The sequence below is a fragment of the Oryctolagus cuniculus genome, chromosome 1, assembly GCF_964237555.1.
Source record: "Oryctolagus cuniculus chromosome 1, mOryCun1.1, whole genome shotgun sequence".
Taxonomy (NCBI): domain Eukaryota; kingdom Metazoa; phylum Chordata; class Mammalia; order Lagomorpha; family Leporidae; genus Oryctolagus; species Oryctolagus cuniculus.
The window spans coordinates 128949266-129020460 of NC_091432.1; the positions used below are offsets into that span (position 1 = coordinate 128949266).

At 50.4% G+C, this 71195-nt stretch overlaps 1 long non-coding RNA gene across 1 annotated transcript; it reads left to right on the plus strand.

Moving 5' to 3' along the window:
* Nucleotides 1–785: 785 nt before the first annotated feature.
* On the plus strand, nt 786–15744 carry LOC127487795 (uncharacterized). Its single transcript, XR_007914975.2, has 3 exons — nt 786–1202; nt 6259–9610; nt 14388–15744. It is a non-coding gene; the product is annotated as an uncharacterized lncRNA (long non-coding RNA).
* Nucleotides 15745–71195: the final 55451 nt, after the last annotated feature.

Below are 71195 nucleotides of genomic sequence, written 5' to 3' on the forward strand. Positions count from 1 at the left end.
GGCGCACCGCGCTGATCCGATGGCAGGAGCCAGGAGCCAGGTGCTTGTCCTGGTCTCCCATGGGGTGCAGAGCCCAAGCACTTGGGCCATCCTCCACTGCACTCCCTGGCCACAGCAGAGGGCTGGCCTGGAAGAGGGGCAACCGGGACAGAATCCGGCGCCCCGACTGGGACTAGAACCCTGTGTGCTGGCGCCGCTAGGCAGAAGATTAGCCTAGTGAGCCACGGTGCTGACCAACACAATTATTATTGACACAAGCAAGTATCTTGGTAGGAAAATGTAACAGTTAGACCTAGGACGACCAAGAAAACTTGATGGGGTTTGAGTGTGCATGCCGAGGGAAGCTGAGAAATGAAGCTTAGCTCCTGGGTCTGTGGACTGAAGGGGGAAGAGGATAGGGTGACAAGAATTGGGTTTCTTAGCAAAAACCTGGCGTTCTGTTTTGGACACCAAGTTTGAGGTGAGTATTAGATATTTCAAGGAAGATTCTAAGTAGACAGCTGCATATGGCTGGTCTCCCTGGAACAAGAGGAGCTTCTAGAGGCTGTGGGGGTGGGAGTGGGAGTGCTGAATCCCTCCTCTCCCTGGACAGAAGCCTTCCAGCTGTCAAGTGGTAGAAGCGGAGCAATTTCCCCCCTAGAGCCTTGGCCTCTCTGGGCTGCAGCCTGGCAGCTTCTGAGCAGGACTCCCAGGAGTCACGGTTTCCCACTGCTCAGGGAGAGTACCCACAAGGTCATTATGGGGCAACAATGGGCACTTAGAACACTCCTCTGGGGACCCGCAGAACAAGAGAAGGAGGGCAGTCAGAACCCCCGCTCCGAGTAGCCGGCTCTGCTTGAGACAGAGAAGAACTCCTATTATACTACCTACGAAACTAGAGCGCCAGGCGGTTGTCATGCGTGCTTTCTGTCCTGTTTTCCAAGTTAGAAAGTTCAGTAGCTGATTAAAGGAGATGGTAATTATTGAGAAGAAAATTAGCAGCTTACGAGATTCAGTGGAAGAAGTATCTCAAACAGGGAGCAAAAAAAATAAAGAGCTGGAAATTGAGGAGAAATGAGCCATTTGGAGAACAGAACAAATGTATGGGGGCCACAACAACTCATCAAATAGCACATGCCTTTCCCATAAGCGCTGGTGCTTTGTATGTCCTGAGGATGATACGACTGCTGGCCGGGCAGAACCGACGCACTCCGCAGCCCCAGGTGGGGAAAGGTATTTGGGAGCAGAGGTGTAATGTTAACTGGGAAAATGAGCTGCAAGTACACAGAGTGTCAGGGCTGTGCGACAGGAAAGGGTCGCTTGGCTAGGATGTTTGGAGATTCCCTTGTAGGGGTGGGCACTGAGGCACAGCAGGCTAAGTGGCCACTTGGGTGCTGGTTCAAGTTCCAGCACCTTTGCTTCTGATCCAGTTTCCTGCTAATGCATTCTGGGAGGCAGTAGATGATGGCTTGGGTGCTTGGGCCCCTGCCAGTGACCTAGGAGAGACTCAGATGGAATTAGAACTCCTGGCTTTGAACTGGCCCAGCTCTGGCTGTTGCAGACTCTGGTAAGAGAACCAGCAGGAAGTCTGTCTCCTCTCTCTCTCTCTCTCTCTCTCTGCTCCCCCACCTCATAAATAAAAATAAATAGATACTTTAAACAGAAATTTCTCTGTGTTCTCTTCAGCAGAAGGACCTGGGTCTAGCACAGGTCAGCCTCCTGTTGTGCTTTTTCCTGTGCGGAGAGCAGGAGAGCAGACAGGGTGGGCAGATGAACAATATTCAGCATTTTCCAACCTGGCTTCATGACAAAGTCTGCAGAGCCTGCAAAATGTAGAGATCATCTGATTTATCACCCTCTTCCATCTTTCTGAACTCATGTTAAAGGAACACTAAGCATGTTAGCTAACACACACAGCATTCCAACACAGATATCATCATTAAGTACATAATCTCTTACATCCTTGCAATACTCCATGGAACAGGTAGAAGTACAAATCCACCTGCCAATTTTATGGATAGAATAATTGAGAATTGAGGCCCTTTTGTTGATGAAAGAAAATAAAAAAGTTGAGGGTCTCAATTCTGCCCCCTGATTGAATGTGTACCCTGACATAGTCTCCTTGTGGACAAAGTGTTGTTTCTCAGTCATTCACACTGGGTCTGTCTATGTAACTTCTCTGGACACTAGAGAGGAGTGGGAATGACAGGAAACCCATTCTGATGCCAGGTCTCCAGAGGCCTTGCATTTCCCCTGCATGTTCCACCTGTGCTATGGCCATGAGAGGCATTGCTGCCCCCTCAGCCTGGCTCCCAAGACCCCAGCACAGAGCTGCCACTGCTGACCTCTGTGTCACTGCACAGAGATTTTGTGAGTTTGTTTTTCTTCTGCAGAATTATTAAAGCAATGGCTAAATGCTGCTCTTGGAGACAATATCTTGCTGAATGCTTCAACTTCTTTGGCCAAAACCACCTGAAGTTCCTGTTAAGACACAAACTAGTAGGAGTCTGGGAGATCCTTGTCTCTTAGGTCCACAGAAGGGTAAGGGCATCTTTGTTAGGTTGTGCCTTGCAGTTTCATCGGCAGCTGCTTGCCTACTACACTCAGACTGGGAAGGGTTGTTATTTGTCTCCTGTGCACCTGTGGCTGGTGAATATGTGGTGCATTTTCAAGCCAGGGACTTTGGCTCTCAGAGGCCCAGTATTTCCCCCACAGTCCAGCTACAGCAGGTGAAGTATGAATGTGGCACAGGGGACGTGTGCTGTGTGTAGCGATTAGCATTGCAATCTGGCCCGAGGCTTTGTGCTGTGAATAGTGTAGTTCTAATCCAGCAAATCGTTCCAGGAGCTTGGTTAATGTTGTTCCCTGAGCTTCTTGCAGCTGCAGCTTCTTGAAGTGAGCCACCCCTCCCTGCACACAGGCACGCACGCACGCTCACATGCAAGACGGCACTTTTCTTTCTGCGGAGATCAAATTGGCCCCCTTGTGTGGCTCAAAGCAGCTGTTTACTTGTTGTTTCCGTGTTTTCAACTGTTGTGATGAGGTTTGCTTCCTTCTGCTTTAACTGAATTACGTGTCATTTAGCTCTTCAGTGCAAGCTGCAGATTGAGCTGGATCCTTCTTCACGTGGGCTTCAGATTCCTCCCGGTCTACAGTCCAATTAGATTAGTGGGCCATCAGCAGTGCAGAGGAGAAGGCCAGAGCCCCAGGTAGCCAGTGGCTGAGCCAGCCCTCTCATCTTGTCTCCCTGGGAGTGCTGCTCTGAACTGAGGACCAGACCAAATGTTTTTAGAACTTGCAATTTCTTTGGCCCCAACTTCCATCAGTGTTGACCCTAAAAGGGCCAAGAAGCTCATGTCTAGCAATGTTCCTTTTATTCCTGTCGCTGAGCCTTGCTGGTTAATCCTGGTCCCGTCTCCTGTAGCAGGAACATCCTGAGACCACCCACATGCTCCGGTGGGGCACAGAGGAGTCAATATTGCTGTGTGACCACCAGCTATTGCCTCCCTCCCTGAACTTCAGTCTGTTTAACCCCAGAATGAGGTGGTTGAGAAGAGGAGCCAGAGCTAAGATTCTTGCCGACTCTGAAGGCTTGCAGTTCCGTGTTGGCATCACTGTATGACAACCCTTGACCTGGTAGTAATGAGGCGTGGTATGGACTTGACAACATTCAGAGGGACCCGTGCACACCCTGGAGCTGAGTCCTTTCCCCTGGGTTTGACTTTCCAGCAAGTATGCCTGAGGATAACGGGGTCAGAACACAGTGTTACAGGAAACCAGTCAGGTCAACGGCAGAGGTCGTGGGAAGTGAGAGTTAGCTCCTGTGGGGCAGGTGGGGGTGTGTGGCACAGGGGAGCCCCTGAGAAGATCAGATGGCGCATAGCTGGTGCAGGAAGCTGTACAATAAAGCTTGTTATGTGGACGGAACATCCCTGGTACAAGGAACGGTTGGAGTACACGGTGGGGAGCACAACCCTAGCAAAGGCTGAGCAGGAAACACAGAGAGGCACTCACCCAGGAGGCTGAGGCAGGAGCTGCTGCTGAGCGCACAATGCCTGGGGCCCATAGGTACTCACCCATCCTGCACCCAACCCTCGCGTGAGGCAGGAGTAACATTAACTCTGCAGACCTTGCACACCCCAGGGCAAACACTCGGGGGGCAGGGGCCAGGCACCTTCCTTTTCCTGGGTGTCTTGTCACACTGGGAGTCCTGGCGGGCCAGGCAGGGCTGGATGCCCAGTCAGGAAGCTTGGCGCAGGTCTGCAGGGGCAGGCAACATCGGCCTCCTGCTCCCCTGCACCCAGCCCAGTGTCTGCTGGAGGCACGATTCACTCCTCCTGAGCCCCTCCCAAGGAAATCGCAGCTCCTCCCAGCAGGATTAACTGATGCTATTGATAATTATGCAAGATTATATACTTTCTCTTCCCAATTAAGCCTGTATGAAGATATAAACCCCAAACAGAATGCTGAACAAAGTGACGTGATTTCTGAGAAGCAGTGAGAGGTGGAGAGAAGGGCATCGGCAGCCAGGGAGGCAGGCTCAGGTGCCCTGGGTCCCGGCGGGTCTTACACAGAACTCAGGTGCTCAGTACAGCCTCTCATGGGGTCCTTCCATGGGCCAAACCATACTCCCGTGTCTAGCTGAGGGAGCAAGGACAAAAAAAGGCTTTCGATCCATGTTGTTGACCTCTCAGCTACATAACAACAAGCAGGCCCCCATTTCTCTGCCCTAATACAGCCCTGCTCTGCCTTGACCAGCCCTGCCCTGCCTCCATTGTTAGACACACCTCCATCTGAAGAGTCCAGCCATCCACCTGAGCTCTCCCCACTTCTCCCAAGCCCTCTCCCCATTAACTCAGCAGCTCAGCCTCAGAGTCCCGTCTCAGTCCAAACCTCTCCCAGCTCATACTGTGATCTCAAAGGACCTTTAGATCTAGCCCAAATCCTCCCTCTATCTCGGCAGCCCAGCTTTAGCTCAGACCCCCAAGCTCCTTCCCACCACTTTGTGCTGTATAACCCACCAGTCTGTAAGGGAAGGGGCTCTCTCTCTCTGCCATACGTTCACCTGGGAGTGAGCCCCTCTCTGGCTTATTCTTGGAATAAACCTGGTCTGGTTATGGCTTCTTGCTATGTCTCCTCTTTCCTTACTCTAGCTAACCAAGGAAGGACTCGGAGAAGATGAGAAAGAAATTTCTTCCCTGGGAAAAGCCCCTGGGGCATTGGGAAGGGGCTCCCAGGAGACTGTAGTCCTTGATGATGGTCCTGGTTGCACGTTTGTACAGGGCCCTGTACTGAGTCCTCGGGTCCACGCTGGCGCCTCAACCTGCAGAGCTCTGGCCACTTGGTCTGGGGTCAGCGTGTTACAACTGGACCCAGAGCACCAGGAAGTAAACTGGCCTCCCCCTCACCAATTCCATAAACAACGCCCTTTCTAGCAGTGTCTTACCAGGTAATGGACTTTCCACGACCCTGGCGATTTCTCACATTTGTATTCGTTCTGCTCACTTGGGAGTTTGCAGATTCTGGTTAAGAAGGCATGTCACTGTAAGTAAAGGGCTCTGAATCCAGAACTTTCCTGGCCCAAAGGGGACCTCTGACCCCCTTGGGGTGGCACATCAGGGTGAACTGGGCCCATGCTTCACTTGCCCACCCGCTAAGGGTCATCTTCAGGATGACCTGGGATCCTCCACATGGACATTTGCCAAATTCACATCTGCATGAGGTTGCTTTTAACTGATTGTCTCCTGGGAGCCAAGCACTGTCGGCACAAACAGGATTGAGGAACTTACGTCCTGTGGGGAAGAGGTTTTTTTTTTTTAAAAAAAAGAGTTCACTGAAGTGACTTTTTTTTTTTTTTTTTTTTTTTTTGACAGGCAGAGTTCACCTTCCAATGGCCGCTGCGGCCGGCGCACTGCGCTGATCCGATGGCAGGAGCCAGGTACTTCTCCTGGTCTCCCATGGGGTGCAGGGAGGGCCCAAGCACTTGGGCCATCCTCCACTGCACTCCCTGGCCACAGCAGAGAGCTGGCCTGGAAGGGGGACAACCGGGACAGAATCCGGCGCCCCGACTGGGACTAGAACCCGGTGTGCCGGCGCTGCAAGGCGGAGGATTAGCCTAGTGAGCCACAGCGCCAGCCGGGGAAGAGGTTTTAAAGCATGTGGACCTGAGTCTGGAGGGAGGATGGGGGCTACCTGGGAGAGGGCCTAGATGAAGGCACCCCAGGCGCAGGGCGTGGCAGAGACCCAAGGGGTATCGTGTCTCCATTCAATTTTTCTCAGAGTCACAGAGTTCATCTGCAACCTCTGATTCTATTCTCCTGGAAAATAACGCTGCAGTGAAAGAAAACCACCCTACAAGAGCCCCTGCTTTGGCCCGGAGGCAGCTGCCCAGCTGTGCACAGCAAAGCCGAGCCAGGAAATCGCTCGTCTTCTGGCTGCTCAGTGATGGAGAACGCGCTGGGGGAAGGTTAGCCCAGGAACATCATCATTTGCATCAGCAGACAGCAGGCTGTCCTGCAGGCGAGTCAGCTCGCTGGATCCCTTCTAGTGGTGGGAATTGGGCCTAATCCCCGTGGAGGGGCCCAGGATGCTGCCACAGGGCAAGATCAGGTCACCACACAGCGAGCTCAGGCTCTTGGGTCTCTTCTCTGTTCTTTAAGCACAGGAGTCTTTTCAACACACTTCTTGGTTTTCACTATTCATGTCCACCTATCTCTTTCTTGCTGTGGTTGTTACTGTGCCCATATCACTGGTTTAAAAAAATGCTGAATCCAAGAAAGGATTGACTTTAAATTAATAGATGAGAGAGGGGCCGGCACTGTGGCCCATCAGGTTAAACCCCTTGCCTGCAGCTTCGGCATCCCAGATGGGTGCCGGTTAGAGTCCTGGCTGTTCCACTTCAGATCCAGATCCCTGCTAATGTGCCTGGGAAAGCAGGGGAGGATGGTCCAAGTCCTTGGGCCTCTGCACCCACATGGGAGACCTAGAGGAAGGTCCAGGCTCCTGGCTTTGGATTGGCTCAGCTCTGGCTGTTGCAGCCATTTGGGGAGTGAACAAGCAGATGGAAGACCTCTCTGTCTCTCTGTAACTCTGTCTTTCAAATAAATAAAATAAATCTTTAAAAAATAGATGAGAGAGCTGGGATTTTAAATCGCTTTTAAAACTTTTAAAAAATAATTATTTTGGGGCCAGCACCATGGTGCAGTGGGTTAATCCTCTGCCTGCAGTGCCGGCATCCTATATGGGCACTGGTTCTAGTCCCGGCTGCTCCTCTTCCAATCCAGTTCTCTGCTGTGGCCTGGGAAAGCAGTAGAAGATGGCCCAAGTGCTTGGGCCCCTGCACCTACATGGGAGTCTGGGAAGAAGCTCCTGGCTCCTGGCTTCGGATCAGTGCAGCTCTGGCCATTGTGGCTATCTGGGGAGTGAACCAATGGAAGAAAGACTTCTCTCTCTGTCTCTTCCTCTCATTGTCTGTAACTCTACCTCTCAAATAAATAAATCTTTAAAAAAATAATTATTTTGAGAGTCAGAGAGAGACAGAGAGGAAGCAAGAGAGAGAGAGAGAGAGAGATCTCCTATCTGCTGGTTGATTTCACAAATACCTACAATAGGGCTGAATCAAGGAGCAGGACAGGAGCAGGAACTCAATCTAGGTCTGCCACGTGGATAGGAGGAGCCCAGTTACTTGAGACATCATTGCTGCTTCCCCCAGGGTTCGCATTTGCAGGAAGCTGGAATTAGTAGAGTCAGATATCAAGCCCAGATACTCTGATGTGGGATGCAGGCATCTTAACTGGAGCCCTAACCACTAGGCTAAATGGCTGTCCCTGGAATTGCTTTTTGACCACAGTTGTTCTTTGTGGTTTCTTTCTGCTTCTGGACTGGAGGACAGCAAAGGAAGAAACAACACTATTGATTACTTTCCATTTGTAGGCACTTTACTTGTGCTAATTCAATCAATAACACCCATTTTATAGGTAAAGAAACCAAGTCTCAGAGAAGTTAAAGAACATGCCCAAGGCTGCAAGGCTGGTGAGTGGTGAGCTGAGATGTGGCTCCAGGAGTTGTCTGAGTTTATCTTTCCTCTCCTATGATGTCTGCAGACACTTCTGGCCTTGGGTCAGGGCTGGGTTCCTTGTCTGTCGTAATCTGTGGGCTCAAGCACTGTGTAGCTTTCCTGATTCAGAACCGCTGGGCCTACCAGGAGAGTCAGCTACTGAGCTGTAACCACCAACACACTTGATGGGCCCTCGCAGAGTCTTGTCTGCTTCAGTTGAGAGTGTCTCATAAATAGAACTCACCTCCCCAGCAGCAAGGAAGCCCTTGGCAAACTGGCTCTTCCTGGGATCTGGGCGTGGGCTCCCCCGGGGTCTCACCCTGCGGGCTGAGAGCCATGTCCACAACAGGGCCGTGGTTCTCCAGCCTTGACCCCATGGGAGGATCTGCAGACTCCGTCCCCGTGCCCTGCTTCGGCATTGGAGGAAGAACCCTAGGAATGGACTTCAGGTCCTACATGTATCTCATCCCCTGAAGTCTGAGACATTAGGTTTCAATGCAGAAGTTAAATCGTTATTTTGTGTAATTATGATTTAGGCCTAGGTGCCTTAATCTCCACTCCAGTTTCTTGCCTCCCACGGAGATAAGAATTAAAAATGGAGGTTTATATATGCACAAATGAGAACAGGATTTATTTAAAAACTTGAGAGGGAACAGATATTCATACTTGAGTGCAGGCCACCCCCCACAGGGAGATATCTGTCATGAGTAGGCCAGAGAGTAGCCTATGAAGAGAGAGGTAAGGCCCCGAGCTAGGTCCCAATGCACGGTTGGGGCAGAAGAGTGTCTCTTCCCCATTATCAGTCTCTTTTATGAGGTAGGGGTGGTGCCTGAATTGGATAACAAACTGGGTGAGATCTTAGCATGCATGTAGCTTTCTGGGATTTTTATGGCACTTCCAGGTGGAGCTTAACTTCCGTGTGGCCATCATAGCAGCTCCTTCCAGGTGTATCCAGGAAAGCTGGGCTCGTGAAGGGGTGAAGTTACTACCCTACAGGGTTCACCTATCTAACTCCCTGCCTAATTACCCCTTATCAGTCAGAGTTAGGACCAGTGAATAAGATCTTCCAAAATGTGTATTCAGTAAGCAAATGTAAAGGACAACAGTTTGCAAGTCAACTTAGTAGTGACCCTGGCTCGCCACTATCTGGTCCAGATGTGAAGACTGAGGGCCAGGGAGGGAGTGGCTGTGCAGGCTGAGGCAGGGCGTGTGTTAATGGATGCCTCCTCCTTTTTAAATTTTTTTTCGTAATTATGCCATGATCTTGCTACTTTCTACATCCTGTTTCTCATCTTCATTTTGACCCAATTTACCAAATTAATTCAGATCAAAATGTTCATTTGGGCTGTAAATTGGCTGAATAATTGCTGTATGGATCTCCTTCCAGCAGCTGTGTCAGAGAGCCCTCGAAGCCAGCCTGGGATGGCTCTGCCACGTGCTCCCCCCTACAAAGCACAGCACACACAGGGAGAACCTCAGGACAGCGACAGGACAGCGAGAGAACTGGGGATCCTGAAGATGGCAGCTCCCCGCACAGAAGAGACTGGACAGACATTCCCAAGTGTATCTGAACAGGTACCTAAGTGAAAAGAGTTAAGAATGATGACAAAGGGGTGGCCTGTGGCCTGAAGGCTAAGCTGCCCACATTCCCTACCAGAGTGCCTGGGTTTGGCTCCTGGCTCTGCTCCGGAGCCCAGGTTCCTCCCAATGTCGCACTGAGAGGCAGCGAGGGAATAGGAGTGTGTGCTCCAGCACTGGGGTGCCTGCCACTCACACGGCAGACCTGGACTGAGGCGGAGCAGTGGGTGGGCCCCCTGTCTGTCTGTCTTGGTCTCTCTGTTTTTCTGTCTCTCAGATAATTAAAATGATGATAAGAGAACCATGACAGAGTAGCTGAATGAAGGGGGTGTGCCTTCACATATAATACAATGCATCATAATTCACTGCTAGCCAAGGCAACACAGCAGAAGAACAGAGATCTGAGACACAGGGTAACTCAAATTAAGACCCTAAATGTAAGCAGTATGGCAGGGGTGGTCACTGAATTCATACCATCGGGGGAAATGGCTTATTCTTTAGGGGAAAAGAGTTTATCATCTCACTTCACATCATAAAGCAAAAAGAATTTAAGTTAATTTAAGAAAACCAAGCAACATTAAAATCAGAAGAAAATTTGTCGGTGCTTGACTCGGGAAAGGGCATTGTAAACTTGAAAGTGATGGGAAAATAACAGCAGATTTGAGTATCCTTTAAAAACGTCAGTACATCAAAAGATTCTACAACAAAAAGGCAAACTGACAATCAGCAAAAACAAAGAATAAGTTATCTTGAGAAATCATACCTATGCTGATAGAAAAATAGTAAGACTCCAAGAGAAAATGGACACAAAGCATAAATAGAGGTACAGGCGCTGTGGCATGGCAGGTAAAGCTGCCGCCTGCAGTGCCAGCATCCCATATGGGCGCCGGTTCGAGTCCCGGCTGCTCCACTTCCAATTCAGCTCTCTGCAATGCCTGGGAGGGCAGTAGAAGATGGCCCAACTCGTTGGGTCCCTGCACCCATGTGGGAGACCCGGAGGAGGCTCCTGGCTCCTGGCTTTGGATTGGCACAGCTCTGGCTATTGCGGCCATTGGAGAGTGAACCAGCAGATGGAAGACCTCTCTCTCTCTCTCTCTCTGCCTCTCCTTCTCTCTCTGCATAACTCTGACTTTCAAATAAATAAATAAATTTTAAAAAATACAAGGATCTCTTTTAAAAAATTTTAAATAGACAAATTGAAATGCCAGTAACTATGGAACATTGAAAATGGTAAATTTTCCCAGAAATCAACTAAAGGCAAATTAACAAAGCCAAGATGCTTTCGCCTTCCAAGTCATCAATGGTTTAGAAGTCACACTTTTAGTGTGCTTCAATGTCTTGCGACCAAACCAGTAGCTATTTTCCATAGTGATTGCTGGTGGCAAGATAAACTGGTACTGCCTTGAATTAAAACACTGTGGATAATGCATTAGGGATCTTTGTAATTCTCCTTTATGGTTGAGATTCATATGCAAGAATGTGTATTACAATATTGTTTTTAATGGCAATGCATTGGAAATACCCCAAGTGTTCATTCCTCTTTAAATCATTTATTCAGTAAAGAGCAAGACGTTTTACATTCTCAATACTTTGTTAGCTGTTGGGGACACATTGGTGGTTGGAAAGTTTAGTTTTTGCTTGTTATGGAACTTCCAGGTTAGTGGGGAAAGACTAGCAGTGAATGAGTTACCAAACAATTAAAATTGTCCAACAATTGCTGTTGAACAATGGTAATATAGTACAATATGTTCAGTTCTGGTATATCCTTACAATAAAATATGTGATTATGAAAAGGCAAAAGTTATGTCCATAAAATATGACATCCCTCTGACCATGTGACAAATAGTTATTGAATACTTAACACACATCAAGCACTATGGCACGTCGCAGAAAACACGACTTCAAAACAGACACAATTGCTGTGTTCATGACTGTCATGGGGGCAGGAAATTGTGACAGTCTTGATAAAGTCTATAGTAGACAAATAGGACCAAGGTGGTATTAAGACAAGTGTAGTTGACACGGTGGTCAAGAACATCTTCCCAGAGGAAACACTGGAAGAATGACAATAAGTGGGAAAGAGCCAGATAAAGAGACAAAAAGAAAATACAGAACTACAGGCAGGCATGGAACAATGCATATAATATAATCTCCAATGAAAGGATGGGGCCAGGTGTTTGGCCCAGTGGTTAAGACACTGGCTAAGACGTCATCTTATGTTAGAGGATCTGAGTTCAACCTCCTGCTCCACCGCTGACTCCAGCTTCCTGCTAAGGCAGACCCTGGGAAGCGGCAGTGATGGTTCAAGTGGCCAAGTGTTTGCTACTCACGTGGTGGATGTGGACTGACTTCTCAGCCCCTGGCTTCCCCCTCAGACCAGTCCCAGCCATTGTGCGCATTTGGGGAGTGAACCGGTAGATGGGAGCTCTCTCTGTGGATCCATCTCTCTGCCTTTCAAAAAATGAGGAAAAGGCAGAATGAGCAAGTGCACACACATCATGATGCTAACAAAAGCTGTGAAAACATGCCAGGGGGAAGGCACTGAGATCCTGACAGAGACTGGTCGGGATTGGATGTGATCTTCAGTCCCCACTCGACACCTCTCCACGGAGTGCGGCTGCAGGTGCTGTCACATGTGCTTCTTCCTCGTCCGTGCAGCTGATGCTGGGGCATTCTCTCCTTTTTTTTTTTTTTTTTTTTTTGACAGACAGAGTGGACAAGTGAGAGACAGAGACAGAGAGAAAGATCTTCCTTTGCCTTTGGTTCACCCTCCAATGGCCGCCACGGCTGGCGTGCTGTGGCCAGCGCACAGCGCTGATCTGATGGCAGGAGCCAGGTGCTTATCCTGGTCTCCCATGGGGTGCAGGGCCCAAGCACTTGGGCCATCCTCCACTGCACTCCCTGGCCACAGCAGAGAGCTGGCCTGGAAGAGGGGCAACCGGGACAGAATCCGGCGCCCCGACTGGGACTAGAACCTGGTGTGCCGGCGCCGCAAGGCGGAGGATTAGCCTAGTGAGCCGCGGCGCCGGCCTGGGGCGTTCTCCTGACTGCTTCACTGGGCTATGGTAACCCAAAATGCAGGAAGTGGTCACTAGGCTGAAAAGGCTTCAAGAGGAACCACAGATCTCATCAGCAAAGTGCCCAGAGCAGTGAGGGAGGAGAAGGAAGTCCCTAACAGCAGAGAGAAACTGGAAAATGATATTTTCAGGATAAGCTGTATCCAGGAGACCTTGATGTTTCCACTTTGGGTTTTTCTTTCTTTTCTTCTCCTCCTTCTTCTCATTTATAGAAAAAGCTTTCTCTGAATAAAAAGCACAAGTGTGCCCACCTAGCGTGAGGTGCTGGAGGGCTGAGGAGAGAGGCAGCATTCCGAGCTGTGCAGGGGAGGGAGAGCCTCCCGGCTGGGCCTTGGGAATAGGGCCTTGTCCTCACCACCACTGAATTCCGCCCAGACATTGAACCACCAGAGCTCTCACACCTTCCACCTCCACGTGGGGAAAACGCTTCTTTCTTTGATCCGTGCTCTCAGACCTAACACTTTGGCTGCGCTTTCCAAGAACAAATGCCTAACTCTGTGTTCAGGGGTTTCAGGAGTCCTCGACTTTGCTCCCTGTTGTCCTTGTCCTCTGCCTGGGATTTCTTCCCCTCTTTACAGCGCTCAAGAAAAGTCCATTCATTTTGTAAGGTCTGTGTTGTCTTTGCTGATCCCCCTAATTCTAACAGGCGTTTTTGTCTAACTTGTCTGGCATTTACTGTCAGAAACACTCATTTGACATTTATCACATTCTGCCCTTTATTGCCAGTTATTTGTTACTGTGTTTGTGACTCTCCTTTCCAAAGTGATTACACTATTCTCTTTGCTAGAAGGTTATCTGGTCCCTTTTCAGCCTGTTAAACTCCTACAGAACACTCCCAGCCCCAGCTCACAACCACTCCCCACCCTGGGCATCTGCTGGGACTTTTTGTGAACCATAATTCACGTTTATCCACGAGAACGTATTCCTGATCAGGCTGGAGACCGTAGCTGTCTTGTCTTAGCCTCTCTCAAACTGCCTAGCTCAGGGCTAGGTGATAGGATTCGATGTTGAGTCAATGAATGAATGAATGAATGGAGATGAATGGAGGGCTTTTGAAGGATCTTTGGATGGTTGGCTGTGTCACGCATGCTTTTTCATATCACATGGAAAGTACTAGGCACATAGCAGATGCTAAATAAATCTGAATGGCTTCATGAGTTGAGATGTAGGTACTGATAACTGATAAAAACTGAAAGAACTGATGATTATCACCATCACTGCTCAATACGGCCATCCCTGGGAGAAGTCCGTCACAAAGAGGTGAGTGTTTGTTCCTTTTTCCTGTCCTCCTCGGGGAAGAGAACTTCCCTCTGGAGCCCTTCCCGCTCACAGAGGAAGAGCCCTGTGGTCAGCACACACCCAGCCAGGCTCAAATGCAGCCCTCATGTGCCTCTGGCAGAGAAGGACCCCTGACGGGGCTCAGCTGCTGTCCCGGGGCAAGGCGCTTCCATGAAGCGGCTGCCAGGATGCCCGACTTCCACGCTGACCATTGTGTCATGCATGCCTAAGGCGGCAGGGACTGGCACCTGGTCCTCCCTCCATTTGGCCCACCTGAAAGACACCTCCAAATGTGGCCCAGGGAGACAGGACTAGAACAGTGATCAAAATACCTGAATGACTCAGGAGTGGGGGGTGGGGGTGGTACAGAACCCCTGCCACCTGAGACTGCCATTCACCCTCTGACTTGCCTGTTGCAGGGGTCCACACTCTGGCCTAGGATCAGCCCCGGTGGTTATCCGGACACCGTCTTCCGCAGGAAGCCTGCAGCTCCTCCCTCCCTTCCCCTGTGGAGAGGAACTCTCTGTGCTCCGTGGTGGTCCCAGTAAGCATCTTAGCAAAGAGAAAAGGAAAAACAAAACAAAACCTGCAAACTACAGCTCAGCAGAGCCAAGCTGTCTGACTGGCTGTATTTATCTTGACAATTTCTGTCCTTGTGGTTTTTTTTCTTCTCTGAGTAAAGCTGTTCTTTTGATCCCAGCCACGCTCAGAGAGAAGCATGGCACTGAGATAATTATTTTTTGAAGTTGCTGTGGCATCACAGCCAGAGACAGCCCTGCCTCACTGAGAGCGGGTCCTTCTGAGAGAGTCTCTTCCACTGTGTGCCTGGACACGAGGCGGGGCCAGGAGGGCACCCTGGAGTGACCCAGACCCAGCCTGCCCCAGCTCTTGGGGAAGGCTTCACGTATGGCTCAGGGTCAGGCTGCTCCAGCAGACGGCTTTGTTGGGTGGCTGAGCTACGAAAGATCCCCAGGTAGATCCAAGACGCAGCGAAGGGTCTGGGGCGGAGGGGCAAGGGGACAGAGCAAGTGACAGCGGTGAGAGGGGAGCTGCTGATCCCCGGGCAGGGTGCCAGGGGTGGGAACTGGCTTGGTCAACCACACAGCTCCTTCTCACACAGAGGGAGGTGGATGTATCGTGTCCATTTCTGGTCAGGGGAGGTTCCCGGCAGTCCAGGTAGACATGGATACCCTTTTCTTGGTGTCTGGCTGGTTCCATCCAGGCTATGGTAAGGGGAGTGGGACCTTCCTTAAGGTATTGGAGGACCCAGCCAGGTAACTTGGGCTTCCCCTGGTGGGTGATCCTGCCCAAGGGGCCGCTTGTGTCAAGGCCATCAATTCTTCTCCAGCACTGGAGGGTGCAGTACATCCCTGGGCTCAGGGAAGCATGGGCAGCACTGAGTGACAGCTCCATCTCACTCTTTCTGAGCCACGGCTGTGATTCTGAGACAATAGGAAACAGGGAACCCTGCCTTAGGAATCAGGCCTGGGCTGGGCCCTGAGTTATTAGGCTGGATAAGGGTGCAGAGGCCCCAAGGCAGGGCAGACCCCTCACTACAATCCCTGGCTCTGTGGTCAGTGCACTTGAAGTGTGCTAGGTCAGGAGTCCAGTCTCAAAGTACCAGGGTGCAGAGTTGAAAGCCAGAGCCAGCTTCTCAAATCACTCAGAGATAAGAATGCCTCCTGATCTAATCTCTCTCTGAATTTTCCCTGAGGCTTTTGCTGCTCTTTGCTGTGGCACCAAAGCCGCATTAGCGAGCACCAAAGCTCCTTTATAAATGCTCTGTGACTTCAGAGGTCTGCTCACTGATGGGGCTTTCTGTTTGGGGGGATTGTCAGGGGAGGGGGCATCTCAGAGGCTTCTGGAGAAGTCTGGGCCTGATAGTATGTGTCCAATCTCTATGAGTCAATCAGCAGATTGCACAGCTCATGGTCTTGAACCAGGATGCAACAGAAAGATGCAGGTTTCTGGATGGATCGTCATGGTCTTAGCCTTGCAGTCCCCAGGGTCCCCACAGACCTGGAGGAATCTCGAGAGCCAACCCCATGGGCCCAGTGAAGGGGATGGTGTCCAGGCTCTTAGATGGAAGAGGGACCCCGACCACCCTCTCCTCTGTGGGGCAGGGGAGCTGAGAATCAGAGAGAGGGATCAGATCAACTATTACTTTCTGCCTACTGGAGAGGAGCAGTTCTTCGAAGCTGGTGTGTGTGTGTGTGTGTGTGTGTGTGTGTGGTGGGGCACGGGGCTGCGGGGAGGACTCTATATATTGAACTGCCGCTGGCAGCAGATAGCAATCCTTGGTTCACCTGCTCCTGCTCTGACAAATCCCCCTTGAGCCTTTGCTGCCTTTGTCTTGTCTGTATGTCCCCATGGGACGTTCACTCTTTCCAAAAATGTCAGGTTTCATTCTATAGCATGAAGCCTCATGCCCTACAGTGGACGAAGTGTGGCTCTTAGCCTCCAGCTGAAGTGAGAACACCAGCACTTCCTGCTCCCGGGCTGTGCAGATTCCCCTCCTGCCAGGCCCCTGGCCCAACCCTGGACTGGCCAATCATCCTTGCCCAGCATCCTTGAAGACAGCAGCCAGATTGATTGTCCCAAGGCTCTGCTTTGATGATACCACTTTTATAGGCTCATAAAAGAAGCATTTAGGCAGTCCGTCATGCTAAATCTTAACTATCTTTACAGGTTTTTTAGTGTAGCCCATCAAAATTGTCAGCAGCCCTGAAGGTCTCACCTTTCTGGCTATCCAAGATGGCACTTCCAGCGCAGGAGGCAGTAGGCACATGCCATGTAGGGCACAGAGCAGGGGAGGTCTCACCCACATCTGCCTGTATACAGCCACGGGCAGCTCTGTCCTACCACCAGGAGCAGGCTGGAGCCCACAGTTTTCTCCTGCTTACTGCAGACTTAATGGCACAAGTAATCCCAGCTCTGGGCACCAGCGGCCTCCTCTGCATGACGCAGAAGAGAGCAGCAGTTAAACACAGCAACTGCGAGGTGTTCACCCGCTGCCCGCTGCATGCGAGGAGGCCTAGTTGTCCAAGGCAGCTGCTGGGATGGGTAGGGTGGACAGACTTCCACAGTCAGAGACAGTGGCTGCAGATGGTGAGCTCTGTCCTCCAGGTCTCTCTCAGGACTCTGGGCAGCAGCAGTGAGCACCACTCCCAGTCAGCGCCCCGATGCCCTACAGCTTGCTGCGCTGCTAATCTGTAGATTATGTGTATTCAAAGCATTTCGGTTTAGGGTATTACCTACTGGATTGAATCCCCATTGTATCCCAAGGATCATCCGTAGAAGGAAACAGGAACCAGGACTGACAGTTTTGATTTGTGGAGTTAGGTTTTGTTTTCTGATGACACCCTGTTCACATTGCTAGGCACAGGCCTAGCTAAAAAGAAAGCACTTCTATAGAAATGGAAAGCAGGGGAGAAATAAATAGAAATAGAAATAGAAATAAAAATAATTGGGGCCAGCGCTCTGCCGTGGCGGGTAAAGCCGCCGCCTGCAGTGCTAGCATCCCATATGGTCACCGGTTGGAGACCCAGCTGCTCCACTTCCCATCCAGCTCTGTACTATGGCCTGGGAAAGCAGTAGAAGATGGCCCAAGTGCTTGGGCCCCTGCACCTGCGCGGGAGACCTGGAGGAAGTTCCTGGCTCATGAACCAGTCGGTGGAAGACGTCTCTCTACCTCTCTTTCTCTCTGTGTGTAACTCTGACCTTCAAATAAATAAATAAATCTTAAAAACAAAGAGAAATAAAAATAATTTTGTCTTATTTGAGATCAAAACTCAACTTCTCCAGTTATTGGCAGCGTGACCATCACTAGTCACTTCAACCTGCCTGGGTCTCAGTTTTCGCGTTTGTAAAATGGGTATAGAATGGTATGTAGTACACGGGTTCATACGTGACTCAAGATATGAAAGGGGCTTAGATGGTGCTTGGCACTCAGGGAGGACTCTGAAGGGTTAGTCCACGAACCTCAAGGGTGGTAGCCCACTGGTGTTGGAGTGGGGTTGCAGTTACTGACAAAGACCAAAGCTTGGCCGGCGCCACGGCTCACTAGGCTAATCCTCCGCCTTGCGGCGCCGGCACACCGGGTTCTAGTCCCGGTCGGGGCGCCGGATTCTGTCTCAGTTGCCCCTCTTCCAGGCCAGCTCTCTGCTGTGGCCCGGGAGTGCAGTGGAGGATGGCCCAAGTGCGTGGGCCCTGCACCCCATGGGAGACCAGGATAAGTACCTGGCTCCTGCCATCGGATCAGCGCGGTGCGCCGGACGCGGCAGCCGTTGGAGGGAGAACCAACCAACGGCAAAGGAAGACCTTTCTCTGTCTCTGTCTCTCACTGTCCACTCTGCCTGTCAAAAAAAAAAAAAAAAAAAAAAAAAAAAAAAAGACCAAAATTCCCCCATGGAGAAGACGAGTGACAAACAAATACAAAGGGAAAATTTGTACTATCCTGGATGGTGACAAGTGCCTGATGACAAGTGCCTGCCAAAGCAGGGTGGGTGGGGAAGTCACTGACCTTTTTTTTTTAATGATTTATTTTTATTTAGTTGAAAGAGTTACACAGAGGGATAGAGACAGAGAGACAGAGAGAGAGATCTTCCATTCACTGGTTCACTCCTCAAATGGCTGCAACAGCCAGGGGCTGAGCTGATCTGAAATCAGGAGCCAAGGAGCTTCTTCCTGGTCTCCCATGTGGGGGCAGGGGCCCAAGAACTATGGCCATCTTCGGCTGCTTTCCCAGGCCATAGCAGAGAGCTGGATCAGAAGAGGAGCAGCTGGGACTAGAACCGGCACCCATATGGGATGCTGACACTTCAGGTCGGGACTTTAACCCGCTGTACCACAACACCAACCCTGGCATTGACCTTTTAAGAGCAGAGGTCATGGAAGTTCTAAATGAGAAGGTGACATTTAGACAAAAAATTGGAGGAGAATGCTTTGAGAAAAGGGTTTTCTTGCAGAAGCCCTGGGGTGAACACAGGTGTGAGGGGTCATAAAGGTCCATACGGCTGCAGCTTGGTGTGCACTGGAGAGTGGTGGGTGTTGACAGCAAGGAAGTAATGGAGATGTAGGCCTTGTCAGGGCACTTGTTTTTCTTGGATATTAAAACACATGGCAGTTTTGTGGTTCTAGAAGCCGTATCATGGCAGGCAGAGTGGTGGCCCCTGGAAATGTCTAGGTTCTAGTCCCTGAGCCCCGAGAGTGCATGCTGAGGTGATCATGTTATGGGTTTTGATGTGGAGAGCTTTTCACGGCTTCTAGGGGAAGGGTCCTTGGAAGAGGGAGACAGATGGGACAAAGTCAGAGAGGGAGATGTGACGGTGGTAGCAGAGGTCAGAGAGTCACAGGGAGAAGGGATGTGTTGCGCTGCTGGACTTGAAAGCAGAGGGAAGAGACACCAGCTAAGCAACGTGGATACCTTCAGAAGCTGAGAAGGACATTCGCCTGGACTGTCCAGAGGGGAATCCAGCCATGCTAACCCATTTTGGACTTCAGATCTCCTGAACTGTAGGTGACAAATCTGTGCTGTTTCAAGACACTAGGTTTGTGATCTGTAGTAGGAACGGCAGGAAACTGACACAGATGTCAGGACTGATGGTCCTAATACAAGAGAGGTCCCTGAATGATTGGGTGGCTCTTCCCCTGGATAGAACAGAGCTAGGGATTGAGAAGCCCAGCCTGCTCTCACCATGTGGAAGTAGGTGATAGAAAGTGAGGCTTCCAGGAGAGCTGCCTTTTACAACCATGTGTTCTTGGGACAGACCCTGGACCAGGAACCCACCTAGGGCATCTGGAGAGAAGTACTTGTTACCACTCTGTAAGCAGAATGTATGTCCACAGTGGAAGATCCCACCTAGGGGACAGCACCATTTTTAAGGATTTTACCAAGACCAGTCATTTGAGGTTCTAACGTTCTCTGCACTGGCTCTGGCTGACAACAGAGAAGGGGAACAGGAGCCAGGCAGGTGTTGACTGTTGGAAGTCAGACACAGGACGGATGGGCCAGAGCTCTTGGAACAGGCTTGGTAGGCAGACAGCTTTTTTCCTGAGGAGCGTAGGGTGAGGTGGTGTCCCCTCAGGTTTTCTCTGCCATTCTGAGCTCTGTCATCCTTATGAAGGCTCAGAGGAGAATCAGATTGGAGGCCCCAGGGCTGCAATGTTCAGCTAGGTCTGTTCAGCTTGAAGAATCTGTTCTCATCACCTCTTCCACATGATCTGGACTTAACCAGTCCAGTGGTCTCAATACTACCTCTAGTGGATTCTTCAATGTTGATTTCTTGCTCTTTTCCAACTCCCAACCTTGGCTTTCGTTCTCCAAATAGGTTTTCTTTCCTTTTTTAATATTCATTCACTCATTCATTCATTTGAGAGGCAGATGCAGAAAGGGAGAGAGAGAGAGAGAGAGAGAGAGAGAGAGGTCTTCCATCTGTTGGTTCACTTCCCAGATGGCTGCAATGGCCGGAGCTACACCAATCCGAAGCCAGGAGCCAGGAGCCAGGAGCCAGGAGCCAGGAGCTTCTTCTGGGTCTCCCACGCTGGTGCAGGGGCCCAAGGATTGGGCCATCTTCTACTGCTTTCACAGGCCATAGCAAAGAGCTGGATTGGAAGTGGAGCAGCCAGGATTCAAACTGGCACCCATGAGGGATGCCAACACCACAAGCAGTGGCTTTACCAGCTATGCCACAGTGCCAGCCCCTCCAAGTAGGTTTCAAACCTTCCCTCATCCCAGAAGCTTTGAGACTGGTCATATGGGAATTACCACCTTTCCCACTGTTAGAAAATTCTGATAGGCATGAGTGCACACGCCTCCACAGTCAGTGCACAGCTCGCTATGTGAATTTGATATCAAGCATGCCATTATCAAGGTAATTTTGTCTTTCGTGAGCTATGTTCTCACGACTTACTGAATTTTCTTTTCTCCAATGAGTAACAGTTGCAAAGTCTTTTACAGAACCCTTGACTTCATCTAATTTCTAGAGAGCCATCCACCCATCCACCCATCCATCTCTCCAGCCACTCATTCATCAACCTATTAATTGATCTTTCCACCTATCCATCCATCCATCCATCCATCCATTAGTTTTTCCTTTCATCTATCCACCCATCTATCCACTAACTCATACTCCTATCTATTTATCCATCCATCCATCCACCCATCCATCCATCAATCTGCCTTCCCATCTATCCATCCATTCACCAAACCCACCATCCATCCAAAATTTATTGAGTCCAAAATTTATTGAGTACATGCCAGTAGCTTTTCTTAGCACAGGGGATAAAGCTATGCAGGCATAGTTCACTAAATAGGGGGTGTTTTGTAGTGTTTTTTTGTTTTTGTTTTTGTTTTTGTTTTTTTTGACAGGCAGAGTGGACAGTGAGAGAGAGAGAGACAGAGAGAAAGGTCTTCTTTTTCCGTTAGTTCACCCCCCAATGGCTGCTGAGGCCGGTGCACTGCACTGATCCGAAGCCAGGAGCCAGGTGCTTCTCCTGGTCTCCCATGGGGTGCAGGGCCCAAGCACTTGGGCCATCCTCTACTGCACTCCCTGGCCACAGCAGAGAGATGGCCTGGAAGACAGGACAGAATCTGGTGCCCTGACCAGGACTAGAACCCAGTATGCCAGCGCCGCAGGTGGAGGATTAGCCTATTGAATCGTGGCACCGGCCTGTAGTATTTTGATCCAGTGATGTGAGCAAACATTTAAATATTTTTGATGCTGGTTATTTAAAAAATGGAAATGTCAAAGCTAAAAGGAGCCTTAAGATCATCTAGTAAAACCTTCTCATTTTACAAATGATAAATCAGAGGCCGGAAAAATATGAGTGGCCAGAGTTTCCCTAGCTGGACAGCGGCCAAACAGGATTCATCCCAAGTTTCCGTCTAGATAATTTCCCATTGAATAATATAGCTTCCAACTCAGTGATTTCTGGGACTAGACTTTTTAGCTGCAGGTGCATGATTTACAAGACTGATGTGTGCACATTCTGGACACAGATCAGGACACACAGTGACACTTCAGGTGACTGAAGTCCAGGATGAGAGGGAGCCCTTCTTGGATGAAGCCTTCACAGCGGGAGATGCACATCGCAGTCTGTGTAGACACCCGAGATGACTGTGCAGACAGGGAAGAGAGATGAGGGAAGACCAATGCCCTCCCTACCTCCTGGCCCCAGGTGTTCACCAGGGTTGAGTCTGAAACCCAGGCAGGAAATGGAAGCCCCTGCAAGCCAGGCTAGATACACACTGCTTCTAACATCTCCTCCGGTTCACACGCCTGCTCTTCCTTCTCTGGCCCCACAGCGGAGTGGGGGCCTGGCCTTTGGACCCAAGGCTTTGCTGGAGAAGGCTGTGGGATTGTGGCTGGCTTAGTCTATGTGCCACACCATTCTTCACTCATTTGCCTCTGTTTCCCTCACTGCTTCCTCATCTTGTTGCTTTCTCATGTCTCGGGATGCACAGAACACGGCATTTGAGTGGTGCACTGGAGCAAGCTGGAGAGGATTTGGGGACTATTTCTGGCAACTTGTTAGAAAATATTCATTTTTTATGAATATTACTTAAAGCTGATGAAAAATTATAAAATACACAATTTTAAGAAAGCATGAAATAATAAATTTGTATAGGAGTTCTAGAAGCCCACAAAACATTTAAATAAGAAAATTGAGCTTGTTTTCCTGAGCGTAATTTTTCTTTATATATCCCTTTTGATGCTTAAAATAGTTATAATCCAGTTTATGCTTCAGACTCGATGATGATTTCTTCAAATCCCTGATAGGCACCACTGACTAGGAACTTCATTCACACAAGTGGGTGATAAAAGCTTTAAAACCATTTCTTTATAACCATTCAGAATTTTATAATAGTTGAAAAGCCTTCTAAAGATATAAATACTTCTTTCTTTTTTTATTGACAAGAATGATGTTGGTATTTCTTTAATCAGACGAATGGATTTCTTCTTGGACTATTTCTTACTGAGTATTCTGAAATAATGAATGTGTGCATGGTTGCAGCTCGGACAAGCCAAAGGGCAGGCCAGACAGCTGGTCCCAGGTTTGTGAGTATAGATAAGTGGGTTCCTCGCCAGCCACTGCGTGTGTTGGAAGCCCTTGCCCAGCCCCTCCGAGCCTTTGGGTGACAGGACGCAGACTCCTACCTGTGCGGAGCAGGGCTGCGGAGACTGGAGCAGAAGGGTGGGTAGCAGAGCATCGTGTGCCACACGCCTGGGACTGGAGGCACTGTCCTGGCTCTCCGTCCTCAGGGCGGGGGGACTACGGCCCCCTGGTCCTTGACGTTCTGTCCCCAGCTGGGAAGCGCTGCTTCACACTTTGCTCACACCCTCACCCTGTCTCTTAGCCCCCCAGCTCTCCCCTCTGCTGCATTTTAAGCAGATGACATTTTTTCCAATCCTACAGAGAAAGCTGAGACTATTCAGCAGAACCCCCACTTCTCTTATATTTTTTAGAAGAAGACTTGCTTATTTATACATTTGAAGGGCTTAAAACAGAGAGGGAGAGACAGTGACAATGACAGGGAGACAGAGAGAGAGAGAGAATGTTGGTCCATCCCCAGGTGGCCACAATGGCTGGGGCTGGGTCAGGCAGAAGCTAGGAGCCTGGCTCCAGATCTCTCATGTGGGTGGCAGGGACCCAAGCATGTGGGCCATCCTCTGCTGCCTCTCCAGGTGCATTAGCAGGGTGCTGGATCAGAAACAGAGCAGCCGAATTTGCTGGACACACTGTTAGGTGGTGGGTATGGGAGGTGTGGATAAAGAAGGACAAGGCAGGTTTCTTTTTCTGAGAACTACCCGGCCCTGAATGGAAGTGAGTGGGGACTCAGCTGACTGCCCTCAGGCAGGTTCCCTCTCACGAGCATCCCCTACTTCTCTGCTCTGCGTGCAGCCCCTGCCATACTCCCCAAATCCTATCAAGTCTCTGCTGCCCCCTCCAGTTGGCTGCCTCGTTCACCTGAGACTGGGTGGCTCGTGCTCCCTGCGGTCCCCCCTGCCCGCTCAGACTCCAGCTCCACACCATCTGGATCCCGCACGCAGAACACGACAGAAATTGCTTTCTCAAAGGTCACCAGAGACTGAAATGCCAAACCCAGTGGCATTTCCTCCACCCGCCCCCACCCCCACCCCCACCCCCAGCCCTCGGCGCGATCCCACACTGATGATGGCTTCCATGCTCGCAGCTCGCCTGCCTGTCTCCGTGACACCACCTTCTTCTCCTGGCTCCCTCCTGCCTCCTGCCTCCTGCCTCCTGCCTCCTGGGGTTCTTTTTTTTCTTTTTCTTTTTTTTCCACTGCTGGAGAGAGAGAGAGAAGCATCAAGAAATACAAGCCATTGTCATAAGAGAGATTGTGGCCCAGTGGAAAGGGTGGGGGACCAAGTCTTACAGGCACCCAGGATTTGAAGACTTTCTTTTGAGTTACCTAGCTCTTCTTTTCTTGTCTTTCTCCTCCCTCCCCCTCTCTCTCCCTCCCTCTCTCCCTCCCTCCCTCCCTCCCTCTCTCCCTCTCTCTCTTCCCTCCCTCCATCTCTCCCTCCATCTCTCCCTCCTTCTCTCCCTCCCTCTCTCCCTCCCTCTCTCCCTCCCTCTCTTCCCTCCCTCCCTCTCTCCCTCTCTCTCTTCCCTCCCTCCATCTCTCCCTCTCTCTCTCCCTCCTTCTCTCCCTCCCTCTCTCCCTCCCTTTCTTCCCTCCCTCCCTCTCTCCCTCCCTCTCTCCCTTCCTCTCTCACTCCCTCTCTCCCTGCCTCCCTCCCTCCCTCCTTTCCTTCCTGCATTTGTCTCCTTAAACAAGCCAACATCTGTGGACTCATGTTTCATTTTTACAACAAACTGGGAAATGTAGGTAAAATGTCTTTGTGAGTTCCGCGAGTCACTCCAGCAACCCCAGGTGAGGGTCTTGGGAACCCCTGAGGGCCCGTTGGGCAGGAGCCCCTGAGACTTGAGACTGGCAGCTCATGGGGCACAATCCTGTGGGACTGAGCCGTTAACCTGCAGGGTCTGCGTCTAACCCAGGTAACGCAGCCTGACTTGATTTATGGGCTCCCAGCGGGTGCCTGCTGCAGAACTGCTCTCCAAAGTGAGTTGCCCGAGATCTCACTGCCAGCACTCAAGGACAGCTCTTCTGCACCCTGCTCTGGCCCTTACCCCATCGTCTGGAGTGGGTGCTTGGAACAGGAAGAGGTGGTGGTGGTGGAGGGTGGGGTGGCCCTTGCTAAGAGTCAGAAGAGCCTCGATAGGGCAAGACTGCAGGCACAGATTCCATGTATTCAGTCCAGGAAGACAAAGCTACAGCACTTGCAGATGAGTGTAGAAGCCAAGACTTTGAGAGCCGTCGATTGGCAAAGCCAATGGAACCAAACAGCCATGCTGAGTGAACGCAACAGTGACTGTGAGGAAAGTGAGGGCCACTCCAGCACTGGGCACACTCTGGGGCTCCCAAGAAAGGTCTGGGCTGGACCAGAGACAACACTGACAAACCCAGGGCCAGAAGAGATTTTTGAAGATATGCATAAGAGCAACCAGCATTGTGTCACAGCAGCTTAAGCCACTGCCTGTGATGCTGGCATCCCATATGCGCTCCAGTTCATGTCCCGGCTCCCGGCTCCCGGCTCCCGGCTGCTTTACCTCCAATCCAGCTCCCTGCTAATGTGCTGGGAAAGCAGCAGAGGATGGCCCAAGTGCCTGAGTCCCTGCTGTCTACAAGGGAGACTTGGATGCAGTTCTGAGCTCCTGGCTGTGGCTTGGCCTAGCCCCAGCCATTGTGGCCATTTGGGGAATGAACTAGTGGATAGAAAATCTCTTTCTCTGTCTCTCCTTCTCTCTGTGTCAAAATAAATCTTAAAAAAATACAAAGGAAACATTCTACCTGTTTTCTTTGTCAGCTGGAACTGGAGGTTGATATAAACAAGAAAACATGATGCTCCTCATTGCTGCTGTAGGTAGCCCTGTGGAATCAATTACATATTTTCCTTTACAGGACACAGCCTGAGAAACCAATCCAAATCAGTCCTTTCACTGTACTCCTAGATCCTGAGTTAGGGGGCTGGCACTGTGGCATAGTGGGCTAAGCCTCTGCCTGCGGGGCTGGCATCCCATATGGATACTGGTCTGTGTCCCAGCTGCTCCTCTTCCAATCCAGCTCCCTGCTATGGCCTGGGAAAGCAATAGAAGATGGCTCAAGTGCTTGGGTCCCTGAACCCACGTGACGTGTTTAGCTGGTTTGAAGCATACCCTCAAATACAACGCCTTTGCAATAGGAATATGTTACAGCTCCCCACCGGGGCTTCAGCAGATGTCAGTCATGACAAGGTGTCACCAGTTGCGGGTGCACAAATATCCCAAACTCCAACCCCAGAACTTGCAGGAGGAGTGCCAATGGTCTCGAACACCAGGCACATTTTCTAGGCTCATTGGAATCAGATTGCTGTGGAGGGTAGTGAATTAGGTATGTTTAGCAACACTGCTAAAGCAAGAGTCCAAATAGGCTGGCATGCCCTGATTGCAAAACCCGCTTAAGAGCTCCCAGTAATCTTTAGTTCTTTTTTAAGGATTTATTTATTTTATTTGAAAGTCAGAGTTGCACAGAGAGAGAAGGAGAGGCAGAGAGAGAGAGAGGTCTTCCATCAGCTGGTTCACTCCCCAGTTGGCTGCAACAGCTGGAGCTGCGCCAATCCGAAGCCAGGAGCCAGGAACTTCTTCCGAGTCTCCCATGTGGGTGCAGGGGCCCAAGGACTTGGGCAATCTTGCACTGCTTTCCCAGGCCATGGGAGAGATTTAGATCAGAAGAGGAGCAGCCAGGATTTGAACTGGTACCCATAAGGGATGGCAGCACTGCAGGCTGGGGCTTTAACCCGCTGCGCCACAGCACTGGTCCCTGAACATGGAGGAATCTAAGAACATTTTATTTAATTTATGTTACTGATATGTTTCTGTATGCATACATAAAAGAGTGATTGCCAAAAAGAGCATTGCCAAAATAAGCCTATTTAGCTCTATGAATAATTATAAAATAAAAGTTATGTCAGGTGTGAGTGTTTGATGTAGCGTAGTCACATCCCACATTGCGTGCTTGGGTTCCAGTCCCAGCTGCACTTCAATGCCAACTTTCTGTTAGTGTGTTCCCTGAGAGGCAGCTGGTGGTGGGTCCTTGCCATCCACACTGGAGACCCAGGTTGAATTCTTGGCTTCTAACTTTTGCTTGGTCCAGTCCCCAGATATTGCAGGCATTTGGAGAATGAACCAACAGATGAGAACTCTCCAGCTCTCCCTCTCTGTCCCTGTCTCAAATAAACAAAATAGGTAAAAATTTTAAGAATATTTTATAAGAATGCATCATATACTAGTCTAATTAGCACGATGTTTTCTTATGATAATTAGGAAATAAAATTAGAAATATATAACAATAAATAAACATAGCTGTCCTATACTAAGTGAGATACAGTATTAGATAAGTCAAAAATATCTTTGGTTCTCTTAATTCACAAAATGGCAGTTGTACTGTTGTCTTTTCTCTCTGATTGAGTTCTGGCTGATGTGACATTTGTTTGTGTTGGTTAATTTTTTAAAAAAAAGATGTATTTATTTATCTGAAAGGCAGACTCACAGAGAGACAGAAAGAGAGACAGAGAGAGACAGAGGGAGGGAGAGAGAGAGAGAGAGATCTTCCATCCACTGGTGTACTCCGCAAATGGCCACAATGGCTGGGGCTGGGCCAGGCCGAAGCACTTGGGCCGTCTTCTGCTGCTTTCCCAGGCATGTCAGCAGGGAGCTGAGTCAGAAATGGAGCAGCCAGGACTCCAACTGGTGCTCACATGGGATGCTGGTACACAGGCGGGGACTCTACCTGCTGCACCATACTGCCAGCCTCTGTGATGGCTATTTATTTATTATTTTTTTTGTCAGCTTAGTTAGCTTGTGGTTCACAGCTGATCAAACACCAGTCTGAATTCTACTGAGGAGATCTTTGTGCATTGGATTAACATTTATAACAAGTTTCTTGTAAGAGGTTAAATAGTTTTTCATCTATAGTATGGTAGACTCACCCAAACTACTGAAGACCTCAAAACCATAAGTGAGTTTCTCAAGAAGAAAGAATTCACCTTTTAGCAGAGTTTCCACCCCCATGTCCTGCTCTACAAATTTCAGACCTATCAGCCCCTATAATTGCCTGAGCTCAATCCTTAGAATAATTCTGTGTCCTGATGAATACAATGTTTTGGTCAGTGTAGAACAGCGGGGGAGGGCACATGAGGATCACTTGCTCTTCCTGATCACAGAGTAAGACCCCTTCTGGGCCAAAAATTGATTGACTGTGACCTGGTGAACCTCCCTGTAAATGCTTCTGTTTTCTCGGTCGTCATGTGATTGGCTTTGGCAGACCCACGTAGAGGACCTTATATCTGTCCCAAGTAATTTCCATTCTGTTAAGTCTGGGGAATTGCTTTAGCATCACTTGCTACTCAGGAGGATGTCATCTGAAGCCACTCCTCCGCCTGCAGCTATTAGGACCTGGAAGGGCTGCCGTCTGTGCCCTGGAGGTACAGGTGCCGTGGTGCTGCTCCTGTCTCATTGACAGGCACGGAGCGGTCATCTCGGGTCCTCTCCCACAGCTCAGCATCTCTGCAGTCAATTGCTCTGGGCTGGGGCTGCACATGGGCAGAAGCGAATGAGCTGTATTAATAGTTTGCCCAGTGTAATCCATCATCCCCCCAACAATGCATTTCTGGCAGTTAATTAGAATCCACACCGTGGGCTAACAAACCTCGTGTTTAGAATGACAATCCAATGCTACACAACAGATCAGACAGCCTGTTGTCTCCCATCACCCTGGCTGTCTTAGGTGTCTGGCTTCCAGGATCTGTTTTGCACTCTGAGCCAGTAATTCTGCCGAATGGTTTCAGATGGCTTAATCATAGGCAGGATGGGGGAGCTCCACCTGTGCGTGGCAGGTACGGGCTAAGAGAAGGAGGGAGCAGACCTCAGGATTTGGGAAAGGGAAGTTGCCAGTGCCTGGGACAGGAAAGTTTGTGTCTCTCCCTCGGACCCAGCCTACAGAGTCTGTGGCCAGAGGTATAGGGAGGAGGGCAGAGGGTGATCCGAGCAATGTGGGTTGAGCTTGAAGGGCCTCAGAAACATCCTAGTTAATTCTTTCCTCATCTGGAGGTCTAAAAAGGACAGAGGTGCTGCCTCCCACCCACACGTGCTGTGTTTCTTCTGCTCCCCATGGAGATGCGGGGACATTGCAGCAGGGGCACAGGCAGTCCTTGAGGGGCCCCTGTCATACCCAGTGAGTCCTCTGCCAGCCATGGAAAAATGTCTGCCATCGCCACACAGCACAGCTACATGTTTGGAAAATTCAGGGTCTTCCAGTCTGGCTGCCTCCATGACCCCTGGCCCTGCAAGATAGCTGTGGATGGAGGCAGCAACCCCAGAAGAAATATGCCTGAGTCTGACCTAGTGGGGCTTTGCTTGTTCTGTCGTCACCTTGTGAGTGGCCTTTCCTCTCTCAGGGACCAACCGGAGTCTGTGGGGCAGGGAGCCAGGAGTGCCAGGCTCTGGGAAGTCTGTGATGTCCGACAACCTGGTGCCCATGGCTTCTTATACCCCGGCTGCTGTGCTTTGCATATGCCCCAAAGTTCATGTGTTGGAGGCAGTCTCTGTATAACAACGGGCTCTTAGGGCGCTGACTAGGACTCTGCCCTCGTGAATGGAGTCACATTATTGCTGCAGGAGTAGGACCCAGCTGTCCCACTTTGGGTAGGTATCCAAAGGAAGTCAGAGTATCAAACAGACATCCACCCTCCCATGTTTATTGCAGAAATAGTCACACAGCCAGGGTATGGGATCAACCGAGGTGCCTGTGGATGGGTGATGCAGAAAGAAAATGCTTCCTACATACACAGTGGAATATCATTCAGCCATAGACACAAACAAACTCCTGTTATTTGTGTCAATACGGAAGGCATCATGTTAAATGAAGTGAATCAGGCACAGGAAGACAAACATTGCACATTGTCATTCACCTGTGGAAGCTAAATATGCAGTCTCCTAAGGGACGAGAACGGAACAGCGGTCACCATGACTGAGGAGGGGGAAGGGCAGGGAGACAGATAATGGGTGCCAAGCATGGTTAGGTAGCAGGTCTGAGTTCTGGTTTGCTATAGCACAGTGAGGTAGCTGTAGTGTACAAAAATCCAGGGGCTGGCACCGTGGTGTAGCGGGTAAAGCCACTGCCTGCAGTGCTGGCATCCCATATGGGTGCTGGTTCGAGTCCCGGCTGCTTCACTTCTGACCCAGCTCACTGCTATGGATTGGGAAAACAGTGGAAGATGGCCCAAGTCCTTGGGCCCCTGCACCCATGTGGGAGACCTGGAAGAAGCTCCTGGCTCCTGGCTTCGGATCAGCACAGCTCCGGCCATTGCAGCCAATCAGGGAGTGAACCAGTGGATGGAAGACCTCTCTCTCTCCCTCTCTGCCTCTGCCTTTCCTTCTCTCTCTGTGTAACTTTTTCAAGTAAATAAATAAATCTTTAAAAAATCCATGATCTGTTTCACCATACCATAGCTAGAGTTCAGAGGCTTTCAATGGAGACGTGATAAATGATTGAGGAACTTTGGGATTCGATCCACTCAGTTGAGCGTTCTACACTGTGATCATGCATCAGACTGCTGGACTGTATCTGCAATATACATGAATGTCATGTGCCAGTTAAGAATGCAGAGAACGAGTGTGAGTTCTGCCTGCTCATTCCCTCTCTTCACCATGTGATGTCCTCTACCACGGATGACGCAGCCTCCCCAGGAGCTGCCCTTGATCTTGGTCTTCCCTGTCATCAGAACCATGAGCGGATACATTTCTGTTCACCATCATTGAGCCAGCCTATGGGCTTCCGTGATAGCAGCAGGACATGGACAAGATGCTGTCAAGTTCTTGTTTGGAGGTTGCCCAGCCAGATCTCCGGTGTGCACCCACACGCTGCTGGACCCTCAGGTCCTCTGTGGACCTCCCGAGGTGGTTTTCAGGGAATGCCCCCGATTGGAAGCCTGCTTCACCACAACAGTAGGTGATCTCAGGAGAAAGTAGCATACTTGGGCTCTCTGAGATTCAGTTTCATCACGTATAAAATGGGTGTAAATCTTTGTCTATTTCTTAAATTGCTGGAAGAACTAGACCATGTCATCATGTAAAGTCCCTGATTCATCTTGCAAATCATCCTGTTTGCACATAGTAGGTACTCAACACATGTGTGTTCCACCTGAATGTGTGTGTGCATGTGTATGTGTGTGTGTGAAAGAGAGAGAGAGAGAGAGAGAGAGGTGGGGGGAGAGAGAGGCAGACAGACAAGAGCCACAGAGAGGGGGAATGATTCTTGGCTTCCCCAACACAGGCAAGAAGCCACAGACTTGGAAGAGATGGCACCTGCACCTTCTCTTCATACCTTGGGGGTGGGTGTAGCAAATTCTTAGATCCCCCCTTTTTTTACTTAACTCTTCACTGGCTTGAGGACACAATGCATCAGAACCAGCTTAAAAACAGAAGAGCAAGAGCCAGAATTCATTTTATTTTAGCTGTTTAGACTTGGAGCTGGGGTTGGGTAGGGGTTGTGGTATGCTGGTGTTATTAATTGGAAAGGGGGAAAACTCCTTTGCTTATAGTTTTCTTGGTCTATCTCTGTTGCTGTAACAGACTATCCCAGACAGCATAATTTATCCACAATGGAAGTTGATTTGGCTCATAGTTCTGGGGGCTGGGAAGTCCAAGCTGAGGGGCTGCATATGGTAAGGGCCTTCCTGTTGCATCAACCACAGGGGGAGGGCAGGATAGCACCTGCTCGAGACAGAGGGGGCAGCAGCAAGGGGACAGTGCACTAGAGAGCTCACTCTCATAACAAAGCCACACTGGCAATAAAGACACAGGTCCTGGTGGGGTCTTCCATGACCTAATTGCCGGTTAAAAGCTCCAGCTCCCAAGACTGGCCCAGAGCCAGTTAAATTCCAAGGTGAGTTCTGGAGGGAACACCCACAAGATAGCAGTAGTGTTTGCTGGTTTCTGTGGTGTAAATATATGAAAAGTAGGATTTGAGCTGCTTGGCTGGGTGAAGTCTGGCCTTGGCTGGCCTGTCTCCCTAGGAACCATGTCTCACATCATCTCAAACTGTCAAAACTTTTGGAAGCAATGGATGGTTCTTCCTCCACTTATTGAGCACCCCACACCAGGACTGGATTCCACAACGACACACTGATGGGCTGATTTGAGGCTTCAGCCCCAGAATCTGGGAGTGCTTTTATGGCTCAGCTATCATGGCGCCCCCTGCTGGAAGGCACCTCACCCACCTTTGTGACGGCATTCCACGCCCTCCCACTCCACAGCCTGGTGTGATGTAGGCACTTTTTGTGAATGCTGGTTCAGTGCAGAGTTTCGATCTCAGGTCAAACGTGGGCACACACAAGGGCACACTCAGGCCTCTGAAGCATCCCTTGTCCCAGGGAGGGCTCTGGTGTGGCATATGGGGTGCTCTGTCATTTTTCTCATCATTGCAAGATTCTCTCTAGTGGCAGCACTTCTTTCTGCCCTCTGAGGCACCTCTGTGCTCAAGGAGGCTGGAGACAGAGTGGTTCTGCCACCCTACCCCACACCCATCTGCTGGGACTGAATGTGTAGTACCTGACCAGGGCTCCCGGAGAAGCCCGCTGAGTGGACAGGGCTTTTCTTGGCTCTGTGAGGCAGCGGGAGGACACACTTGAGTGACTCACACTGGCAATGTCTTGCTGCTGCTCCATGAATAAATTGGGTGTCTTGCGGAAAGATCACTGCATCTCCGTGCAAATCCCAGCAAGACAATAAATATGGATTCCTGTGTCGTTATCTGTCCGCGGTTATTAAAGTGTAACCAAACTGCCGTTTAATTTCATTCCAGATCATTTCCAACGTCTCGATACAGAAATGCTCCCTGCAGCCCAGGCCCTGTTGTGTGAGCATGGCTCCTGCAGAGGAATAAGCCAGGGATCGGCTGTGTTGGTTGTGTGTACGTGTCAGCCACCTTCATCCCTTTTCTCTGGCTCTCTCTACGGAGGAGGCCACTTTTGTCCTGCAGTTCGGAAGCCTTCTTCTTTGTCTATTGACAAACTCAAAATGCGGCTCTCCGTTACTGAGGCCCTCTGCTTTCAGGAAGGTTCCACGTGCTTTGCCCTTGGTGGCTGCTCCCAGGAAGGGGGCTCCCTCTGCAGGCAGCAGCCGTGTGTCTGCAGAGACCTCTTCAGCACCCAGGGTCTCGCCTATGCAAGGGGCTGGAAGGCAGGAGGCCCCTTGTCAGCAGGTCTTCTTGACTTGAGCTGGGGGAGATGCAGAACGGAAGGCAGGAGGAAGGCTACTCACGCAGCTGAGGAGGGGGAGCCAGTGATCTCTTCCAGCCACACTTCCAGGCTGGGCCCTGCGAGCCTACTGTGGCTGCAGCAGCAGTCAGGCAGCCTGATTAATCTGATTCCCACGCTTCATCCTAGGTGTAGGAGCCCATTTGCATGGTGCCTGGGTGCCACTGGGGAGGGGCCCGCAGTTAACTTGTGTCTTCAGGTTGACTCCGCTCCATCAATAGGAGCAACTTCCAGGAAACCCTCCATTCTCTTGGCACCAGGAAGAGCAAGACATGATTTGCAAGGTGGGAAGGTGCATTGGACTTTGGAGGCAGGGGTGAGGAAGGGGGGGGGGGTTTGCCTGGGCTCCCCAGGAGCCTCTGTTCACACAGAAGAAGGAGGTTGTTTTACACTTAGAAGGACTTTGCAAACCTGTGATCTTGTTATTTTAAGTGTGTACCTTGGGGTTTCCAAACAGCAAGCAAGGAAAGAAGGTAGTGATTAAACAGGGAAGCTCATCTTGTTGAAATAACTGTGTGTGTTAGAGAAGGAACTGTCCCTGCTGTGTGAGTGTGAATGTGTATGTGCACACACACATATGCTCACCTGTGTGCAAACTCTCACTCTGTTAGGGTGGAGAAGCAGGGGAAAAAATCTGGTTGCCCAGGTTCAGGATACCTGGAGGCACCCCTTCTGGAGCTGCAAAGTGCAGACCACGACAGAAGGGAGGGAGGTCCTTAGGTGAATTCTAGGGGTAATATTTACTCTTTCCAATTGCTCCCTCAGTGCCCAAGGCATGGAACCTCAGTTACTGCAAAACCAGGGTGATGATAAAGTCTGAGGAGTGGTCATGGACCCAGTGCCACTAAGATCTGTGGGCTGCAAGGAAGCTGTCCTGGTTTGCCACGACAGCATCTGAAGTCAGCTGAGGTCAGCAGGCAGAATGGGCTCAAGGTCCAGGAGACTCCTGAGGGTCCATATCTTCTTCCCATCACCAGTCAGGACCTAGCAAATGGGGGTGCTCAGTGCATGCGGGCTGAGTGGACAGAGTTCCAGACTAGGTAAATAGCAGGCTGGAACCTAAACTTACGTTTATCCTGTTCTTCCTTGTCTCGGTGAACGGCCGTGCCATGTACCTGGTCACCAAGGGCATCTTTGTGTCACTTCCTTTAAACTGCTGATTTTCCATCCCATAATGTTCCCCACACCCGCTCACTCTTCCCCTCCCAAGTCTCATCCTCCGGTTCCACCACCCTCCCTGGTGGTGCCGCTGCCTCACTCCCGTCGTGCCTGCCTTCCTCCTCTTCTCCGTGCTACATTTTTCGTGCATTGTAAGTTTGTGAATCCGTTTCTATCTTGCCTCTGCTCTGAATCCATTCATGACTAAACATTGCCTTCAGGATAAATTTCAAGACAAAACTCTGGACCATTTATGGTCTGAATTTTCTTAGGTCTTCACCTTAGCACCTGGGCCTCCAGCCAAATGACTCCTTGTATTGCCCCAAAGTGCTACACACTGTTTCGTACCGGGGGCATTTGCAGCTGCCGTTCTGCCCATCATTCTCCTGGACCCTTGCCTAGGCCAACCCTGGCCTCTTGAGTTCCACGTAGAAAACAGCTTGCCCCTGACGGCGGCACGGAAGACTCTCTTTGGATTCCTGCTTTGCCTCTTGCCACACTGCTGGTAAGCAACCGTCTCACTTACTGGTCTCTTTTTTTGGTCTGGGAGCTCCTCAAGGCAAGAACTGTGGCTGTTTGAATGTGCCCTCAGACATGTATGTTGTAGAAGCTTAGAGTTCAAGTCATACACTTAAGATTTTTGCAAATGGGGTCTTTGGGGGGTAACTAGTATTAGACGAAGTTATGAGGGTGATGCACCTATGCTGGCATTAGTGGCTTTTTAAATAATATTTTTAAAAATATTTATTTTGGAAGTCAGAGTTATCGAGAGAAATGGAAGAGCAGAGACAGAGAGAGGAGAGAGAAAGGGGAGGCTGGAAGGCTGTAATGCCCAAGGCTGAGCCAGGCAGAAAAAGGACCCAGGAGCTTCATCTGTCTTCCACATGGGCGGCAAGGGCTCAAGCATTTGGGTCCTCTTCTTTTCCCAGGATATTTTGAGGGAGCTGCATTGGAAGTGGAGCAGTCAGGATACAAGGCAGCACCCACAGCGGGTGCTGGCATCACAGGCAATGGCTTGACCCACTATGCCACGATACCAGCCCCCATTAACAGCGTTTTAAGAAGAGGAAGAGAGACCGGAGCTAGCACGCTTGCTCTGTTTCATCCTGTGATGCCTTCTACTGGGCTGTGATGTGGCAATAAGGCCCTTGGCACGAACTGAGCGAATCCCAGTGCCACGCCCTGGGGCATTCCACGGCAATGAGCTAAATAAACTTCCGTTCTTTCTAAATTACTCTCCAGGATTTTGTCATAGCAACTGGCCTCAAAGCCTTGTACAATGGCTGGTCAACAGTAGACCCTCACATGCTGTGCTGTATTTGCTTACTTCTCAGGAAATTCTGTACTGCAGGACACACATCTACTTGCACATGATACAACAGTTTATGCATTTATGGACGCCATCATGTCTCTCGTTCAGGGAGCACCAGGGTATTTGTGGCTGCCTTCCTTGCATTCGGATGGAGGCTCCCCTCCTCCGCGGTGCTGCATTGGCAGTTCTGCACAGCCTCGGGCTGGCTGCTGCATAACTCAAGCAGGCTTGGCATGGACGCTGCACACTTGAGGATTGCCAATGCAATTTCCAGAATATTGAAAAATGCCATGATTTCTTCTGCTTTTGCTATGTGATTAAACTCAGTTTTTCTTTTTTCTCTGTATTGACTTATATATTGCTGGAAGTAAAACAACCTGTCTGGAGAGCGAGTCTGACGCGTTTGACAGATGCCGTGCTGCTGCTCCTGAGTGATGGTCCCTCAAGACACGTGCGTGGGCCCCTCCCAGCTCTGAAAGGCTGCTGTCTACGTCAGAGGCTTGGCAGTTTCCGGCGCCTGTCACTGCATGGCTGGTAATTGGATGGCTTTCCCCAGCACGCCCGATCCCTATTCCCCCTAATGGTCTGTCATGGGGGATAGACTTTTTAAAGACATTTTAGATGAAAATTATGGATTCACGCACATGAAAGGGGAAACTCCACTCCTGTGGAGCTACCTAAGCAACCAGTCCACTGGAACAGCTGCCCTTTCTGCACAAGGCGGCAAAAGGCAAAAATGGCTGACTTGCCTCTCTACCTGCGGCCCAGCCCTTCTCTTGGGATCCCAATTGTAAGATACATTTGATTGCATAGCACTCATCAGTGAGACTCTCATGAAGATGTTTAAAACACAAAGTGTTGCCGGCGCCACGGCTCAATAGGTTAATCCTCCACCTACCGGCGCCGGCACACGGGGTTCTAGTCCCGGTCGGGGCACCGGATTCTGTCCCGGTTGCCCCTCTTCCAGGCCAGCTCTCTGCTGTGGCCAGGGAGTGCAGTGGAGGATGGCCCAAGTGCTTGGGCCCTGCACCCCATGGGAGACCAGGAGAAGTACCTGGCTCCTGCCTTCGGATCAGCGCGGTGTGCCAGCCGCAGTGCGCCGGCCGCAGCAGCCATTGGAGGGTGAACCAACGGCAAAGGAAGACCTTTCTCTCTGTCTCTCTCTCTCACTGTCCACTCTGCCTGTAAAACAAAACAAAACAAAAAAAGAACCACAAAGTGTTAAGTTGATGACACTTGGAGGGTGGATTTGGAATCCAGCCATAGTGTTAAAGAGGTCCCTGGGCCCCTGAGGGCATGCCCTTGGCAGGCAGTGCTTGTGAGACGCTTGCCCTGTAAGCCCGAGTTGGGCCCAGCCACTCTCCCCTTCCTGGTTCTCCATGTGGCCCTTTCTTCACACATGCTCCACTGTGGCCAACTGCCACCTTCTACAGAGGCCAAGCCAGTAGGCCACCCAGTCGTGGACTTGAACCTCTGAAACCGTGAGCTGCATAAGCCTTTGCTCTTGTCAGTTGCCTGGAGAGTTTTGTTACAAGAATGAAAAACTACAGCAGGGAGGGACTCTAATTCTCTCTAGTAACACTGGGCAGCATCCATGAAATGTGGAGATGGCTACTCACTTGTCTCTGCGAGTTATGTTTCCTCCTGTCAGCTTTATGTTTTACAAATGCCCCCGTGCAAACAAGGGGCTCCCCAGGGTTGGGCTGAGACTTCCTCCACATTCTAGCTTCGGTGCAGCCATGCTCCAGCCTCCTCTGGGGCGAGCAGATACTCACCCTTGGTGCAGGGACGGGTTCTATTGCTTTTATCATGAAGGAGATCCTGCAGGGTCTGCTTCCCCAGCCTGGTGTTCTGTATCTTCCAGGGCTAGAGAAACAGCCTCATCCTTCACCTCCCATGAAGAATCTTCCCTCCATCTCTGAAGAGCTCAGATGCTGTGGGTCCTGCATGTGGAGCTCCTTCCATTTGTTTGCAAGCTCTCATATGTTCAGTACCATTTATACAAGGGAGAGGAGTCTTCAGAGGGCACTGCTGACAGAGAGCAGGCGTGGAGAATTTAGAGCCCCTTTTATGAATGTGGGTGTGAGGGCAGTGTTCCTTGTGGTGTCAGCGGTTCCTGTAATCATCCATTACAAACCGATTCATGACCAGGGTCATGGCTAAAGGCTGTGCATTGCATGATTCATCCTGTCCTTCCATTTCCTCTTCTACAGGTTTCTAATTTGTCTATCTGGACATGTTCCTGCCATGAGGAGACCTCAACAACGGATACTGTGCAGACAGACACTGTAACGTTAAGGGTGGGAAAATCATTTAAGGACAACCTGCTTGAAAAACACAAGTCAGAGAGTGGGCGTTTAGCTTAGCAACTTAGACGCCCATGTCCCACATTGCAATGCCTGGGTTCCACTCCCAGTTCTTGGTTTTGTTCCATCTTCCTGACAGGGAGACCTTGGGAGCAGTGGTGATGGCTCAGATAATTGGGTTTCTACCATCTACGAGGGAGATCTGGGGAATGTTCCTGGGTTCCAGCTTCAGCCCCAGCACAGCCCTGGCTGCTGTGAATGTCTGGGCAGTTAATCAGTGCACGGAGCTGTTCTTCTGTTTGTCCATCTCTGTCTCTCTGATTCTCAAAAGGAAAAACAAAAACACCAAACTTAAGCAAAAACCCCTGCTTCAGTGTGGATCAAGCACCTGCCTTGCTATGGCTTCCATAGGTATGCTGTTACTCCACTCTCGCCAAAGGCACCTGTGGCTATGGCTTCCCCCCACTCATGCCCAAGGTCCCTGTGGCTGTGCCATCATACCACCCTTGCCTAAGGCTCCTTGCGCCTATGGGTTCACACCATCCTTGCCCACACCTCAGCAGTTGTATTATCACACCATTCTTGCTTCCACAGAACATCATGAGAGAGAGCAGCTGAGAATGCAACTTTATTAAACACCCCTATTTCAATATTAGTTTTCTAATTTCAAAGCACTTTTATTCAGTGTATCACAATTTTTTTCACTTAAACCCCGGTTAATTCCATTACAATTCCCTTTTTTATTGGCATGGATGAGGCAAGTTAAGTTATTCATTCATTTATGTATTGCCTTAATGCATGTAATATGCATACCTATAACTGAACTTAGCTGTCTGAGAAATGCCTTCCTGGACCCCATAAGCAGTGAGTAAGATAGAATGATATAAAAATATAAAATATGAAATATAAAACAACATAAAACATGGTAGATAAAAATGTGCTATGGAATCACACACAAAATAAGCAATTAAATTTGTGGATATGGGGCTGGTGGTGTGCTGTAGCTGGCAAAGCCACTGCCTGATATGCCAGCATCCCGTATTGGTGCTGGCCTGTGTCACACCTGCTCCACTTATGATCCAGCTCCCTGCTAATGGCCTGGGAAAAGCAGCAGAAAATGACCCAAGTGATTGAGATCCTGCCACCCGTTAGAGACTCAAATGAAACTCTTCATGGCTGGCTTCAGCCTGGCTCAGCCTGGGCTGTTGCAGCCATTTCGGGAGTGAACCAGAGGGATGGAAGATCTGTCTCTGTCTCTCCCTCTCTTTCTGTAATTCTGACTTCCAAATAAATAAATACATCTTAAAGAAAAAATGAATTTGGGGAATAGTCAGAGTTTGTGTAAGGAACAGGAAGTGGCATGTTATTGGTGTCCAGAGCATATGAGGATGGGGTGATACAGTTGAAAGATTCCTTGGGAAATAAGAGAAAGGATTGTGAGGCATTAGGCTTAGATGACTGTGGGACGTCAGGTTGGGAGCATTGTGAGATGTCAGGCTGGGAGCATTGTGAGACGTCAGGCTGGGAGGACTGTGAGACGTCAGGCTGGGAGGACTGTGAGATGTCAGGCGGGGATGACTGTGGGGCATCAGGCTGGGAGGACTGTGAGATGTCAGGTGGGGATGACTGTGGGATGTCAGGCTGGGAGGACTGTGAGATGTCAGGCTGGGAGGACTGTGGGACATCTGGCTGGGAGGACTGTGTGAGAGGTCAGGCGGGGATGACTGTGGGACATCAGGCTGGGAGGACTGTGAGATGTCAGGCTGGGAGGACAGTAAGACGTCAGGCTGGGAGGACGGTGAGAGGTCAGGCTGGGAGGACTGTGAGAGGTCAGGCTAGGAGGACTGTGTGAGACGTCAGGCTGGGAGGACTGTGAGATGTCAGGCTGGGAGGATTGTGTGAGAGGTCAGGCTGGGAGGACTGTGTGAGACATCAGGTTGGGAGGACTGTGAGAGGTCAGGCTAGGAGGACTGTGTGAGAGGTCAGGCTGGGAGGACTGTGAGAGGTCAGGCTAGGAGGACTGTGTGAGACGTCAGGCTGGGAGGACGGTGAGAGGTCAGGCTGGGAGGATTGTGTGAGAGGTCAGGCTGGGAGGACTGTGAGAGGTCAGGCTGGGAGGACTGTGAGACGTCAGGCTGGGAGGACTGTGAGAGGTCAGGCTGGGAGGACTGTGAGAGGTCAGGCTGGGAGGACTGTGTGAGAGGTCAGGCTGGGAGGACTGTGAGACGTCAGGCTGGGAGGACTGTGAGAGGTCAGGCTGGGAGGACTGTGTGAGACGTCAGGCTGGGAGGACTGTGAGATGTCAGGCTGGGAGGACTGTGAGAGGTCAGGCTGGGAGGACTGTGTGAGACGTCAGGCTGGGAGGACTGTGTGAGAGGTCAGGCTGGGAGGACTGTGAGATGTCAGGCTGGGAGGACTGTGAGAGGTCAGGCTGGGAGGACTGTGTGAGACGTCAGGCTGGGAGGACTGTGGGATGTCAGGCTGGGAGGACGGTGAGACGTCAGACAGGGAGGACTGTGTGAGGTCAGGCTGGGAGGACTGTGAGAGGTCAGGCAGGGATGACTGTGGGACATCAGGCTGGGAGGACTGTGGGATGTCAGGCTGGGAGGACTGTGTGAGAGGTCAGGCTGGGAGGACGGTGAGAGGTCAGGCTGGGAGGACGGTGAGAGGTCAGGCTGGGAGGACTGTGTGAGAGGTCAGGCTGGGAGGACGGTGAGAGGTCAGGCTGGGAGGACTGTGTGAGAGGTCAGGCTGGGAGGACTGTGTGAGAGGTCAGGCTGGGAGGACTGTGAGACGTCAGGCTGGGAGGACGGTGAGAGGTCAGGCTGGGAGGACTGTGAGAGGTCAGGCTGGGAGGACTGTGTGAGAGGTCAGGCTGGGAGGACTGTGAGAGGTCAGGCTGGGAGGACTGTGTGAGAGGTCAGGCTGGGAGGACTGTGAGACGTCAGGCTGGGAGGACTGTGTGAGAGGTCAGGCTGGGAGGACTGTGTGAGAGGTCAGGCTGGGAGGACTGTGAGGCGTCAGGCTGGGCCCACTTTAGGCGCTGTACGCAGGGAAATCATAGCAGTTCCGAGAGTCACCTCTCTCCAGGCAGGAGGGAGCCCGGGGACTGGGCGGGGACACCCTGCAGGGCTTAGCTCTGGAGCCCTCAGGGCACAGCTGCCATCATCTGTGTGTCAGACTTGAGTTCTTGGAGGTGACAGATTTGACTTCAGGTCTCCTTCTTTAATTGAGTCTGTGTCCCTCCGCTGATGGCAGTTTACACACGCAGCAGTGATAGCTAACTTGGGGTGGAGGAGTGGGTGACTAAGCCTGTGTGTGGGAAGACCACCTCCCCATGCAGCGTAGGCCGTGGGAGCTGGGGACTGGGGCTTCTGAGTGCTGCGCTGCCCCAGGCTCAGGCTGGGGCCCGGAGGGATGCTCGGGTGCTGCGAGCAGGGAAAATGCTTTGTGAGCTCGGGCTCAGGATGAGGAGATAGGGCTCTAACAGTGAGTGGGACGTGTGTGCTGTGTTTGAAGTGCTTTCGTTCTGATGCAGAAGGAGACAGACACAAGTGACTGGACTTGGGGACTGCCTGGGAGGCCAGTCACTGGGAGCGTCTGTGCTCTGGGATCAGGGGCCCAGCAGCTACCTTTCACTCAACTACATTCCAGGTCATTCCACAATCTGTGCTGAACAGCTGTATGTGGGAAGCACAGTGGAGTTGTGGGCTGGATGTGGAAGAGCAGAGGCTAAGAAGACTGCAACAGGAGCTGGGTGCTCACTCTTCCTCCCCTCCCTCCCTCCCACCTTCCCTCTCCTCTTCCACCATCTCCCCCTTCTTTCCACCTTCCCTCCCTCCTGCTCCCCACCCCCAGCTGTGCTGAAGCAGACACAGGGCTGTGAGAGTGACCTGCATGCCCTGCTGACCTCTGTGGCTGGGGCCAGCACAGCCCTGCATCTGCTGCAGCAGGGTGGAGAGATTAGCAACCTTTGTTCTTTATTGTTGGTGCCTATATAACAAATTGCAACCAACAGAATAAGATCCCTGGAGATTAGAATGATGTATTAAAAAAAAAAGGAAGCCTAAACATCAGCAGAAATAATAAATTCACTCTCAAAGAGTTTGCATATTAAAAGAGGCCAGGAGCAAACGTGGGTGAATATTCATCTCACCTTTGGATGGGTCAGGCCTTTCAAAAGCAGGAAGGAGAAGATTGCTTATTCTGAGCACACCAGACATTAAAGCTTCAGAAAACACTGTAAACAAAGCTGGAAGGGCCTTCTGTCCCTCATGCAGCCTGTTGTCAGCGCAACCAGGGTGCAGGGGGGCCTGACAGCTGACCTGCAGGTCAGGCAGGGTGTGGACAGTCTCCACAGGGCTTGGTAAAGAAAGCAGTGTTTCCCTGAGCTTCCTGGTGACAGTTGCTCTGACTGCCCACCCCCACCATGGGACAGCCCATTCCTGGTCCAAATCTGGGAGCTTACAGGTTAACTCCTCTGGGAAGCTGCTGCTATGCTACAGTTGAGTTCCGTCCTGACTGGTCGATGCCTCTGCCACTCAACTGTTCACATATTGTGAATCTCGCCATCCTTAACACAGTAGAAGTGGACTTCAAGGTTTGTAGAGAATGAAATTAAAAGATAAGTCTCTCTTGGTGCAAAAAGTTGGACATTCATGAACAATTTTTATCATAATATGTGGTTTCTATGAATTTTTTGAAGACTCCTCAAGTTCACAAGTTTTCATTTTTTTGCATTAAAAAGTTATATTATAATGCCATTTCCCCCAAATTTTCTGAAGTCCCCTCAAATTACTGAATGCTTATTATGTGCCAGGCACAGACACACACTATCTCACACTCAACTCTAGGAAGGGGATACTGTTACTGCCCCAGGCTTAAGATAAGAACACAGAGACAGAGAGAATTTGATTCTTGCCTGGTTATTCAGATTGGAAAAAGCAAAGTGAAACTGACCCTGAGCAGTCTGATGCTGACTGACTCTCAGCCACCAAACATCAATGCCTCGTCCAAATCAACAGGAAAAGAACAAGGTGATAGAACAGTGAGGGAAGGTTATTTGCATGCACAAAAGAAACACAGATGTGCAGTTAACCTACGCAAACATTTTCATTTTCTTCTTCCATACAAATTGAGGAAAAGCAAATAACAAGAATAATGAGGTGTTTTTCCATTATCATGTTGGGGGAAATGTGGAAGATATCCTAAGTCAAGTGTTAGAGAAGTGATAAGGATTTGGACAATCTCAAGTATTGTTAGTAAGGGTTTCCATGATACTGTTAGGGCACTTTGGTGATAAATATCAAGTAGAAATGCATTTAGCCATTGAACCCAGTTACATAAGCAGAAAATTACAGACATGCAAGAAGGCACATACTCAGGGATACTTGTAGAAGTATTGCTCACAGTGGCAAAACAATGGACACAACTGGAATGCTCATCAGTAGTGAATTGGTAGAGAAAATTATGGCAAATGCTTTGCAATAAAACTCCGTAAGCTTTACAAAGGAAGACTAAATTGAGAAATGTTGAGTGATATTTTTCATGAAACAAGATCTACAGCCATTTGGATTGTGTCCTACTATTTCTACTGTGTAGTTGGATGTGTGTGTGTGTGTGCAAAAGGACCTTTTGGAAGGAAGGGCACTTAAAAGTAAACAGTAGGTATTTCCAGGCACAGGAGATTTTGTTTCTCTCTTTGTATGGAAGTGTCATAGTGTTTGGGGTTTTGCACTGAAAAGGTGTCATTTTTATAAAATAGTGAAGATATAAGGTATTGGTGGTGATTTCTATTGGAATCTGAATGTTTTGTGTTTCCTTAGAGCAAGGTTTTTCAAACCACAGGTTAAAATCTATTACTGGCTGTTAAATCAGTCTGACAGGTTATAGACTACATGAAAAAAAGCCCAAGCATGCACAGTTGAGTATTATTTTGTCAAGTAAGAACGATTGAATAAATATGCGTGTGGTTCCCATGAGAGGGAGTTATCTCTTCCTTGGGTCAAAAGCCCTGCCAGAGAGGATGACAAAGATGTGCTCCAGATCAGCCAGGGCCCTGGGTTCAGAAGCTTGGGAGGTCCCCCAGGTGCACCCTGGGAGGTGCTGGGGCACCTGAACTCTGCACTGCACTGTCATTCACCCCCTTTTCTCTTTCTGTGTCTTCCTACTCAGGGTACAAGCTGAATGTGGGTTTGTGTGAGGCATGTTTCTTGCCAGTGGCATCAGGTAATAAACACAGAGACACGGCCCTTCCAGAGCCCCAGCTGGCCGAGAGCCCTGCTGCCGTGAGGCTGGGGAGTCCACCTCATGAGGCTCATGCAGGGAATAACTGATGCTTCCTCTTGGCCGAATCAAGCATGCTGACAACCACCCCAAAGAAGGCTATAGACCCAAAGACCGTAATATGACTAATCATACCACTCGTAAAAACATGACAATGCAACAGCAGCTATGACCGTTGTCAAGGGTGGAATTAATCCTGACTCCTAATTAGCTGTAGTTTATGATGCTTTGATTTCTTGAGGCCCTGTGGACCCAGGGAGGGACTGCCCCTCCCAGGGCTGGCCAGTTCCTAGAGAGAGCACACACTTGCCTGTCAGTGGGTCTTTAATATGCAAACCCACAACTAGCGAGCCCACACTCTCACCGAACTGCTTGTATGAGGCTCCTGTAGTGTAGGACACTATCTCCCTGCCTAAGTCACCCCTAGTCCCAGACCCTGGAAGCTGGAGCCCAGCCATGTAGCCCTGAGCCTGATGAGATGACTGGAATTCTCCAATCTTGACCCTCTTGGCTTCTTCCCCTGCCTGGCCCAGTCCTCTGCAAACGAGCACACTAAAGGCCTTTGCCAGGTCTTCCTCTCACTCCTCCTGCCCCAGACCAGTCCTGGTGCTGGGGGTGCTTCCCTAGGTGGCCCTGGCTGCTGTGGTAAGACCTGCCTCCTTCTCTGTGTAGTGACTGTGAGTAGCAGCTATCTTCAATGGCAGTGGTCTCCTAATACGTTGGTTCCATCACACTTGATTAAAACAAATCCTGGAAATATTTAAAAACAAGAGTCAGCCAGCTCCAAACAGTGGAAGCCCCCGATGTTCCCAGACTACTCAGAAGTCGCAGCAGTGGGCTCAGGTCCTTGAGGATTTACATCCTTGCATTGCTAATAGATGCAAGATCATCCAGAGCTCACTTTATGGGCAGAGGCAACATCTGGAGGGTGCATGGCATTTAAAACCCGTGAGAGTGAAGACTAGGAACTGTCCCAGTCATGGGCTTGCTGGTTCCTGCAAGAATTTATGTGAGAAGATTGCACGCAGAGACTTTTCACAACTGCACAAGGCCAGAGCATCCACAGGGGGCCCTGACTGTGGGTGGGAGTCAGCTCTGTCTGCGATGGGTCAACACCTGGAGCAATGCCTCCCAGGACCTGTCCTCAGAGGTCTTTCGCGGAAGGCTTCAGGCTCCCAGTGCCCTTCCCGATGACAATGTGCACGCAAATGGAGGCTGTGTTGTGAGTGAGCAGCACCTCTTTCACACAGAAATGTCTCATCTCCCTTGCAAAAGGACGGTATCGAAGCTTTCAGGCCAGTTCACACCAGGGCGATTCTGTGCTGGAAGCATTCATGCTGTTAGAACAATTTGACAACAGGAAATTGTCAACTGATTTCTTCAGCCCCTGGGAGCTAGCAACAGGAGTCCAAAGTCATTCTTTCTGGATTCAAGCATCACACCAATTCACAAAATGTTCTAAGAGGACAATTGTAAGGCACCTGCGCAAACGGCAGATTGAACAAGGTGGTCTCAAAGCCTTTTTTTTATTACTTTACTTGAGATAACATATTTTAAATTCACATTATAGTCAAAGGTGTACATATGTTCTCAGATAAAAAAGGAATCAGGGAAATAGGGAAAGGTGATAAACAATAATTAAATGAGTAGATGTTCAACTTCTCTTACAAAAAGTAAATTTTAAAATAGTCACAAAATCACTAAAGCTAGTAGTATATAATCCCTATCAATTTGTTCGGCAAAGATTTTAAGCACAGTTTGACAGAACACTGTATTTGCAGCAAAACTGACACACAGGCATTTCTCTTTTTCTGTTGTTGTTAGTTTATTTATTTTTAATGTTGGCGGCCACAAAGAAGGAGAGCATGCGGTATTTGTCTTTCTTTGCCTGGCTTATTTCACTCAACACAATGCTGTTCAGCTCCAACTGTTTTGCTGCAAATGATATAATTTCCTTCCTTTTTGTACTTGAGTAAGTTTTGTACCCATCTGGGACGTGTTGCTGGTGGCCATGGAGGGAGGCCCTTGGATATCTTAGGTGCCCTGAGAGGTTCTTCTGACTCTAACCTTGCTGTGTGTCATGGCAGCTGAACCTGACGGGGACAGGATGCGGATGGAGAGAGAGAGGAGTCACAGACGAGCACATTATCCCAGGGGACTTTGAAAGCTTGAGGAAAAGAGAATTAAGAGAAAAGTTTATGTCAATGCAGAAAGCTTTTGAAATCTATGCATTTTTTCTCAATATCTATTTTCCGTGATCTTTTGGAAGACTCCTATTATGCATGAGTGACAAATTTAAAAAAAAGATTATATATTTTTAAGATTTAACAATTTTTAACGTTTTGCTCTTTTTAATTCACATGAAGATATCACACGCATCACATGTATATAATATGCTAAAACCCACTGTTCTCCATAACATCAAGACTTCCCTCTCCGTGTACTGAAACTGCTCCCATGGACAGAGTCTTACCAAGTGCTGAACTGTTTGCACTTGTTACGGCTTTAATCCCACATTTGGTGCGTTTTTGATCCATCGCACAGTGTGAAAAGTCGAGAACTTGTCTGACACGAGGGTTGGCGTGGACTCGATCCTGCCTTGTGCTGCACTGAAGCCCATGCCCCTAACCTGACCCTCCCTGCCCCAGGGGTGCCGAGATCCAGTCTGAATTCACCGGCCTCTCTCCTAAGAGGTGAGTGGGCGGGTCCCTCCCCTGAGGCACTCCTGGAGGAGGCTCTGGAGAACTATTTTCAAGACAGTCAAGCAGCTGTTGACTGGGTGAGGCTGTGTGAGGAGCAGGAAGCACTGTTCTTCACTGAACTGCCTCACGTTACCTGTTACCTGCAGGTGGAAGGCTCCTGACCTCGCAGAAGAGGGGGGAAGGCCAGACACCCCGCGCCGTCCGCCCTTGACCCTGTGTGGAGGTAACGGGCACCCCCCCTTCTTTAGACAGTCTCGTGCTTGCCTGGAATCAGTGCTGTTCCGGGCAGTCCCGGAACCCTGTTGTGAGGAGGGGGGTGCAGGGCGCGGCGGACAGGGAAGGGTCGGAGGGGATCCCACAGGTCTGACTGCCTAATGTGCCTGGAGATCCTCCTTACCTTCCCGGGATTCAGTTTCCTCTAAAGCAGGGAGAGTCATTCTAATTTCAAAACATTATTGTCAAAATTAAATGAGATTAAAGGAGCAAAGCCCTCAGTGTGCTTATCTCATGCTGTGTAACTGCTGGTTGGGGCCACCTCTTTTCCTTTCCTCCTCCCTCCCTAGCTCTTCTTCCTCTGTCTCTTCCTCCCTCCTTTTCTGCCTCTCTTCTGTCCTCCAGCCCCTCCCCTAGCCGCTGTCCCCTTGCCTGGTGGGCTCAGAGGAGAGGAGGAAGAGCTGATGCCAGGAAAGCCTTGGCACCAGCCCTCTACTACCAGGACAGGGATCCCCAAACCTCCTTCCGGTTAGGCTGTGTCGGCGGGGAAGAGCCAGGGAGAGGAACCCCGGCAGCAGGTGACAGGGGCTGTTTGTCCTCACTGTCCATCTCCCTGGGACTACAAAACAGAGTACCCCTCACAAAAAAAAAAAAAAAAAAAAAAAAAAAAAAAAAAAAAAGATGGGCAAAAGACTTCCGAGGCAGCAGCGTTAACAAAGGGAAAGTCACTCTCCACACCAGGAAATGACTCCTCCTGCCCCTTCCCATCTGCAACCTGAGGCTGTTACTGCTGCCGGCTCACCCATCCCAAGCATTAATTTTCTATTATGAGTAAAATTAATGAATTTAGCCAATTTCTGGTGCTCATAAAGTTGTGCTTTTCATTACCAAGGTTAACAGCCTGCTAGAGACGTGGGCTCCTGGCAGAGCGCCCACGAGGGAGCTGGGACTGGGCAGAAGCCACCTGCAGTCAGAAGAGAGAGGGCGGGGAGCAGGGCTGCTGGCAGTCCATATGTGCCTCTGGGCCTGGGTCCCTCCTCCTCCCCGAGAGCTCGCTGCTTCTTTCTCTAACCCACCCAACTCTCCCTCTGTACTGTTTTATGGGTCACGACTTGAGCTCTATCAGAGCTCCTCGTACAGGCCAAAGATCCGGAGGGTTTGCAGAAAGACTGACTCTTAAGTGTGCAGACTGGAGGAGCAGGAGACATGGCAGTCAGGCCCGTGCGGCAGACAGGGCCTGCAGAGGGAAATGCTCTGTCCACAGGGTGGACACATCCCGTGCGAGTTATTCCCGTAGACCCAGAGAGACGCACTGTAGAGGCCCTGAGAGACCCACAGGGGTCAGTCAGGGGAGCCTTTGTGCTTTGTCCAGGCAGCCCTCTGTGTCTGTCTTCCAGGTCAGAGGTTGGCAATTCAGGGCCCACTGGCCAATGCCAGCTTGTTGCTTGTTTCTGTAAATAAAGTTTTATTGGATCAAGGCCACACTCATTCATTCACATGTCGCCTCTGGCTGCTCTCGTGCTGCACTGGCCATGTGGAGCAGCTGTGACAGAAACTGTGTCCTGCCAAGCCGAAGTATTTACCACATGGCTCTGTCCAGACAAGTTAGCCCGCCCTGCCCTGAACTCTTTCTCTGCTTGCAGTAAACCTTGATTAGTAAGATTATCAACACAAACGCAGGGCCTTGCTGTCGCAGTACCTGTGTCTGGATCCTGGCTTGCATGACTGCATACTAATAACAATGATAGTAGTAGTAGTAAATGCAGAACCATTTCTGTCTATTCAGAAATTATTAGGTGACAGGCTTGGGGCTGGGTTTTAACATATACTATTTCACTTAAATTCTCACAAGGAAATCTCAGACATAGGTGGTTTTTCAATCTCTGCCTTACAATCAATACCCAAGTTTAATAAAAATGAGCTTCATCTAATTCAGAGTTCTATGTCGCTTCTAGCAAAGGAGGAGGACATGCAACACTAATAGCTTAAACAAAATGGAAGATAAATTCTAACAAAACCAGGAAATGAGCAAACATGGTAGGTGACATGGCCCACACCATGCTATGTCTACATTCTTATTCATATCACATTACTTTCCAGATTCCAGGTCTCCTTGGGAACCTAAACAGACTGTGGCTCCACCCGTCATGTTCACATTCCACTTAGAAATGGTGGGCAGTTGGGCTAACGTCCTTATAAAGCTCACACAGAATCTCCTGCTTGTGTCTCACCGGTCAGAATTCACCCACTGGCCACAGTCCCCGGGGAAGTGTGCTTTTCGACTGGGCCACGCTGCTAATGAAGAGTGAGCACTAGAAAGTGCTGCCAGCATCAGCTACCTCTGCCACTCAAGGTCGCTGCCTTCCCATGGAGAACCCAGCTCCGCTTCCTGAGGCTGCAACAGTCAAATTTCACCCAAGTCCTGCATCCAGCTTGTGAAATGGACAGTTTTCTGTTGGCTCCAGAGGTCTGATGACCCATACTTTAAAAGATAGGTAGGTGGTTTGCTCTCAACCTAACCAATATATCAATGTGGAGAGAAGACTAAGAAAACCCACATTAAAAGGAAAAAAACAAAAGAGATCAATCTGCTGAGGTGAGAAGGGAAAGAGTAATTCAGAGATGACCAGTCCACAGCGTGGACAAGCCCAGCGGGGCAGAAATAGAAATTACTTGCCACCCCAAGTGGCTGCTCCTCTGTGGTTCCAGACAGTGGTGCCTTGGATCATGTCCGCCATGACTTCTGGACACCTGTCAATCATCTTCCACCACCTCTTCTAGCATGGTGCTGGAGAGCTCGTCCTTCTTGGAGGACACACAGTTTGGACCCCCTGCAGGCAGAGTGTAGGATTAGGGAAAAGAAGGCACTAAGACTTTTACAACGTCAGCTTGTTGCAAACTTGGCTTGAGGTACTTTAGAGTATATTCCCCCTTCCCACAAAACTAAGTTGCCTCCAGTCTGTTTGCATTTGATCATTTTAATGTGCAAATAACCGCAGCCTCATTTCTCCATGTCCAGACAGAGATGTAAGGCTGAATATTCATCTCTTAGACTCTCTGGCCTCTGTAGCTAGCTCTTGAATTAATGGTAACTATGATAGTGCCCGTAATCTGATCTTTGCTGGCACATTGACTCCCATTGTCTTCAGACAGTCCTTAATAGAAGATATTCGATAAAAGCTTGAGGTTGTGGTTTTATCTTCCACTATAGTTCCCACTCTACAGTCCCCATTTATAACTGTTCCACTTTGGGGGTCAGCGACACTGGGGTATTTTTTTAGCCTTGTAAAAACTCATTCCACTTGTGCAGGGTGTCTGCAAGAAAATGCAGTGTCTCCTTCCCTTCCTGTGTGCACCACAGCCAGCTCTGGGGGGAGCCCAGGGCTCTGGTAGGGTTTTGTGTCAAGCGAGGAGAATGAGTAAATAGCACTGAAGTTCTGTTTTCTTTCCACTGCTCTCTGATGCCACAGCCTTAGGAGGCACATGATCTAAACGCCTGGGGAGCAGGCAGGGACTTGACCAAGTGTTTGGCATCTGCTAAGAAGTGCTGGCCTGGGGCCCGTGTTGTGGCTGCCACTTGTGAGGCCACATTCCATAACTGAGTGCTGGTTCAATTCTTGTCTGCTCTGCTTATGAGTCCATTCCATTCTAATGCACTTGGGAGAGCAACAGAAGATGGCCCAAGTACTTGGGCCTCTGCCACCCATGTAGAAGACCAGGATAAAGTTACTTGCTCCTGGCTCCTGGCTCCTGGCTTTGGCCTGGTCCAGCCTCAGTTTTTGTGGCCATTTTGGAAGTGAACCAGTGAACGGAAGATCACTTTCTCTCACTCTCTTGCTCTGCCTTTCAAATAAATACGTATTTAAAGAGTTGTTGGCTTTCTAGCAAGTGGTGGCTTTTCTCTCCACAGGCTGCCTGATTCCCTTCGCTGAGCTCATGATGCGTCGTGGTTCTATTACATGCAGCACCCACATCTGATAAATCCCTTCTCAGACAGAAACTGCGCCTGTCTCTTAGTAGAGATCTGACCTCATGCTGCTGGAACACCCAAAGGCTGCATGGATATGCTTGCTGCGGTTGCACTCAGTCTGCCATTAAGTAGTAGAGTCAGCAGCACTCAACCCCCAGCCATCTGCATCCTGGTCCTCATGGCTGGTGCATCCCACAGCCCTTTGCCTAACTCCATTCAGCTTCTGTTACTCTTGCAGGAGGAGCGGTGCAGTCATTTGCTTGCTTCATGAGGCTGTTTGGGGAATAAATTGAGATGTGGTAGAATGTGTTGTGTGAACATTTGACGTTATTATTAATGTGTTTTCCCATCTGGGAAGCTGATTTGCATTTTAAGCAGAAATTTCAGTGCCCGGACCCAAAGGGGCAATGTTAATGGGGAAAATTTCAGGCATCACTCAAGCCAGTACTTGGGAATATTAATGAGAACCAAAACAGAGCCCCCTCCCTGTTATCCTCTCTTCTTTCTGTTCCTTGCACCTACCCCAATCTTTTCTCTGTCCTTGCCTCTCAAAATCTCGGAGAGTGGGCAACCAGCCTGGTGTTGCTAGGATATCCCTATGTGCAGCCTTATTTTGAGATGAACCAGACAGTTAGGAGGAAATCTGCAGTCCCCAGGGCCTCAGGGACCAAGAGATTTTCTCAGGACGTGGGGCAGCATGGCTGGGTCAGGAACGGGTGCGAGGCTAGGGGAAGGATGTCCTTCACAGCCCAGCCTTCCGGGCCCACATAACAGGCAGGGTAGGGCTGTGGCGTACCAGCGTCCTTGCTGGCTGTGCTCTGGCCAGCTTGCAGGTACAGGGAGACACAGGGCATGCCGCACGGCTGGGACTTTCTGAGGACTCCCCAGCAGGCTTAGCTGTGATTCTAGTTGAGGAACGGAAGTGGGTGGGGCCATGGACGCAGCTCAGCCGGAGGAGGACTCCTGAGTGGTGGGGAGGGGTTGTCCTCAGGAGGAAGGGGCAGGAGGTGCTGGTTCCTGCAGGAAGCCTCAAGGCAAGATCTGGGAAAATACTTTCTGGGTGCAGGGAATTAAACCTTTAAGCATTATTTAGGAAGCCACTTCTTCATAGTGTCACCTTCTGTATAGAACATTTCTCCTTTTCCAGATGGTTGTTAGATAAAATGCAAAAGTACAGAGTGTGTTGCCTTGGGCTCTGTAACCTCTGACCTTTCTGTGGATAGTGGATACCTTTATGGAACAAATTGCAGGCTTCCAGTAGTGCACCTGCTTCCTACTGTGCACCTGCTTCCTGCCTCCCAGCAACATTGGAGGATGTCTGTCAATGTAGCTGATAGAGACTCATGCAGATCTCAGCTCCAGAGCCTTCTATTTTTGCAGTCAGAATAGAGTTCATGGGGAGACGTGGAGATGTTAGACCATAAAGGAAAGTCTGAGCCGTGCTTGTGTGAATAAGACCCTTCCAGGCCTCAACCCCCTGACTTGATTCCCTCTGAGCGCTCTGGGCACAGCAGTGGCTCAGCAGGAGTCATGTCTGAGAGCCAGACCTTGCTCTATAGGACAGAACAGGGCCTCCCCTGCCTGAGAGGGAGGGAGAGCAGAGAACAGAGCTGTATCCTTTCACCCACCCACAGATATTCATGGAGCAGGGTAACTGCCCATGACACAGACCATCAGAGCACAGGCCTCCAGCAGAGCCCTGCAGGGGCTCAGTGCGGGCGATCAGAGCCTTTTCTCCTCTCCAGTCTGCAACTATCCTCGGATCTTGGACTGGAAGCCCAGATATTTGATGCTTCCCGCTCTGGCATTCGCTACCCCAGTGCATCCCAGGGTTTTGGCCCTGCATACCTAGTCAATCAACAATCCATCCTCCTTTCATTGCCAAACTAATTTGCTAAAATGCAGGTATGAACTTAATCACCTCCCTGCTTAAAAGCCTCCATCTTGTCTTATTGCCTACGCAGGGAACTCCCTGTTCTGAACAGAGACCCGCAATGCTCTGTGGCCTCCAGCAGCTCTGGGATTGCTCAGAAATTGCCTTCCAACAAAGGAGAACTGCCAAGTGACCTGCATGAGCGAGGCAGCTTCCTTCCTGCCTACCTGCCTTGCATTTGCAATTCCCCTTTCTCATTAACGCCTAGTCATCCTTGTCTATCTCACTCAGGTATCCCCTCTTCCAGGAAGCCACTTACGCTGCCAGTCGCTCCACTCTGCACTAGCTGCCAAACACAGCCCTCTATGTGTGCTAAATGCACTGTACATATGTCTGTGCCTCCTGCTAGACCTGCGACCTCATTACTTTGTGTCTCTGCACCCCACAGTGGGTGGTTCAAGGAATTAGAACCTGGTACATTTCCCTGGAGTGAGTGAATGACAGGGCTGTTGTTTCTGTAACTTTTACCCTGGAGGTTGTGTTGTGTACACATGGAAGAGAAGTAGGGGAGTGGAGGCAGATCAAGTTTCCCTGGAGATACTGGTCTCCTTGCATTTTTCTGCCATTTGCCATCTTTGGCCTCTTCTAGGCTGGTAGCATCGGAATCCTGGAATACCAGGCTGAGCCCAGGCTCCACTCAGCAGTGGCAGGTGCACTGCCCAGAACCTCTCTGCTGAAGCCCACAAATCCGACTGTAGCTTTGGTTTTGCATCTAACAGGGTGAGTCACTACATTTTTCTTGACCTCACTTTCCACACCTGTAAAACGTGCAAGGAGGACCTCATGTTCCTTACAATTTCCCCAGCCCTGATATTCTGTGGTTCTGAGCTCACTCTGTTCAGAGAATTGCCGAAACAATGAAGCCATGGGGAAAGAGAGAGAATCCTGGAAGGGTGCTCCTCCTCCATTTCCCCAGCTCACTAATGTCGGGGGCTGAGCCTGGGGTTACAAGCATGTCCAGTGGGTTACAGCCTCTCCAGGGCTCATAGCAAGAACCACACAATGACAATTTCATGAACTGTGCTGAGGCTCCCTGTCCCTGTAACATGGCCATGTCTCTTCCTGCCATCCAGGGAGACCACACTTAGGAAGTCAGGCGGGGTGCCTCTGAGTCCTGCATCATGTCTGCCTCTTCACCAGCCTTCCAGCCCCTTGTACCAGAGTGGAGCAGGCCCAGAGTCCAGCGGTGCAGCTGAGAAAGGGTCTTCTCACCCAGGCCCCAGGACTCCTGGGGTCTTTTGCAGCAACGGAAATTCTGGAATTGCCTGCCAATGTTTTCTAAACGTCTGATAAAAATTGTCTTGGATGTGTGTGCAGGCTGCAAAAGGCTGACTGAAATGTCAGAATCCTTCATTTGGGCTTGAGTTATAGCCACTTGATGTAGTTATCTCATATCATTCAGCAGCCTAATGGGCCCTTATAATATCCATTGACTTGTTTAAAAAATAGGAGATGAAGCAGTAAATACAGCCCAACCAACAGTTCCATGTGCCATGAAGCAGAAGTAATAAAAAAGGGTTTTTGGAGAAGGATCTGGAAGCCACAAGTTGTTCCTCATTTAATCAGCAAAGAGCCCATACCTGGAGAGAGGGGTCCAGCCACATGGGCCAGGTAGCTTAGTGGACGTTCCTCACCTGTGTGGAAACAAATGCACCATCTTTTGAATACATTCAGGCACATTCATTTTTTGGGGAAAAGTCTTATAAATTATGACAAGTAATCTCTTTTGAGCCTCACCTTTCGGTGACAGGACTGTGTTTGCCATTATCAAGGTCCCACCGCTGCACAGGTTGATAGCAATGCCCGAATGCCTTCTTGGTGCACCTGTTCTTGGAAGACATCATGCTCCCTCTGTCAGTGCCTTGGGCTGTCCTTGCCAAACTTCAGGGTATAGCTTAAGCAAATTGGGTGAAGGGCGGAATGAGTGGACCTGAGCCCCATAAAGAAAAACAGAGCCTCAAGGGGCATGAGGGGATGCTTGGAAGGCACCATACTCCATGCATTTACCTGTCGGCTGTGAGATGGGCGTGGTGCAGGTCAGGTGCAGCCGAAGGTGAGGTGCAGAGATGAAGGAGGTATGTGGCCACCTGCAGGGACTGTGCACTACTGAGATTCTGCCTGGCACAGAGTGAGGATTTGGTCAGGGCAAGCATTTGACATCCAGGAAGGTGCCACCACTGCCGGTTTCTGATTCAGGGTAGAGAGAGAAACATTTGGATTAACAATATTAGCAATTAAGAAGTCCAGGCAGGCACCCAGGCCCAGAGCGCAACCTGAGCCAAGATCCAGATGTGTGGAAGCAAGTGGGGACCGTGGTCTGCAGGGTCAGGGTGCAGAGAGTGTGTGTGTGTGTGCACGTGCGCGTGCGTGAGGCGACCGGGGGGATGGAGGCTATGACCCAGTGTGGAGGCCTTGACTGCCAGGTAAGGTCCTTCTACCCCTGCGTGGAGAGACCCAGAGGCTCTGAAGAGCTGCTTTCAGATCTAACTTTGGCACTGGTTCGGGATGAGGAAACAGGAAAGCAGAAAGGGGACAAATGGTGTGATCCTCCTTTTTTGGCTTTCAAACTCCTCCTATGCCTGCCTCCCCCAGAGAATGAGGGATAAGACAGAAGTGGGCCCCGTCCCCAGTCTACAATGGAGAGGTCGCTGTGGGCATGAAGACTTGGACAAGAAGCTGTGGACATGCCCATAACCCATCATCTGCTGGGCTGTGAGCTCGGGTCAGGGAAGTTGGCCCAGAAAGTGCTCCTTAGGGACCAGTTTGCAGGGAGCTGCAGAAGCCTGAAGCCAGCCAGGATATAACCACAGCTCAGTGGGAAGAGTGAGGTTTGTTGAATGCATCCTTAGAGCTGGGTACCGAGCCAAGCAGTTTGAAACAAGCTACTTTATCTTAATATATGTAGCAAATTTCATGTGGTTTGCCCTGTGTGACAGATGTGGAGGCAGAGGTTTGGAGAGGGTAAGCCACTTGTCCCAAATCATGATGCTAACGAGCGGGAGCTGGGATCTGCAGCTGCACACCTGCCTGTGGGGTCAGGGTGCTTTCTGCTCCATTCCCTTGCCCTCTGCACCCAGCCCGTGTGAGCCATGTAAGCCTAGACCTCAAGGGCCTCCAACATTCCTCTGGTGCAGGACTTGGGTTTGCATTCACCCGTGCCCTTGCTCTGTGACCTGCTGCGTCACTTCAGGCAGAGCCTGCTTACCAGAAGGTCCAGGAGCTGAGGCTACCACTCTTCCCATCTCCCCCTCCCAGACCCCACACCAGACTGGGGATGGCTTGTCCAGGGGAATCTCTTGTGTGTCTTTATTCTTTCAGATGGGGGATGGTTGGCAGGAATTTTGAGCTGCAGAAACGGGTGCACAGAGCAGAGTGAAAGAAAAGATGTTGTTTGGGGGGTAAGGCAAGGCTGGGGTAGGATTTGGTGTTTCCATCCTTGGAGCCAGTTCTGCTTTCTCTTGCCTCCCTGAGGGACTAGGTGTCTCTCCTGCTCATGGGAGTTCATCCCTTGCAATGCTTGCAAGGGGTTCTGGGCAGGTCTCCTGGGGATGAGGCAGGAGCTAGAGTGGGGTGTCACTCACTGATTTCCCAAATGGTGACTCCAGGAAGGTGAATCGAGAGGCCTCAGGGGCCTCCACCTGCCAGGGTCTTCTTAGCACAGTCTGTGGTACCTCAGCTGTTCCTGTAGCCAGCCTAGTGAAGTGCTATGGTTCCAGAGGTTTCCCAGCCAATTCTGCAGGAGCCCAAGGCTTCCCAGTACCTGCAGTGCTCAGGAAATGACAGCCACCAATTCCCACCTTGGTTCACTGGAGCAGGGGCTATCTCAGTAACTCCACTGTGAGCCAGTCTATCTCAGGGAGACGCTGACTTTGAAATGTCGCCCTCTAGGACAGCTGTCAAGGTCTGGGATTGCAGTGTAGCCATTTATCCCTCTAGTTCAGTATCAGCCCACACTGGAACTCGCGACTCCCAAGAAGTGGCCGCTAGGATCCACTGGCTGTCAGCAGCATGCTTAGCGAGCATGAAGAGATCCCGTGCTGTTATACCACCATCAACCAGGAGGTGCAAGTAACAGACGGAAGTGGAGGCAGGCCAGCCCCTGTAAGGCCAATGCATCCCACAGGCAGAGGCAGAGCGTGCTGGATGCAGGCATCAGCACCAGCCACAATCAGCACTGCGAGAATCTTGGATCAATCATGTAGCGACTTTGGGATGCAGCTTCCTCACTCATAAATTGTGCATTTTTGATGAAAAGATCTCTAAAGATTTCACCAGTTTTGAAAATCTGGCACCTGGAAATCTTGAGAGAAAAGGGATTATCATTTTATCCTCTTTGAGCTCAAATGCTTTCTGGCCAGGAGAGATTTTTAGGTAGTCAGAGGAGAACTGGCTCCATGGCAAAGCTGAAATGCAAGCAGAAAAATAAGTTGAATGGACCCAGTGTGACCCTGGGAGACCTGGAGTTTCATTGCAGGCGTTTTGATTAAATCTCTCTCTTGGCCCAGGTGGTGAGTAATGACTGTGCACTCTGAGGGATTGTGCCCTGCGACAAAATTGGCCAGAGGGCAGGGAACTGTCCAGCAGAGAAGTCCGCTGAAGCCCAGCTGGACCGTCCTCTCCACCAGACTGGCCTTGTGCTGCAGAGGGGCTGGGCACAAGCACTGGGATTTCCAGGCCCCTGCGGTGGAAAAAGAATTCACCGGTGCACAGCTACGGAAGACAGGAAGGCTGGAGAGGGGCTGGGACTTGAAGAAGCTTTAATTATGTTGGGATCCCACTTGGTGGCCTATCGGTGGGATTTCAAGCAGAAGGATGGCCTGAGCTAACAGAGAGAGGCCTGCGATCTTTGCTAAGAAGTAGGGAGAAGTGGTGAGGGGAAGCATGAAGGGAGGAGGAGGAAGCTGAGGAGAAGTGGGGGAGTGCAGTGGGAGGAGACAGCAGGCAAGCCAGCCTGGGGCCTGTGTGCTTTGCTGGCCCTGCTCCAACCTGTAGGCTTGGAACTTAGTCTGGGAAGAGGGAGCTGACTCTCAGGAGGAGCCCCTGGGATAGAGCTAAGATTCAGGGACAGTGCTGTTAGGAGGAGCAGCTGAGCTGGGCCTGGCTTCTGTCTCCTCAGCCCAGTGCCTCCTCCTGGGACTGCCCATCCCATTGGTCTGATCACTTCTCCCCCCAGTGCAAGACTCACGGCTCATGGCCCAATGATTGCAGGTTGGATAAGGATGTGCCTGCCCTGCTGCTGGGCCAGCTCCTTCTACTGCAATTTTCCGCTCTAGGAAGAAGAGCAGAGAGGCAGCCACAGTATCCTGGTGGTTCTTCCACAGTCAGAGGAAACTGGGCTGGATGCCTGCCCATTGCAGGCTTGGCCTATCTCTCCATCCTCTCTGTGGGGAACCTCTTGGGAGCTCACCTGTTGGCCTAAGTTCCCAGGCCAGCAGTGGCATTACACAAAGCCTAACTGTTGCATGTTTCGCTGAGATGTTCCTTATTGATTTCTTTTCTTCTTCCTTAATGCCTTTGGATGGGAATGTATCTGCACCCAAGGAGCTGCCGTCTTTGACCCTCCAGCTGGATAGAGGGACCGGTACTGTAACGAGATCTTGCTCATGTCCCCACCAGCAAATACGCTGGGTTATTTCTGTGCCTGAGCTTCCATCCCCACAATGATCTCTTTATTCCCCTCCCACCTAGAAATGGAGGGAGGCCATGAGGTGGGAGACAGAGCTTTTAGAAAGATATTCTTTAGAAAACACAAAGGCCTCTTAGAGCAGTGATGGCTGCTGGAATGGTTTCTTTTTGTTATTTATTGTTGGGGCTTTCAAATAGGAGTTCAACCCACACTGTCCTTTCAAGTCTTCAACATCCAATAACAGTGGAGGCTAACTCCCTCCTGCTGAAATGCAAGAATAATAATCCTTCATCATGAAAGATGTGGCTACATCACAGAAGAAAGCCCCAAGTGTCAGGAATTGCTTCCCACCGGTGCGTTCTGCTGGGGAGACGTGGTCCTGAATAACCACGGTTGCTCCAGGCGCAGGGCAGGTGGAAGGCAGTGGTGGCCTGGGTTACTTCAGGGGTTTGCAATCTGCTGCTGAGTCCCACACCCCTCGCTCCCTGCTGCTGCCCTAGGGACCTGGGCAGTCCTTTCCTCTGTGAAAGGGAATGATACACCCATTACAAAACCCAAACGATATCATTTGAATCTGCATGCAATTAAGGACTAAATCAAGCAGGTTCATAACACCCAGATTCCTAGTTTTACAAGCTTGGATCTGGAAGTGGGCACTCAGACCCTGGGAGGAGGAGGAAGGGGTTAGGGCAGCAGAGGTGCCCAACCTCTACATGAAACTGTGAGATGAAATCCCCAGCTCTCCACCACTGCAGGCCCGGTGTGCTCTCCACATAGAGAGGAGAGGCAGGTGGTGCACTGTCCCGAAGGATCCTCTCCACGCTCTCGGGGCTTGCTGCAGGCTCAACCCATGCCTGGGTAAGAGCAGACAGGGCCACAGCTCCACAGTACTCACTCTGCCTGCCGTCTGCTCTGACTCCTGCCCACTCCCAGCCTGTGGTCATCACCCACTCTGGACCCTGGAAGGCATCCACTCTCTACAGCACACACATCACAGCCTTAGGCTCTGCACACTCTCCTTCTGCCTGTGTATCCAGGAGGGGAAAAATAATGGAAAAAACCACCTTGGCTTCTCAGGGAGCTTAAGGGGTTGAGAGACAGGAAACAGGAAATATCAGAATGTATCTTTCTGCTACCCCATTTCAAAGAGGTGGCACTTAGTGAAGAAAGCCTTCACCAGTGAGGAAAGCAGTCATCCGGGCGTACATGACAAGGCAACATTAGAACAGAAGAGGCAGGGGCACTGGCTACACAATTTTCTTTATCTTTAATTAGAGATAATGAAAGAAAACAAGTGCCCAGGAAGGTGATGAGAATCTGCTGAGTGAGGAGCTGGCTCTGCAACAGGGACATGAGCCGGCAGAGATACGGAAGCCAATACAGATCCCAGATGAAACAAGAGAGCTACCAGCCATCCTGTCCACAGAAACTCATTCAGTCCCAAAGGACGAGAGTCGGTTATGATTTATATCTAAATATTCTTACATATGCATGTTCTCTTAAATCTTTCAACTATATATTTTATGTATTTTTCGACTGTGGTTGTATACTTTGTGAATACAGTTGTAAATACAATGAGTTGTATGTCTTGTAGCTATTTCATCTGTAAGTCTCTAAGTGTGGTTTTCTTTAACTGGACTTGAAGTTAACTGCCTTGATTTGGTTTTAAAAATACAGAACGTAAATCCTCAATAGTATTCTTCAGTAACTTGCTTAGTTCTGAGAACTGTTGTGCTTTTGTAAGGATGTTTGAGCTGCATCCTCCCTTCTACTGGAAACGTAGCGGTTCATACCCCAAGTTACATTCAAGACACTTAATGTTACAAAGTGTCCCTTGAATGTGCCCCCACAAAACACCCGGGCCCCATGGAGCTAATAAGTCAGGGCCACATTTCAACAGTAAGCCCTGACTTCTACAAGAAGTGCAGAGCACACACTCCTGCCCAAGGAGATTCCAGAGGAGATGAGGCAAGAGGTGTCAGAGAGATTTCCTGAAAAGACTTGAATAGAGAGGCTGCCTGTTGTCCTCCCCTGGCCGAGACACACCAGATGTGAGGTCAGCTCTGTGTGCCCACAGGGAGACGTGGCGTGAGGACAGGTCCGACACAAGAAGAGTTGCAGACTGAGGAGCTGAAAAGAGCACAGGTTCTTCTGGGCGTTGCTGAGTCATTTAGTTAAAAACCCTGTAGTTTTCTTCCTTGTGACAGCTTGTTTGTGGGATAGTGCATTGCCTTATTGGGGTTGGCTTGCTAGCTGGAATATTTTAAAAACTTTTAAATTTATTTATTTTCATTTTATTGGAATGGTGGAGAGAGAGAGAGAGAAAGAGAGGGAGAGAGGGATTGAATATTTCATCTACTGGTTCACTCCCCAAATACATGTACCAGCTGGCGCTGAGTCAGTCCAAGCCAGGAGCTGGAGCTTGGAACTCGATCTCGGTCTCCTGTGTGGTTGCAAGGACCCAACTGCTTCAGTCATCATTGCTGCCTCCCAACATGTGGATCAGCAGGAAGCTGGAATCAGGAGCAGAGCTGGGACTCAAATGTGGGATGCAGGCACCCCAAGTTGTGGTTTAACGACTGTGCTGAAAGCCCACCCCCCAGCTGGGACATCAAAACTGCTAGACTTAAATCAATGAGTTGTGAGGCAGGAGTTACTATTAATTCAGTATGCAGATGAAGATTCTCATGCTCATATTGGCCCAAGAATTTGCCCAAGGCCACATAGCTGGGAGTTTTCAGAGATGAACTCAGACCTCTAGGGCAGGCACCGCGGCTCACTAGGCTAATCCTCCGCCTTGTGGCGCCGGCACACCGGGTTCTAGTCCCGGTCGGGGCGCCGGATTCTGTCCCGGTTACCCCTCTTCCAGGACAGCTCTCTGCTGTGGCCCGGGAGTGCAGTGGAGGATGGCCCAAGTCCTTGTGTCCTGCACCCCATGGGGGACCAGGATAAGCACCTGCCTTTGGATTGGCATGGTGCGCCAGCTGCAGTGTGCCAGCTGCGGCAGCCATTGGAGGGTGAACCAACGGCAAAGGAAGACCTTTCTCTCTGTCTCTCTCTCTCTCACTGTCCACTCTGCCTGTAAAAAAAAAAAAAAAAAAAAAAAAAAAAGAACTCAGACCACTGTGAGCCATTGCTTCTCACCATTGTGGTAGCCAGAAAAGCTGCTGCTGGTCACCTATCTGAGGGGCCGGTAGCAAGAAAAGCATGCCTTAGAGTGCTAACCAGAAGTATCTGATGCTACCAGGAATGAGTGCCCTCCTAACAACAGCCAGGTACAGCTCCCCTGCTGTTCTTATTCTAGCCAGAGTAACTGCGCGGTGACAGCATCTTTGATTGCAAAAGGTGACAATTTATATCTCTCATTCCATCACGCTATCTATCAACAGAGAGTCAGGCTCTAAAATCAATCCCAGGGTGACTCAGTCTCCAACAAAGATGCCTCTGACAGCAGTAACTGTGAAAGCTGGATCAGAGCCATGAGTTCCCAGAGGATCGGTGGTCTTTTGTTCATCTGTGTATTTTTAGACTCAGCCAAATTTCACTCTGCCCCAAGGCTGGTGAATCCCTGCCCCTTGACCTCGGCTTGGGAGCGGTGGAAGCTGATGAAGTGGCCCTGATTGTTCCAGGGCCTCTGGGGAGCCTGGGCCCCCCTGAACCAACCACATGGTCACGCTGATTGTTTGATTCTTCCTAGTCCCTGCTGGAATTAGGACACAGCTGGCTTTGGGTAACTTTGCCAATATGTCCCACCCTCCAGCCTCCCTGTCCCTGCAGCCATGAAGACATTACCATAGAAAATGCTGGGGGCATCCAGCGGGCATTGGCGGCTTCTGGATTCAGGAATAGAACTGGGGACGGTGGGTGGAGTCACAGCAACAATGGGGACAGAAGGCACAGGGAGTGGACAGACGGGGCTGTTTGAGAAGGAAGGTCTTTAAGAACTCAAGGAGAAGGAGAGACTGGCTCAAGAACAGTAATGACCATGGTTTCCCCCACCTGCATTTGCAGAGTTCTCAGAGCACTGTGCAGTATTGCCCAGCACTCAGTGTCATCAGGACCACGTGGCAGCAATGGCAATGATAACAATCTTTTCTGAGTGTACCTGTTTGGCACCATCACCACTGCACCAGTTATTTAATGTGGCTTAGCTCCTGTGTTCCTCGTTAACAGCCCTGTGGAACAAAGGCTACAGCTGCTCCCACTTCACAGGTGGGGAAACTGAGACTCAGAGGGGTCCAGTTTCGAACGCCAAAAAGCAAGAAGGCATGCGAATCCGGCATAGAACTCAGATGTCCTATTTCCAAATATAATGGGCTCATAGCTAGTCAGCTGGATGAATAGGCACTGGAGACTTTTGCTGGGCACCAGGGTAAGTTTGCTTCCCACACCCAGAAGCTGGTAGAAATACCAGGGGCTGTTCCCTTCTGTAGGGGACAGAGGCAGGGTTTTCTACCAGGATTTGCTTGTGGAGCTGTTTATTAACTCTCTGGGCATTTTGCTGATGGTGCAGTTTGCAGAGCTGTTAATGATAACGACACTCCAGAGAGTGCCGAGACACAGAGGGGAGGCTGAGACGCGAGAGGGGCTGCAGCTATCGGAGCTGCCCTTTGCCGGGATTGATGAGGTCTGTGTTCTTTGCTGATTTTGACAGCTCCCGGAAATGTCAGGTGCACCCAGACTGTCTTGTGAGCTTGTCAACTCTCTTACTGCCGACACCAGTCACTGGAGGTTAAATTCGTCACAATGTGGTGCTTTCCCCTTTCCTTCCACATTTGCACTTGGAGCTTAGAGAGTCACCCAGGCAGCTGTTTCGTAACTTAAGAATCAATTTTGGATTCAATCGTTGGCCCTCTGAGGACCCATGTTACCTTGTACAATAATTGTGGAGAAAAGCTCCCCTCCATAATGAGCAAAAGCGCGATTCTAGTGGCTCAGTCTCCATTAAGGTTACTGTTCTTATCTACTGCTTTTTTAAAAAAGATTTATTTATTTAATTGAGGGGTAGCGTTACAGACAGAGAGAGGGAGAGACAGTGAGAGAGGTCTTGCATCTGCTGGTTCACTCCTCAAATGGCTGCAATAGCTAGATCTGGTATGATCTGAAGCCAGGAGCCAGTAGCTTTTTCTGGGTCTCCCACATGGGTGCAGGGGCCCAAGCTCTCGGGCCATCTTCCACTGCTTTCCCAGGCTGTGGCAGAGAGCTGGATCAGAAGTGGAGCAGCCAGGACTCGAACTGGCACTCATCTGGGATGAAAGCGCCACAGGTGGAGGCTTAGCCCACTGAGCCACAGTGCCGGCCCTCACTAATGTTTGTGAGATGAGCAACATGAAAGAACAAGCACCAGCAGAGACAGCCTGAGCTGAGCTTCCCATCAAGCAGCCCTGAGCTGTGGCTCTTACGACGTGGACTTTGATGCAAAGACCAAGCTTAAAGACTGAGCTATGCCAGGGAAACCAGTGAAGGAGTGGAACGTCAGAGGGGCAGAAGCTAACGAGGATGTCCTCAACTTGCTGGTCCAAGGGCACCAGCCTGCATCGTCCATTGATGTCTTTGGACACTTTCTCAGGGGGAAAAGCATTGTTCAGCGTCCAGAACCTGAATCCAAGAGCTCTGCCTGGTGGCAGAGGAGGACACATAGATCAGTCCATTTAAGGAAAGGCTTGAGAGAGCCAGGAGAGGAACAGAGGCACTGCCTCCTCTCCAGGTGTCTGTGAAGCCGTCACAGAGGGTGTGCTGGGTAGGGGCCTGGGCAGTGGGGGAGGCAGAAATGTGGCAGAAGGATGGGCTTTGTAGCATCAGAGCTGGCTGCGAGTGGAGCCTGCTGTGAGACCTAGAGCATGCCAACCAACTGGTCTGAGCTCAATTTTCTCATCAATAAAATAAGGATAATGATGCCCATTTTACATAATTGTGGTCAGGATGTAATGTGAATGAGGAGTCAATTGACAGGAGCGTATTTCCATGACTGCTGGCTTCTCCTCTGCATTCCCGGGGGCGGCAGAATCTGCAGAAGACAGAGAAAGGCACACCAGGTTCCCGCTCAGGCACGGGTGGTGAGCTGCAGGAGTCTGGGATTCTGGGATGTGTCGTTCCTCTCTGTCCCCCCAAAATAGGACTCTGCCTCTCACCTAAGAATTTGTATAAAATATCGATATCAGTTAGTGTGTACTGGGGATTTGGAAGCTGACATAATATCAGAAAATTCAAGGATCTCTGGAGATGACAACAAGCAGAATTGAAAAACAGCCCCAGGAAGGCAAATCTTCAAAGGTTTATTACACAACACAGCAGCATATATCCGGGCCCTGGGCTTCTGTGCCTGCCAGGTAACCCTATCCTAAGAGCAAGTGAACAGCTCTGGGCAGGGCCCAGGACCCTACATTCTCGAGGGAACACTTGCATGACCCTTAGGCTGCAGAGCCTAGTCTACACTTGGAGGATCCCCATGCCAGGAATACATGCTGTGCACCTGGAACCCACTGCCCACCTGACCAAATCTTTCTCTCTCGGTCACACCCCTGGCTGGAAACAAAATGAAGAAATCAAGCACCTGGAAGGGTCCTGTGAGCCACACACACACACACACACACATACTCGCTAATGTCCTGGCCTCAGGGACTTGGGCTGCTTCAGCCAGCAAAACCCCTCTGGTAGTCTGGCCAAGTGAGGGCTTGGCATCTATGTGTATGTGTGGCAGGTATGTTTCCAGTCCAGGGAGTGTTTGTGGAGGCGGCAGGTACATGTGGCAGGTGCATATCCAGTGGAGGAGGTGTGTGTGTGTATGTGTGTGGCAGGTCTGTGTAACAGGCCTGTGTGGCAGGTACTTTTCAAGTGGAGGGTGTGTGTGTATGCGTGTGTAGGTAGATGTGTTTGTGGCAAGTGTGTGTAGCAGGTGGGTGTAGCAGGTACATTTCCAGTGGGAGAGGTATGTCGGGGGGCAGAGATGTGTTTCCAGTCCAGGGAGTGTATGTGGAGGGGGACAGGTGTGTGTGGCAGGTGCACTTCCATTGGGGGAGGTGTGTGTGTGTGTGTGTGTGTGTGGCAGGTGTGTGTCACAAGGATGTGTGGCAGGTGCATTTCCAGTGGGGGAGGATGTGTGTGTGTGTTTGTAGATGTGTTGTGGCAGGTGCATTTCCAGTGGGGGAGGTGTGTGTGTGTGTGTGTGTGTGGCAGGTGTGTGTCACAAGGATGTGTGGCAGGTGCATTTCCAGTGGGGGAGGATGTGTGTGTGTGTCTGTAGATGTGTTGTGGCAGGTGCATTTCCAGTGGGGGAGGGGTGTGTGTGTGTGTGTGTGTGTGTGGCAGGTGTGTGTCACAAGGATGTGTGGCAGGTGCATTTCCAGTGGGGGAGGTGTGTGTGTGTGTGTGTGTGTGTGGCAGGTGCATTTCCAGTGGGGGAGGATGTGTGTGTGTGTCTGTAGATGTGTTGTGGCAGGTGCATTTCCAGTGGGGGAGGGGTGTGTGTGTGTGTGTGTGTGTGTGTGGCAGTATGTTTCCAGAAGAGGCAGTGGCCTAAGCAAGTTCCGTTCCATGGAGGGGGCATGCTTACAGCAGGGGTAGGGTCCCTGGAAGAGGGGTAGAGTCCATGGCTGTGGATCCCCGAGTGCATGTCTGGGGAATCTGCACCTTCAGGGAAGACCTGAAGTGTCCGACAGAGGCTGATCAGTGCTCTGAAAGGCTGATCTGGTGGTGTGGGCTTGGCACAGGCAGATGGTGATGGCAGAGACAGTGACAGAGCTATTTCAGGTGTCAGACACAGTGACAGCCTGATCCCCTAAGTGGCCTTCCCAGCTGGTATGTGCTGAGTGCCTACTGCATGCAGGATTTACACAGTAACTCTCATTACAGCATCATCCAGGAGGGTGAACATGGTTCCTTTCTTCCAACCAATGTGCGCTGAGTGTCTCTACGACACGGCCTCTGCTTCCAGAGCCCCCTCCTTCCTAGACAGGACTCATTGCTCTTTTTTTTTTTTTTATTTTTTATTTTTTATTTTTTTTATCTTTTATTTAATGAATATAAATTTCCAAAGTACGACTCATGGGTTACAATGGCTTCCCCCCCCATACCGTCCCTCCCACCAACAACCCTCCCCTTTCCCACTCCCTCTCCCCTTCCATTCACATCAAGATTCATTTTCGATTATCTTAATATACAGAAGATCAGCTTAGTATACCTTAAGTATTTCAACAGTTTGCTCCCACACAGAAACATAAAGTGAAAAATAATAGATGATTTTTTTAAAATGATGATGAAATCAGATCAGACCTATTGTCATGTTTAATCCCAGTGAGAGTCAAGTTGGGAATTGAAAATTTCTTTCTTTTTTTTTTTTTTTTTTACAGAAGATCAGTTTAGTGTACATTAAGTAAAGATTTCAGTCGTTTGCACCCCCATAGAAACACAAAGTGTACAGCACGTTAAGGACCGAGATCCTACATGAGGAGTAAGTGCACAGTGACTCCTGTTGTTGACTTTACAAATTGACACTCCTGTCTATGGCATCAGTAATCTCCCCATGCTCCAGTCATGAGTTTCCAAGGCTAAGGAAGCCCCTTGAGTTCTCCGACTCTTATCTTGTTTAGACAAGGTCATAGTCAAAGTGGAGGTTCTCTCCTCCCTTCAGAGAAAGGTACCACCTCCTTTGAAGACCTGTTCTTTCCACTGGGATCTCACTCACAGAGATCTTTTTGCCAGAGTGTCTTGGCTTTCCATGCCTGAAATACTCTCATGGGCTTTTCAGCCAGATCCGAGTGCCTTTAGGGCTGATTCTGAGGCCAGAGTGCTATTTAGGACATCCGCCATTCTATGAGGACTCATTGCTCTTTTCACAGAGGGGAAAACCGAGAGGGAGAGAAATCCAGTGCTTGTCCGGAGCGCACCTGCTCCAAACCTATGTCTTGCTGATTGAACTTTGCTGGTATTTCCTGGCCATGAATGGGAGCTGGGCTAGGAAGTGGGTTATTGTTTACGAGATGTCATTGGATCATCCCCATAGCACTAATGAGGGAGGTATTGGCTAGAACCCGTTCTTAGATGGTGACAGAGAGATTTGGAGAGGGAAAGCAGTCCAAGCTACACAGCATGTGGAAGAGACAAAACTGGAAAACCGTATCCAGGCAATGTGATCTCAGGGCCTCCCTTTTAAGCATGGCAGCATCCCAAGCTCCTCTCTCCCTTGCTCCATCCCCTGCCTCCTCCTGTGTGGTTTGGAAGCTGTTAGCTGAGTGTGTGTGGTGTGTGTGTGTGTGTGCGTGTGTGTGTTGGGTGCATAGAAAAGGTGATGCCGATTCCCACCCCTGTACCCTGACAGATACCAGGAACCTGGAGACAGAGCAGGCTTGGGTGAAGTTGCGGGAAGGCTGGAGCCAGGAGGGGACCCAGGTGCACGGTCCTCTGTAGGTCTGGGAGCTGGAGAGACTGAATGGCCCACAGGGAGAGCAGCCCGGCCGAGTGCCAAGCACTGCATCTCCCTCACGTGAGGTGATATGGCCTTCTCAGGTCGGTGAGGGTTTCAGCTGCACTGGGACCCTCTGCTGGCAGCCAGGCTGAGTGGGGCTGCCGTCTCCAGTGCCAGCTGGTGCTCAAATGCCTCACGCCACTAGGGCAGCGAGGACACCACCCCCTGCCAGCTGGCGAGATGGAGAGCGAGCTAGGATGTGTATGAGCAGTGGGACGCTCACCTCTCTCTCCCTTTCAGATCCCATCTGCCCTGGCCAGGCCGCGTGGCATAGTACCCCTCCCCTCCCTGACGACCCCATGTGACGTGACAAAACCTGTAACACAGTCACTGTTCCCTGACAGCACTAGATCACAGAGCAACCCAGCCCCTCCCCTGAAAGCCCCTGGTACATAGAACCCCCTTGCCTGACTATTCCTGTAACATAGCAACCCATCCCATGAGAACACTCGGCTATGTCACGACATAGCAACCCCTTCCCAGACAACCCATCCAGCAGAGCAGGCCTCTCTTGACAGTCTCCTGCGACACGGCAAACCCTCACTTAACAGTCCCCAGTACCACGGCCACCCCTCCCTGGACCCCCGCTCTGATCCCACATGCTCCAGTTCTCCTTTCTTTCTCTTCTGTTGCTCTCCAATCACTGAAATGCCTTGCACTTACTTTCCCACTGTTCTAATCAGCTTGGGCTGCTCTAACAGTGCCACGGCTTGGATATGCTTGGTCCCCAAAGGTTCAGGTGTGGGAGGCTCAGTCCCTGGGTGCTGGTGCCAAGAGGCTGGAGCTTTTGAGAGGGCGCCACCCTCACAGATGGAAGGACGCTGTCCCTCGGGAGTAGGTCAGGTCTCAGAGGAGTGGGGCAGTCATTGAGAATGTGACCCTGGCCCTGCCTCTCTCTCTTAGACATGAGCCGTCCTGTGAACGACTGATTCCCTTGCCACGGTGTGGTGATGCAGCCAGGGGGCCCTCACCAGGATACCAGTACAATGCTTTTCGTACTTCCCAGACATCAGAATCATGAGCCAAACAAACCTCTTTGCTTCATAAGCTATCTGGCCTCAGGTATTTTGATGTATCAATGCAAAACAGACTCAGACAAATAGCATACTATAGCCTTACTTCTAGTTCTGGATGTTTGAGGTCCCTGGTCAAAGTACTGGTGGATGCAGTGTCTTCTCAGGGCCTGCTTACTAGTTTGTGTCTCATGCTGCTTTTATTTTCCACCATTTTAGGGGCAGAGAGCTCATCTCATTTTCCCAGGGGTTCAGATAAAGGTGGGTTCACTCCTCTGAACTTACCTAGGAGGGGCTCAATTATCTTGAGAGAAGAGGCTCCTTGTTCTAGGCAGCACTGGGGCTCCTAGTATCAGCTCCTGGGGCAGGTGCAAAAGCCGCAGGTGCCTTGGCACTCAGACCAGTATGGCGGGTCCCAGTGAAGCTTCCTGTGCACACAGGACCCTCCTGGTTAGCTGAGAGTCTGGTAGGTCTGTGTTCTTGGTAAAACCAGTATAGGCTGTCCACAGGGCTGGGCCTGTCTAGGAACCACTCAGGCTGGGTTGTAGCCAACTGGGACCTTAAGCCCCTAGCTGGGGCTTAGTCCTGCTCACTGCCCAAGCAACAAGCCGTGTCCAAGTGGAGGAAGCAGGTGCAGGCAGCAGGTGGTACTTTGCCCTGTGTTCCTATCTCTGGATTCTTGGCAGATTCTGAGCCCCACATATTCAAAACCACTGTAGGCTCGACTCCAGGAGGCGAGGGGGCCTCTGGAGAGCACCACACCCCGAGGATGGGGGACCCTGGTAGAGCTCTGCTGAGGTCAGGCCCCTGCCTAGGCACTGCTTTATTATCACTGCCTGTTGATTGCCACCTTGGTGGTGGCTGTCAGTTCCCAGCAGAGCTCAGCTCTCCCGTAGACCATCTCTATAGCTTACCCCAGCCGTGCCTGGGGAGGAATAGCAGACCCCAAGGAGGACAGGCTTTCTGAGCAGCCCAGGACTGCCTTGCAGCTCTGCAGGAGATTCACCTCGTTCCCTGACCAGGGAAGATGCAGGCAAGACCCCCACCTGTGCCCCGAGGTGCTGCAGCATGCAGTGTGTGCACACGTCCACACATTCATGCTGTGTGTCCCGTAAGATGTGTGTGCACATGTGTGTCTGCTTCTTCTCAGATCAACACTTGTGTATCTGTTCTGGTCAGCCCACATTATGGTGGATCTTGCAAGTGCCACATACTGGAGGCGTGCTGGAGGCACTGGGGCCAGCCCGAGGTCTTCTTTGCCCTAGTGCCGTGTTCAGTCTCACAGGGGAAAGGAACAAGAGGAAAATCACTGCAAATTGTGTGTAACCGCTGAGATGTACTACCGTAAGCTCTTGTGCATTTTTGGTGCTTATTGATGAAGGGCTGTCTGCATACCCGGGAGAGCACCGTGTGCCTAGTTGCACAGATGTCAGCACTGGCTTGTACCTTGTCTTTACAAGGAACTGGGAAAGAAAGGAGAGAGACAGGCACAACATATTGGATTTTTGAAAAGTTTATTTGAAAGAGTTATGGAGAGAGAGAGAGAGAGACAGACAGACACACAGAGAGAGAGAGAGAGACAGAGAGGCAGAGAGAGACAGAGAGAGACAGATATACAGAGAGACAGGGAGATAAAGAGAGGTCTTCCTTTCACTGGTTCTCTCCCTAAATGGCCACAATGACCTGGGTTGGGCCAGGCTGAAGCCAGGAGCCTGGAGATTCCTCCAGCTCTCCCACGTGGATGCAGGGACCCAAGCACTTGGGCCATCCTCTCCTGCATTAGCAGGGAGCTGGATCAGAAGTAAAACAGCCAGATCTTGAACGACTGCTCATATGGAATGCCAGTGTCACGGGCAGTGGCTTA